At 39.8% G+C, this 64,472-nt stretch overlaps 1 long non-coding RNA gene across 4 annotated transcripts; it reads left to right on the plus strand.

The window, feature by feature from the left end:
- Nucleotides 1-31,757: 31,757 nt before the first annotated feature.
- Nucleotides 31,758-60,247, plus strand: LOC149223593 (uncharacterized). Of its 4 annotated transcripts, none has more exons than XR_016249478.1 (3): nucleotides 31,758-31,910; nucleotides 32,063-32,142; nucleotides 59,973-60,247. It is a non-coding gene; the product is annotated as an uncharacterized LOC149223593 (long non-coding RNA). The 4 variants fall into 4 exon arrangements; XR_016249476.1 differs by having other exon boundaries at nucleotides 59,981-60,247; XR_016249477.1 differs by having other exon boundaries at nucleotides 59,859-59,992.
- The last annotated feature ends 4,225 nt before the right edge of the window (nucleotides 60,248-64,472 follow it).

Below are 64,472 nucleotides of genomic sequence, written 5' to 3' on the forward strand. Positions count from 1 at the left end.
TACTCCAACTCTGTTGGAAATAGCAAAAAATAGAAATGCTAAAAATTGCATTGCTATAAATAGCATTTCAGGATAGATTCCAATTTTAATTAGTCATTGAATTAAAATTTTAATTTAGTCTCACTAGTTGTTTGAAAAGTAATTAATTAATTCATCTTGAGTTAATTAGTTGGAGAAATCAATCATGAGGTCTTTGTGAAGACATGCAACAATTATCCCTTTGATTGAGGAAGTTAGTCCTTAATTAAGGAGATAAGGATGAGTTGTATTTGAGTTGTAATTAGTTAGCTCAGTTAACTGAGTTAAGTCTAGTTAAATTAGTTCCAAACAGTTGGAGGAACTAATTGTGAGTTTAGTCAGTTAATGCATGCATGCATGCATGCAACTAGTGTTCTCCTGATAACTGAATATTCTCTGATAAATAACTCATGCATGTCAGTTCAGAGAAAGACCTAGTTGAGATTAAAGAAGGGACAATGTACTATCAATTGGAGGAATTTTACTATAAAGGAAACTTATCAATGCAGAAGGAATTAACTCCTTTAGGATTGTGCAGTTATTTCACAAGTCAGTGTTGTGTGTGAGGTGAGAATCACACAAGTTGCAGCTGGAGGACCCAGGAGAAACTGCGCAATGAAATAGGAGGCTTTGAGGACTGAAGGAAGGCATATGTGTTGTCTATTCTATCTATGAGCAGCAGTGAGGGATTGTACTGAGAGCTGGATAGCTTGAGAGCTAAAGCTTTGTGTAATCCTGAGATATTTCCACTTGTATGATAATACAAATAACGAGGTTTTTAGCTGAGGCTTTCCCCAGAGTATTCTTCTGTGTTTCATGTGTGATTGAATCTTCTTCTCTGTTATATGTGTTCTATTTGATCTTGCTCAAAATCGATTAAGCTTCTGTAAGTTTGATTGTAGAAGTAGATTAAGTATTTTTCTTTAGTACATTGCATAATCAGTTTAATCTACGGTGAAATTTCTACATGGTGTCAGAGCAAGGTTTTGTAGAAAAAATTCTACAAAGTGATGTAGGAGCATCTAGCTCAGGCACCATGACCGGGTGTCGGTCTCTGCCAGGTCGAAAAGTTGAGTTAACATTTTATTTGTCTTTTATGTTAGTTTGACAGAATAGGAGGTAGGATTTTTATTTTTATCTTAATCTCTAAATTAGTCAAAGGTAGTTTGATCGGTTAGGGTTATTTTCTTGTCTGTTACTAGTAAATCACGAATTAATAATTGTCCTATTATTTTAAAAGGAAAAGACAAATGTGTCTAAAAGGAAAATCTTGTCATAAGGACATAACCGAATGACTAATGACCATGTAACTATAAAGTCTATAACCGAAAAGCAATTGTACAGTTTCATTAACTGGAACAAGAAACATATAAATGTAACAGCAAAAGTCATGTAAAAGGTTCAGTACCTCTTGCACTCGAATAATATCAATAACAGAGAAACCAATTCAGTCCATCTGTATGTCCTACTATATTTTTTTATTGTGTTTTCTAATTAATGAGCAACTGAATAGATAACCTACTGTACACATATTATTGGGTTTAATTCTTTTTGTTTTCCTGAGAAAAAGAACCAGTCTTAATAGCAAGACAGAAGAACAGATGCCAGACGAGGGCTTATATTTCCTTTGAAGCAAACAGTGAAGACAGACAAAGAGTGACACAAACAGATTCCAGTACAGGCCAAGCATCCACAGGCCAGACGAAAATTTCCATCATTCTTTTAAATTGACAGTTAGACAAAATTACCAGAGTACCTACAACGTTCACGCATGTTCGTATAAAACATCACAAGCAAACCGAAGAATCATAATTGCAGTTCAGGCTGAGAATCCGGAGTAAACCAAAAGCACGATGGCATGATTACATCAATGTCATTCAGGTAAACCAAACCAATTTATCTTTACTGAAGAATTTCTCTTTCAAAATTGCAAAGACAAGTGTATAATAATTACATAGTAGCACTGCAAGATAAAGCCATAGACGCATAAGCCGTGGACGACAAACCCTAGGTGAGGGTTTCAAAAAAAACAATTGTCTCATACATAGCCATAAACGCATAAGCCCGTGGATGACAAACCCTAGGCGAGGGTTTTGGAAAAATTGCGTCCATACACAGGAAATTACAGTCAAAGAAATCACCAAATAGTGGAAGCCCAGAACTCTAATGCAACAGGACACTACTCATAGCGTGAGTCGATTGACAAGCAACGAGGGAGACAAACCCATATGACCAGAAGGCCTGAATTAAAACTAGAACGAGGACTGAAGGAAATTCAAAGAAGCAGAGCCTACTGGACAAGACCGAAACATACATTGCCGAGACCTCCAACCGCAAACCCTCAACACCTACATAGCAAACGAAACACAGGTGTCAGAAATATATTGTTACCGAACACACCTGCCCAACGAACCAGGCCTAAGAGCAACCACGCATACATCAAGGAACCAATATAGGTAACACCAAGAGGCATGCCCAAGACTCGCAGCAAAGCTGCCTACTCAAACTTGCAGAGCACAGTAGAACAAACCCTCGGCAAACCCAACAACAAATGACCAAGTGAACAACAAACAGAGAGTATTGGCATAGCAAGGAGCGGGAAGACGCAATCTGAGGCAAGTACTCAAAGTCATAATTGTGTAATTGAATGCCACATAACGCAAATCCAAAATATCCGATGGTGTACTCCTCACACATGTAATCACAACTGAATATTTAACCAATTATATAATCACCACACAATCATTTTAATTGCCTAAAGTCTGAAAAGCATTGGGCTGGTCCCATCATAGTGGTATCAGAGTAGGTGAAATTGATTGAAGAAATGGAGAGAGGAAGGCGAGGTCGTGGTAGAGGTGCTCGAAGGATAGCAGAGGAAGGGCTAAGAGAGGAGATCAGAATTCTTACTGCCCGTTTGGAGGCAGTAGAGGCAGGGAGAAGAAGAGACCCGGAGGTAGACAATGATAGCAAAGAGGAAGCTGAAGTAGCAACAGATGGACTAGAAGGCAAGACCCCAGAAGTGAGATTGTTGAGGTCTGTTTTAGTGGCAAGCATTAAACCCAAACCAAAACTTCCAACCTATGATGGCAGCCTGTCCATAGAGGTTTTATTGGATTGGATTAGCAAGATGGATAAGTATTTCGAGTGTGAGGAAGTCAGCGAAGACCGCAGAGTTAGGTTCGCTATGACGAAATTGAAGGGACACGCAGCCCTGTGGTGGGATAGTGGCCAGACGGAGAGAAAGAGATTGAATAAGTTACCGATCAAACCCTGGTCAAGGATGGTCGCCAAGTTTAAGGGTAGATTTTTACCGAAAGACTATTAGATTGCACTACACAGGTAAGTGCAGAATCTGAGATAGAAAGGAATGACGGTAAGGGAGTACACGGAGGAGTTCTATCGAGTGAATTTAAGAGCTGGAAATACAAAGGATACCGTGGAAAGGACGGTCAGGTACGTAAATGGTTTAAGACTAGAAATTTTAGATGAAATCAGTATTTTATCTCCGAAGAACACTGAAGAAGCATATCAGAGTGCGATGAAAGCTGAAGAGAAAATTACTAGAAGGTAGAATGCTCGGAGAGGATGAGGAGCCGACAGGGGAAAAGGCCAGTCATATGGCAGAGGGTGGACTACTAATAACAATGAGGAAGGCAGCAGTTCTGGAGCTTCCGGATCAGTGGACAGAGGTGATAATGCGAGAGGCGGTAGGTCATTCCAACGAGGTAGGGGAAATGGCCGAGGTAGAGGGGCTGGTTACCAATGTTACAGGTGTCATAAATGGGGACACAGATCATTTGAATGTCCAGAGGCAGATCAAGCTGGACAGAGGGGTGCATATGTTGCACAACCAGAGGAAGCAGTGGCACCTCCCCAAGAAGCAGAAAATGCTCTAGAGATAGGGGAAGCCCTGGTGCTGAACAAGGTGTTGTTAAAACTAGCCAAGGAGGTCACCGAACAGACACAGTGGAAGGCTTTGTTTAGAACAGTTTGTAAGTCACATGGCAAGTGTTGTAAGTTAATTATTGACAGCGGTAGTACCGATAACTTGGTGTCCACAGAGATGGTGGAAAATTTGGAATTGAAGCGCTTGAAACATCCCACCCCTTACAAAGTTTCATGGCTGCAAAAAGGCCATCAGTCGCTGGTGGATGAACAGTGCGAGGTGGAGTTTCAAATAGGCAGATATAAGGATAAAGTCGTTTGTGACATCATGCCGATGGATGTATGTCACATAATGCTAGGTAGGCCTTGGCAGTATGATAGAAAGGTGGTACACGATGGATTAACGAACTTTTATAAGTTTGTCAAGGATAGAATCAAGTATACACTTGTGCCCATCAAAGAGGAAGGGACAGCAGGGACAAGTGAATCAAGAGCATTGTTGGTTAGCGGAAACAGTTTTTGAAACAAGTTGAGGACAGTGAGATGGGTTATGCAGTTGTAAAGAAAGCAAGGACAGTGTTGTTGCATATAGAGGTATCAGATTTACCTACAGAAATCCAACAAATGCTACAGGAATTTACGGATATAGTGGTGGATGACTTGCCAGATAAATTACCCCCCAAAAGAGGCATAAGTCATCATATTGACTTCATACCCGGAGCCAGTTTGCCGAACAAAGTGGCATACCGAATGAGCCCCAAGGACAATGAAGAGATTAGGAAGCAGGTGCAAGAGCTGCTAGACAAGGGATTGATAAGGGAAAGTTTGAGCCCTTGCGCAGTCCCAACGGTTCTCGCTCCCAAGAAGGGAGGAGAGTGGCGGATGTGCACAGACTCGAGGGCCATCAACAAAATCACCATCCGGTACAGGTTTCCACTGCCACATATGGATGACATGATGGATTGTTTAAGTGGGGCGGCATATTTCTCTAAGATAGACTTGAAGAGCGGGTATCATCAGATCCGGATACGAGAGGGGGACGAATGGAAGACAACCTTTAAAATGAATGAGCGATTGTACAAATGGTTGGTCATGCCATTTGGACTAAGCAATGCGCCCAGTACATTTATGAGGTTAATGAATGAGATGCTAAAGGAGTACATCGGAAAATTTGTGATAGTGTACCTGGACGACATACTAATTTTCAGCAGGACAAGGGAGGAGCACCTTCAACACGTACGGAAAGTGCTAGAAAAATTACAGCAGAATAAACTGCTAATAAATTTGAAGAAATGTACCTTTCTGCAGAAGGAATTGATTTATTTGGGTTTTGTAATAGCAGAAAACGAACTGAAGATGGATCCAGAGAAGGTTGCGGCGATAGTTAATTGGCCATCTCCGAAAAATTTATTCGAGGTACGTAGCTTTCATGGACTAGCGAGTTTTTACCGGAAATTCATAAGGAATTTTAGTGAAATTTGTGCACCTATGTTGGACACCATTAAAAAGGCCAGTCAGCCTTTTCGATGGACGGATGCAGCGGAGAGAAGTTTCCAGCTATTAAAGAGGAAGATCACTGAGAGGCCGATCCTGAGATTGCCAGATTTCAAGAAGCTTTTTCAGGTTCGCTGTGATGCTAGCGGTATGGCTATTGGAGCTGTACTCAGCCAGGAGGATAAGCCTGTGGCGTTCTTCAGCGAGAAGCTAAATGAAAGTAGACAGAAATATTCATCTTATGACAAGGATTTCTATGCTGTTATGTAGGCATTGAAACATTAGAGGCATTATCTGTTGGGAAACGAATTTGTGCTATTTTCAGATAATTCTGCACTACAGTATGTTATGCAACAGCACAAGTTGAACCACAAACATGCCAAATGGGTGGAGTATTTGCAGAGTTTCAACTTCGTGTTGAAACATATCAGCGGGCAGGCCAACAAGGTGGCAGATGCACTAAGTAGGAGAGCTTTACTTCTGCAAGAAAGTATTGTGCAAGTGCTGGGTTTTGAGCACTTAAGAGATTTATACCAGACTAATATAGATTTTAAGGAGGCCTATGAGGCATGTCAGAATCCCTTGGTGAGAGATAACAGTCCATGGTTGGACTACAACTTACAAGAGAAACTATTGTTTAAGGGAGGACAACTATGTATACCTGACTACTCGATGAGAGAGAATATTATTCGGGAGAAGCATAGTGGAGGTCTGGCCAGACATTTCGGCATGGACAAGACACTCGAGCAACTCAGTCATTTCTACTTTTGGCCAAAGATGTGGAGGGATGTACAACGATTTGTGGCAGATGTAAAGTGTGCCAGTTGGTGAAGGGTCACAGTCAAAACACAGGACTGTACACACCGTTACCTGTTCCAGGCAGACCGTGGGACTCAGTCAGCTTAGACTTTGTCTTGGGTCTACCTAAAACACAACGAGGTTATGATTCGGTGATGGTAGTAGTGGACAGATTCTCGAAGATGGCGCATTTCATCCCTTGCAGAAAAACCAGTGATGCCACTCACGTGGCCCACTTGTTTTTCACAGAGATTGTCAGGTTACATGGGTTGCCTAAGTCTATCCTTTCGGACAGGGATGTGAAGTTTACGGGACACTTTTGGCGAACCCTGTGGAAGAAAATGGATACACAGCTGAGTTACAGTTCTGCTTATCACCCGCAAACCGACGGACAAACAGAGGTGGTAAACAGGAGTCTGGGAAACCTGCTATGAAGCTTGGTTGGAGAGAATTCGCGGATGTGGGATCGAGTGCTTGCGCAGGCAGAGTTCGCTTATAACGACTCGCCTAACCGCAGCACAGGCTTCAGTCCATTTCAAATCCTGTACGACATGCATCCTCGCGGAGTGCATGAGTTGCAGGATCTTGGACTGCAGGAAAGACGAAGTGCAGATGGGGAAGATTTCGCTAACGCGATGAGAGATTTGCATGAGCAGGTAAAAATTAAATTGCAGGACAGCAGCCTAAAGTATAAACAACAAGCAAATTTGAAGAGAAGGGAAGTACAGTTTAACGTGGGAGATGAAGTCCTCACGCATTTGCGCAAGGAACGCTTCCCTAGGGGTGCATACAATAAGTTAAAGTATAAGAAGATAGGACCCTGCAAAGTCCTCCGAAAATTTTCGGCGAATGCCTATGAGATACAGTTGCCACCCAGAATAGGCATCTCACCTATCTTTAATGTAGCAGACCTGTTCCCCTACACGGCTGACCCAGAAGAAAAGGAAGAAGATGGAACCACGCGGCCTACACAGAATACCCAGGATGGAGGAGAAGCTTGGATGAGACAGATGCCTTATGTTCAGCCTCCCAAGATCGAGCGCATTCTCGACACTCAGGTGGCCAAACGAACTCGACGGAAGGAGTATCTGCAATACCTGGTCAAGTGGAAGAACCGTCCTATTGAGGACAGTTCATGGCTTGATGCCAAGCAGATTGAGCAGACAGGTTCTTCAGTCGAGGAGCTCATGGACCGGAGTCATGATTTTCTTTTGCCTGGGAGCTTGATGTAGGAGCATCCAGCTCAGGCACCATGACCAGGTGTCGGTCTCTGCCAGGTCGAAAAGTTGAGTTAACATTTTATTTGTCTTTTATGTTAGTTTGACAGAATAGGAGGTAGGATTTTTATTTTTATCTTAATCTCTAAATTAGTCAAAGGTAGTTTGATCGGTTAGGGTTATTTGCTTGTCTGTTACTAGTAAATCACAGATTAATAATTGTCCTGTTATTTTAAAAGGAAAAGACAAATGTGTCTAAAAGGAAAATCTTGTCATAAGGACAGAACCGAATGACTAATGACCATGTAACTGTAAAGTCTATAACCGAAAAGCAACTGTACAATTTCATTAACTGGAAGAAGAAACATATAAATGTAACAACAAAAGTCATGTAAAAGGTTCAGTACCTCTTGCACTCGAATAATATCAATAACAGAGAAACCAATTCAGTCCATCTATATGTCCTACTATATTTTTTTATTGTGTTTTCTAATTAATGAGCAACTGAACAAATAACCTACTATACACAGATTATTGGGTTTAATTCTTTTTGTTTTCCTGAGAAAAAGAACCAGTCTTAATAGCAAGACAGAAGAACAAATGCCAGACGAGGGCTTATATTTCCTTTGAAGCAAACAGTGAAGACAAACAAAGAGCGACACAAATAGATTCCGATACAGGCCAAGCATCCACAAGCCAGACGAAAATTTCCATCATTCTTTTCAATTGACAGTCAGACAAAATTACCAGAGTACCTACAACGTTCACAAAATCCGGAGTAAACCAAAAGCACGACGGCATGATTACATGAATGTCATTCAGGTAAACCAAACCAATTGATCTTTACTGAAGAACTTCTCTTTCAAAATTGCAAAGACAAGTGTATAATAATTACATAGTAGCACTGCAAGATAAAGCCATAGACGCATAAGCCGTGGATGACAAACCCTAGGTGAGGGTTTCAAAAAAACAATTGTCTCATACATAGCCATAGACGCATAAGCCCGTGGATGACAAACCCTAGGCGAGGGTTTTGGAAAAATTGCGTCCATACACAGGAAATTACAGTCAAAGAAATCACCAAATAGTGGAAGCCCAGAACTCTAATGCAACAGGACACTACTCATAGCGTGAGTCGATTGACAAGCAACGAGGGAGACAAACCCATATGACCAGAAGGCCTGAATTAAAACCAGAACGAGGACTGAAGGAAATTCAAAGAAGCAGAGCCTACCAGACAAGACCGAAACATACATTGCCGAGACCTCCAACCGCAAACCCTCAACACCTGCATAGCAAACGAAACACAGGTGTCAGAAATATATTGTTACAGAAGTTAAGTTACAGAGCCTGAAAAGAAGTAAATAATGGAAGTCGCATTCAATTTACCTGAGAATTTGTAGTGAGAGCCGAGGACAAACATTCCACCCAAGGTTTCCGACCAACTGTGGAGGCGAAGGAGCGAACAAGGTTAGAAGTTGAGGAAAGAGAACCACAAATTGAATCAAGGAAGGAGGGCTACCTGCATTTGAAGCTGAGGACGAAAGGACGCCATTGATTCGAGCCTGGATGCAAGCCAATCACTGAGTTGCCAACAAGAACAAGAAATACCAGCACATAACTCGGAACACGATAGTCTGTTGAACCAACAGCAGAAGAAACAAACAATAACAGAGAACCACTTACCCAGGCGACGACAGGGAAAACCACACCTGCCCAATGAACCAGGCCTAAGAGCAACCACGCATACATCAAGGAACCAATACAGGTAACACCAAGAGGCGCGCCCAAGACTCGCAACAAAGCTGCCTACTCAAACTTGCAGAGCACAGCAAAACAAACCCTCGGCAAACCCAACAACAAATGACCAAGTGAACGACGAACAGAGAGTATTGGCATAGCAAGGAGTGGGAAGACGCAATCCGAGGCAAGTACTCAGAGTCATAATTGTGTAATTGAATGCCACATAACGCAAATCCAAAATATTCGATGGTGTACTCCTCACACATGTAATCACAACCAAATATTTAACCAATTATATAATCACCACATAATCATTTTAATTGTCTAAAGTCTGAAAAGTATTAGGCTAGTCCCATCACAAAGTTTATAGTCATTTTTCATGGTTTTCTGCAGGGATGGCAAGGTCAAATTCACCTTTTGAATTGCAGATTTCCAGTCCACCCATGGAGCAGAATCTTTGAGGAATCTAGGGGGAATCTAAAAGACTCCTTGAGCCCCAGATTCTCAATTTCTCAGAATCCATAAATTTGACAGTCGATTTTGTACTATTTGGTGTAGGAATTTACAGGGTAAGTTCCTCAGAAAGAATACCAAAAGGACACCGCTCACAACCAGATCACAGATCAATACACCAGTATTTTTGACGTGGTTAAAACCCTCAAAGAGGGAAACAGTCCACGGCCTGTCTGTTATGAAACTAGCTCAAGAAAAGATAGAAAAGAGAGATCAACGCCTTAGAATTTAGTCTCTTCGAGGGGGCAACCTCCTTTACATTACATAAATGAACAATTCTTGGATGATACAAATGAAAATAACTCCTTTCTATATATAGGAGTCTAAGGGTCCCAATACAATCAAAGCCTACCTAACAATAATATTATAGGGCACAACAATAACAATAGAGGGATTCTATGTGGCACAATAGTAACAATATGGGCACTACATGGGTACAACAATATAAATAAGGGGTATAACTACAATAGTAATGGGGTAATCACTAGTATTATAGGGACCCAACATGCCCCTCTCCTTCAAAAAAGTGTTGTCCTCAACGCTTGAGTAGTTCTGGATACTTCTGCATAAAATTCTCATCCTCCCATGTGGAATCTTCAGCGGATAAGTTCTTCCACTTGATAAGATACTCTGAAATTGATCGATTTCGTAGCTGTCGAGTTCTTGTTTCTATGACTGCTTCCGGTTCCAATATAATTTTTCCTTCCTCGTCAAGTTCTGGCAATATTGTTTGAACTGGGAGCTTGTCGCCTATAACCTTCTTTAAACATGAAACATGGAAAACTGGGTGCAATCGAGAAGCTGCAGGAAGCTCCAATTTGTATGCCATAGTACCAATCTTTTGCAACACCTTGTACGGACCATAATACTTTGGTGATAATTTATTATCCTTCTTAGCTTGCTTGAGGGACATTTGCTTATATGGTTGTAGCCGTAGGAATACCCAATCACCTACATCAAAACTTCTTTCACTGCGATGTTGATCTGCCTGTTGTTTCATTCTATTCTGTGCCAACACGAGGTTATCCTTTAAGAGTTGGAGGACTTGTTGTTGATGTTCGATGTGATGTTCCACTGCCTGAACCTTAGAATTTTCTCTTAAATATGATGTGATGGATGGTGGTTGATACCCATAAAGTGCCATAAATGGGGTCATTTTTGTTGCTGTATGGAAGGAAGTGTTATACCACCATTCAGCCAGAGGCAACCATTTGACCCATTGTGTCTGTTTATCAGATACAAAGCAACGAAGATATCCTTCCAAACATTTGTTTACTATCTCAGTTTGCCCATCAGATTGAGGATGATAAGATGAGCTATGAGCTAACTGAGTACCAAGACAAGAAAATAATTCTGTCCAAAAATTTCCAGTGAAAATGGGATCTCTGTCACTTACAATAATCTTTGGGTTTCCATGTAGCTTTTGAATTGTTTCCATAAATGCAGTAGAAACTGTACTGGCTTTAAATGGATGTGATAATGCACAAAAGTGTGCATACTTGGTAAGTCTGTCAACTACCACCATGATGACACTCTTTCCCTCAGACTTGGGTAAACCTGTGATAAAATCCATTGAAACCTCCTCCCAACGTTGGCTTGGAATGGATAAAGGTTGTAATAGACCCGGTGTCTTAATTGTTTCAACTTTATTTTGTTGGCAAACCAAACATTCTGCCACAAACTTTTGAATATCTGATTTAAGGCCATCCCAAAAAAATTCCTTCTTAACCCTGTGGTAAGTTTTTAAAAATCCTGAGTGCCCTCCTAAGGGAGAAGTGTGCAATTCCATAAGAATCTTTTGTTTTAGCTGGGAATTCTTACAGAGGTATAAGCGATCTTTGTACCATAACGAATCATTTTTCCAGCTAAATGTATCAGACGTACTGGAATCTTGTTGTAGCTTTCGAATAAGTGCCCACACTTCTTCGTCATTCTTCCATTCCTCCCTTGCTTCGTTTATCCAATCTGGTTGGATAATAGAAATGGCGCACAACAATGCTTCCACATCCTCATCCTTTCTTGAGAGTGCATCTGCCACCACATTTTGCTTCCCTTTTTTGTAGATGATTTCAAAGTCATAACCCAACATCTTTGTGACCCACTTTTGTTGCTCTTCAGAGGATAATCTTTGTTCTAAAAAGTATTTAAGGCTATCATGATCCGTTTTTACCTTGAAGTGTCTTCCCATTAGGTAGGGTCGCCATTTCTTAAGTGCATGGAGTATTGCCAACATTTCCTTCTCATAAATAGCTTTGCTTAAAAACTTTCCCTTGATTGGACGACTTTCAAAAGCAATGGGTCTTTCATCTTGCATTAGAACAGCACCAATTCCATTTCCTGAAGCATCACATTCCACAATAAAGGTTTTTGTGAAGTCCGGTGTAGCTAAGACCGGTGCTTGGCACATTGCCTCTTTAAGATGTTCAAAGGCCTTTGTTGCTTCCGGAGTCCATGAAAATGCATCTTTCTTCAATAATGTTGTTAGAGGTGCTGCTATTCTCCCATAATTCTTAACAAACTTGCGATAATACCCTGTCAACCCAAGAAATCCTCGCAGATGCTTTATGGATGTGGGGATTTTCCATTCCTTAATGGCTTTAATTTTGCTAGGGTCTACCTTAACTCCTTCATGAGATACAATATGACCCAAATATTCCACCTCCTGGACTCCAAAGAAACATTTGGATCTTTTTGCATATAATTGTTTCTCCTCCAATAGTTGTAGCACCCTGTCAACATGTTCAACATGATCCTTCCAAGACTTGCTGTAGATTAGTATATCATCAAAAAATACTAACACAAATTTTCTAAGGAATGGTTTGAAAATTGAATTCATCAAACCTTGAAATGTTGAAGGTGCATTGGTAAGGCCAAAAGGCATGACCAAAAATTCATAATGACCCTCATGAGTTCTAAATGCCGTTTTCGGAATGTCTTCAATCTTCATTCTGATTTGATGATATCCTGAACGAAGATCCAACTTGGTGAAGTAAATTGATCCATGCAATTCATCCAGTAATTCATCAATGACAGGAATGGGGAACTTATCTTTAATAGTGAGCTTGTTGAGCTCCCTATAATCCGGACACATGCGCCATGATCCATCCTTCTTGTGCACCAATACTACTGGAGCAGAGAAAGAACTTTGACTCGGTTGAATTATACCAGCCTCTAGCATTTCTGCAACCATACGTTCAATTTCACTTTTTTGGACATAGGGATATCTGTACGGCCTGATGTTTGGAGGAACACTTCCTGGAATCAGATGAATAGCATGATCATGATCACGCATAGGTGGGAGACCTTTGGGAGTCTCAAATACCTTGGAATGATTGTCCAGGACTTTTTGGAGATCTGGAGAAATAGATGATTCCAATGTGGAAACATCTAGCGAACATAATTGTGCAATTACACCTCTTTGCTCCTTTTTTAGAAGCTTTGTCATACCATTAGAGCTGATTATCTTTCCTGGTTTCCCTGCAATACCCCTTAATTCAACTTCCTTTCCTTCCACAGAAAATTTCATGAAAAGTTCTTGAAAATTAAAAGCTATTGTACCCAAGGATTGTAGCCATTGGACTCCTAGTACAACATCAGCACCTCCCATTGGAATGGAAAGCATTGGGCTAGTCAATACATATTCTCCCATGGATAGCTTGATATTATGGCACTTTCCAGAGCAATTTATTGTTCCTCCATTTGCAATCATCACTTGACACTCTGGTGCTGGATATAGGAAGCAATTCAATTCTTTTGCTACCCTACAATGAATAAAATTGTGGGTGCTTCCTGAATCAATCAACACTATTACCTTTTTCTTCTTGATTTGTCCTTCTATCTTGATGGTTTGAGGAGTGGTAATTCCCGCCAATGCATTACAAGATATGGTCGGATTTATTTGTTCTTCATCTAGGCTTTGTTCCTGGAATATATCCTCTTCTTTTGACCTTTCTTGCTCCTTTTCTTCTTCCTCTTCACAATCTATGTAGAATAATTTCTTCTCAGCACACTTATGACCTTTTGTGTATTTGCTATCACAATTGTAACAAAGCCCTTTTGCTCTTTTTTCTTCCAATTGTTGTGGTGTCAACCTTGTAGGTTGTGGAAGACTATGGGCAACAACACTTCCGTCTTTATAGTTGTGAGTGGTATGCTTCCTAGTTGCCATAATTTTGCTTTCCATTTTTCTTGCTAACCTGAATGCCTTCTCTAATGAATCAGGTTCCCAAAGGCGCACATCATGTTGGATATTATCCTTTAAAGACCCTATGAACACATCAATCCTATGCTCCTCTGGAATATCTTTTACCCTTATGTTCAATTTTTGGAACTCCTCAATGTGCTCCATTATTGAACCCTTTTGTTTGAGACTTATCAATTGGCTAAAAAAAGTGTTGCTTTTTGTATCCTCATAATGTGCTATCAATTCTTCCGTAAAAATTGCCCAAGTGATAAATTGTTTACGAGAACAAAGCCATTGATACCATACAAACTGATTTGGTTCCAAATATAAAGTTGCCATACGTACCTTTTGTGTGTTTTGCACATTATTGAGATCGAAGAATTGCTCCATCTGTAATATCCATGTGGCGGGATCCTTGCCATCAAACTTCCTCATATCGATTTTTGGAACATGGTGAGTCTTCGATCCAACATTAGAGTCTATGGAATCATGATTAACATTTCTTTTGTTCTCATCATGAGTTTCCTTTACTACTCTTTCACCATTAGTGACTATTTCTTGTAGCAACTTATCCATCTTATCATCCATGCCATCAATTTTAGCTTCCATGCCATCCATCTTAGCTTCTACACCTTTCTTTAAACCATCCATCTTAGCTTCTACATCTTTCCTTAAACCATCCATTTTAGATTCTGTTGCTTTTTGTGCAAGTGACATTTGTTGCACTTGTTCTTGTAATTTTGATATATCATGTAGCATTTCTTCCTCTTCTTCATGAGTCATGCTAGAGCTTTCAGGTTCCTTACTAGGTGTTTGCATTTTCTTTCCTCGGGGCATCAGTTACCGATAATAATGCTCTACTATGCCCTTTGAATTCCTTCAAAATAAATTTTCAAACCAAGCTTAAGCAAAAATTAAAAAAATCTACACACCTTTTTTCACTTTGTAGGAGCTCGATATTGCCTCTGATGTATCTCTGTACTTTCTGATCATCTAGTTCTGAATTTGTGACCTGTAGTAGCCCTCTGTGTCCTCTTTCCAATGCCACAAGTCTGACCCAAATTGGATTCTCCAAGGAAGAGTTATGCGAAATCTCCCACAGTGACTTGATTATAGACTAGTTCAGTAGAGCGAACTTGTACGACGTGCCACGAGTCACTGTTTCAACCTTTGACTCTGAAAAATATATAAAGAAACTACAGTCCGTCCTCTTTCTGTACCTTCTTACGAAATTTCAATCCGATCCTCAGAGAGAAAGTTATGACGATTTTCCCCAGGTCACCTGTTTTGAATGTAATTCAGGAGTCTGCAAAAAGACCAACTTCCTCAGATCATATCTCCGCAAATATCGCGCGAAAAGCTCTGAAATTCGGACCCAAGGTTCAGCGCGATTTCTTCTCAAATGGGTTTTTTTTTGCGACTTCTGAAACGTCACAGAAAAAAAGTTATAGCGAAAATGCCACGATGACCTGTTTGGAGCAGCGAAACCCTAGAATCCAAAGCTCTGATACCAAATGTTATGAAACCAGCTCAAGAAAAGATAGAAAAGAGAGATCAACGCCTTAGAATTCAGCCTCTTCGAGGGGGCAACCTCCTTTACATTACATAAATGAACAATTCTTGGATGATACAAATGAAAAGACCTCCTTTCTATATATAGGAGTCTAAGGAGTCACAATATAATCCAGCCGACCTAACAATAATATTATAAAGCACAAAAATAACAATAGAGGGATTCTATGTGGCACAATAGTAACAATATGGGCACTACATGGGCACAACAATATAAATAAGGGGTATAACTACAATAGTAATGGGGTAATCACTAGTATTATAGGGACCCAACACTGTCCCAACGTGGGTACTACAGGCAATTTATTAATCAAAGAATGAAAATTTACATAAGCTTCTCTCATGCACGGATTACCCGAACAATGACCCTCCATGCGCTTTAAATAGAACTCATGGACCAATCGGGTGTTAAGCCACGGATCAAGTGTCGGTAATACCGAGGAGAGAATGAACCGTCGGATTGTAAGTTACAAAATGTACAACGGTAAAGAAACACACTTTACCTAACTCTATACCTAACTCAAGTTGAACTTAACTATATCCTATGTGTCAGAATATCCTAACATCCCCCCTTAAGAACAACTTGGGATAGGATTGAAGGATTTACAAATATGACACAATAGGAGAAGGAAGGAGGCACTAGAGCCTATCCCCCCTTAGTGACAACTTCCTGAACTCCAAGCATATATCGAAGTTTAGTGAACTTCGCCTCTGTGAGAGCCTTTGTGAAGATGTCTGCAACCTGATCATCTGTTGGACAATATTGCACTTCAAGAACATGGTCATGAATGAGCTTTCTGATGAAGTGCATGTGTAGTTCAATGTGTTTGCTGCGCTGATGCTGGACTGGATCTTTGCATAGCTGAATGGCACTTTGATTATCACACCAAAGTGTGGTTGGATGCTGCTGCTCAAAGCCAAACTCTGATAGGATCTGACGAAGCCACAAGGCTTCCTTACTAGCTTCCACGGCACCACGATACTCTGCTTCTGCTGACGAAAGAGAAATGGCAGCCTGTTTCTTACAAGCCCATGTAATAGGTCCTGAACCAAGAGTGAAGACATAACCGGCAGTAGACTTCCGATCATCAGGGTCACCAGCCCAATCAGAATCAGTGAAACCAACTAACAGAGGAGCTGCTTTGGCACTGTAATGAATCCCAAACTGTACTGTACCTCGAACATAACGAAGTATTCTTTTAGCTGCTTTCCAATGACTTTCACGGGGGTTTTGCATAAAACGAGCAACAAGGCCAACAACAAAGGAAAGATCAGGACGAGTATGGGTTAAATACAAGAGTTTTCCTACAAGTTGACGGTATAAGGTAGCATCAACTTCAGGAGAAGTACAAGAGACTGAAAGTTTGACTCCAGACTGAAAGGGAGAAGGGGCTGGCTTACAGTCTTCCATGTGAAAATGACGAAGAATATCACAAGCATACTTGGACTGGGAAAGGAAAATACCCTCCTTGGATTGCAAGACTTGAAGACCGAGAAAATAGTGTAAGTGTCCTAAGTCTGTCATTTCAAATTTCTTTTTAAGGCTGGACTTCACATGGTTTATAAGGTTGGGATCACTACCAGTAAGAATAAGATCATCAACATAAAGAACAAGGATGATAAGAGAGTTGCCCACTTTCTTGGTGTAGACAGTATTGTCAGAATGACACCTAGAAAAGCCAGATTCTAAAAGAAAGCTATCCATTTTGGCATACCAAGCCCGAGGAGCTTGCTTGAGGCCATAAAGGGATTTCTTAAGTCGACAAACAAGGCTGGAGTCTGTTTGTATGAAGCCAATGGGTTGTTCCATATAGATTTCTTCCTGCAAGTCCCCATGCAAGAAGGCAGATTTAACATCCATCTGATGGACTTCCCATTTTAAAGAGGCAGCAAGGGAAAGAACAAGGCGGATAGAGTTCATTTTGGCAACAGGGGAGAAGGTTTCAGTGTAGTCAATGCCTTCAACCTGTGAAAAGCCCTTAGCAACGAGACGAGCTTTATGTTTATCAACTTTCCCATCTGGTCCATACTTGGTTCTGTAAACCCATTTACATCTAACAAGTTTGCGTCCCTTTGGTAGAGGAACAAGATCCCATGTATCATTTGTCATCAATGAATGATATTCTTCATTCATAGCTGCTTCCCAATGTGGATGGCCTGAAGCTTCTGCAAAAGTGTCAGGATCATGATTTACTGGAGCTTGAGCCAGTAAAGAAGAGGCTCTTTCAAACTGAGAACGTGTACGTCGCTGATCTGTAGGATCACCGGCAAGATCACCTGCTGCATCCCGAGTAGCACGGACCCATCTTGGAAGTTGAGGATCCTGAGAAGGTGGGGGAGGATTATCATCCTCGCTTTCATCATCTGAAGAAGAAATGTTTTCAAAAGTAGAAGAGATAGGAAGAGGTGGCACATCCGCCGGACTAGGCTCGCAGGCCGATTTATTTTCATCAAATTTTACATCTCTTCTAATGATAACATTTTTGGACTTAAATGGAATAAGTCTATAACCTTTTACATCTTCAGAATATCCAACAAAAGTACATTTCTCACTCTTAGGTTCTAAAGCTTTATGCTTTTCATCTGGAATATGGGCCCATGCTTCACTTCCAAACACACGAAAGTGACTTACATCTGGTTTAATGGAACTCCAAGCTTCTTCTGGAGTGATATTCTCTAGAACCTTAGTAGGAGTGCGATTGATTATATAATTTGCACAATTAATTGCTTCGGCCCAAAAACTAAGACTGAGTCCTTTAGATTGCAGCATACAATTAGCCATTTCCTTTAAGGTGCGATTTTTCCTTTCAGCTACACCATTTTGTTGTGGAGTGTATGGAACAGTATGTTGCATTTGAATTCCATTTTCGGTGCAAAAGTTGATGAATGTGTTTTTAACATATTCTCCACCATTATCAGTTCTTAGCTTAAGAATTTGATGTCCAGATTGTTTTTCAACAAAGGCTTTGAAGGCCAAAAATGTGTTAAATACTTCGCTCTTGAGTTTTAAGAAGTATACCCAAGTGCGTCTGGAGAAATCATCAATGAAAGTTAAGAAGTACTTGCAGCCAGAGAATGAAGCAACAGGAAGAGGACCACATAAATCACTGTGCACAAGCTGTAAAGGGGCTGAGGCGTGCCAAGAGGCACGTTTGTCAAAACTGTCCCGATGATGTTTTCCGAGTACACATCCGGAACAAACACCATCTCTGCAAGATACCATAGGAAGACCTGTCACCATATTTTCTTTACATAGATGCTGAAGGGAGCGATAGTTTAAGTGACCAAATCGCTCATGCCAAAGTTTGCTCACTTCATCATTATGAGCAACAAATACTGAGGGAAGATTTGATGACCCAAAGTTGTGAAACTTATACAACCTTGTGGAATCATCAGCAAGACCAGTAGCTAGAATCTGTTTAGGATCTTTTAGATCCTTGATTACAACATCATGAGGTGAAAATTCAACAATTTTACCTTCACCTGAATGAGTTATCTGATAGACAGATAGAAGGTTGCAGGATAAGGTTGGAACACATAATACATCATTAAACTGACCATTGTCTAGATGAACAGTTCCAGTCCCTACAACATTAAGAGATCTATCATCACCAACATATATATTTTTGGTGTTACAATCATTTAAAGAAGAAAACATGGCTTGGTTTTTGGCCATGTGATAAGAGGCTCCAGAATCAATGAGCCACTCATGAGAATGAGAAGAAGAAGAAGATACATTTAATGCATAACCAGACTGAGATGATTGACAACGACATGCAGAAAGTGCCATTCCGGAAGTTGAAGTTGAAGTAGGCTCCACATGGATGTTATGTTTCTTCATTGCGGCTTCCAAGGCTTCCATCTTCTTAAAGCATTTAGATTCTAAGTGGCCATCTCGATTACAAAAGTTACAATGTCTATCAGTCTTCTTCCATTTGTTTTTATTGGTCTTATCATTTTGCTGAAATGATCTTTCATTTTGAGGCTGAGTTGGTTTAGGACCATTCTTTTGAGGATATGACTTCTTAGGATTCTTTGAATTTGGTTGCTGCTGGGCGGCTAACGCTTTCGTGGAAGAGTTTCCAAGATTAAGAAGACCAAGGTGTAAGAGTTTTTCTTGTTCTCTTATTAAGGAATCACAAAAGGAGTCAAAGGAAGGGGCCTTGTAGTCTTTTCCTTGACAAATGAAAGCTTCCCTTGTAGAATGGAAAGTGGAAACAAATACAGAGTAGGCTGGTCCCAACTTAGTAAGGATGGAATAAATAAGGTTACCATCTTCTTTCTTAACTTTAACACCTTCCAAGAGATATCTAAGGGTCTTGAATTTGGACAAGAAATCTTCAATGCAAGAAAAATTATTAGGATCCAAAGTAAGCAACTCATTTTCAAGTTGATGGGCTCTAATTTCATTTTTAATCCCAAAAACTTTAGCGAGTTTTTCTAATGCTTCATGAGGAGTCTCAAGTTCTGCAATGTGGAATCTAAGATCAGGAGAAATAGACATCCCTATCAAACCACGTGCTTGATCTTGTCTATTTTCCCATTTTGCAGCCTTGTCTTCATCTTTTGGTTTCTTCTCTTGGTCTGTGGCTATTCTGAAGAGACCTTTACTTCTAAGTAAATCTTCCATGTAGGCTACCCATTGGAAGTAGTTAGTGCTGTCAAGAATGACTTGGCATGGACTTTCCATTTTTAAAAAAAACTGAAGCTGAAGATGCTGAAAGTAAGTGTTCCAATGGATAGATCTCGAAAAAATAGGCGGTTTTAAAAAAAACGGCTCTGAAAAAGGCTTCCGGATGAAGAAGTTATGGCTTTTTGAAAAAAATTGTTGACGTTGCCGGCAAAGTGCGCGAATGTGCGGGAATGAAAAAATCCGCCCCCACAAAATGGAGACTTGAACCCAAGACCTCTACTCTCTTAAAATAGCTTTGAACCAATTGATCTATACAAAAAATTTGAGAGAGAGAGAGAGAGAGAGAGGGGGGGGGGGGGGGGGGGGGGCTTGGTTTGCGTGCTTGCCTTGAGAAAGCTCTTTTTCCCTACAAAACACAAAACACAAAACCCAACACGAATATGCAAAGAAAAACGAACCTTGCGGCTCGAAGTTAGCTTTAGCCAAAAAACTAGAAATTTTAAAAAAAAATCTCAAAGTTAGCTTTAGCCGAAAAACTAAATATTTTTCTCAATGTTTCTGATTTTCCGAGATCACACTAAGGTGCAGGGAAAAGAGCATACGCATGAGAAAAATCCTTCCTTTCTGTTTCTGATTTGCCCAGATCGCACAGAGTCGCAGGGCAAAGAGCATACGCAGAAATGAAAGGTATAGATCCGGTTAAAAAAAAAGGCTAAATAAACCGAAACCGAAATAAGCAGAGAGAAAATAACAGTAAACTGCAAAAAACACTGTATACCTCCCGATCTGAAAAATGACGCAGCTAGGGCTACCGGAAACCTTTTCGCGTGAAACGAAAGGGGTTCCTCACTGGAACAGATGCTCCGAACGCAACAGAGCAGTCCTCTCGGCCCGAAAGCAGTCAAAAACAGCAGATCTAGGAACGACAGCCGCATGCAGTTCTACCGGCTTCAGATTTGGATCACCAACGGACGCGGCCCTCAAATAGCTCTGATACCATGTAGGAATTTACAGGGTAAGTTCCTCAGAAAGAATACCAAAAGGACACCGCTCACAACCAGATCATAGATCAATACACCAGTATTTTTGACGTGGTTAAAACCCTCAAAGAGGGAAACAGTCCACGGCCTGTCCCAACGTGGGTACTACAGGCAATTTATTAATCAAAGAATGAAAATTTACATAAGCTTCTCTCATGCACGGATTACCCGAACAATGACCCTCCATGCGCTTTAAATAGAACTCATGGACCAATCGGGTGTCAAGCCACGGATCAAGTGTCGGTAATACCGAGGAGAGAATGAACCGTCGGATCACTACATATCGTGACCGTCGGATTGTAAGTTACAAAATGTACAACGGTAAAGAAACACACTTTACCTAACTCTATACCTAACTCAAGTTGAACTTAACTATATCCTATGTGTCGGAATATCCTAACATTTGGTGCCACAAATCTGATGGTGCGTTCAAATTTCTCATTTTCTCATTCTATTCTTCAGCCACTTTTCTAAGTGGAATGCAGGTGTCAGCATTCATGTGCGAGCAACCATTTCCATGCGATTGATGCCATGAGATCGATGGCACGAACAGCTTCAGCAGTTTGACATCTGCTTCTTCAGATGGCCCTTGGTTGTGAGGTATATGCAGTGTGTTCATGTACTTCTTTTGCTATGCATTGTGCTGCACAGATCCTTGTTTGATGTTGATGAGGGATCTTGTTTATTACTTGTTTTCATGATTCCTGCTTGATGTGACGCGGAATCGTCTATGTGATATACCTGTTGTCATGATTTGTCATGTTATGTTTTGAGATTCCTTTGTTGTATGTTGATGGGATACTCAGGTTGTCGTCATGTATGTTTGCATTGAGACCTCTTTTATGCCATGCTAGTGGGATGCTCATCATGCATGAGTTTGTGTCATATGGATAGGAGTCTTTTTATTGAGAGTTCCTGCAGTGGAACATCTCTTGGAGCCACTCCTGTGCAAGGGCATCTTCCTTGTATGATAGCGACAATACCTCTTATGTACATCATCACTATTGACAACACTTAATGCAACGGCCTACACCATCTTGACACCGGGGCCTGGAGACGTAGTCCCTCCTGGACGAATTCCGTTATCAATGACTTATATTTTTCATGTGCTGATTCTTGTCATGTTCCTATTCTTTACACCATGAAGATGTATTCATTTATGTTCTTTTAAAAATGCAATTTAACACATCACGAAAGTAAAAGGTCTTAGAAGGGTCCTTGCCTTGCGTGCTTGCCTTGAGAAAGCTCTTTTTCCCTACAAAACACAAAACACAAAACCCAACACGAATATGCAAAGAAAAACGAACCTTGCGGCTCGAAGTTAGCTTTAGCCAAAAAACTAGAAATTTTTAAAAAAAATCTCAAAGTTAGCTTTAGCCGAAAAACTAAATATTTTTCTCAATGTTTCTGATTTTCCGAGATCACACTAAGGTGCAGGGAAAAGAGCATACGCATGAGAAAAATCCTTCCTTTCTGTTTCTGATTTGCCCAGATCGCACAGAGTCACAGGGCAAAGAGCATACGCAGAAATGAAAGGTATAGATCCGGTTAAAAAAAAAGGCTAAATAAACCGAAACCGAAATAAACAGAGAGAAAATAACAGTAAATTGCAAAAAACACTATATACCTCCCGATCTGAAAAATGACGCAGCTAGGGCTACCGGAAACCTTTTCGCGTGAAACGAAAGGGGTTCCTCACTGGAACAGATGCTCCGAATGCAACAGAGCAGTCCTCTCGGCCCGAAAGCAGTCAAAAACAGCAGATCTAGGAAACGACAGCTGCATGCAGTTCTACCGGCTTCAGATTTGGATCACCAACGGACGCAACCCTCAAATAGGTCTGATACCATGTAGGAATTTATAGGGTAAGTTCCTCAGAAAGAATACCAAAAGGACACCGCTCACAACCAGATCATAGATCAATACACCAGTATTTTTGACGTGGTTAAAACCCTTAAAGAGGGAAACAGTCCACGGCCTGTCCCAACGTGGGTACTACAGGCAATTTATTAATCAAAGAATGAAAATTTACATAAGCTTCTCTCATGCACGGATTACCCGAACAATGACCCTCCATGCGCTTTAAATAGAACTCATGGACCAATCGGGTGTTAAGCCACGGATCAAGTGTCGGTAATATCGAGGAGAGAATGAACCGTCGGATCACTACATATCGTGACCGTCGAATTGTAAGTTACAAAATGTACAACGGTAAAGAAACACACTTTACCTAACTCTATACCTAACTCAAGTTGAACTTAACTATATCCTATGTGTCGGAATATCCTAACATTTGGTGCCACAAATCTGATGGTGCGTTCAAATTTCTCATTTTCTCATTCTATTCTTCAGCCACTTTTCTAAGTGGAATGCAGGTGTCAGCATTCATGTGCGAGCAACCATTTCCATGCGATTGATGCCATGAGATCGATGGCACGAACAGCTTCAGCAGTTTGACATCTGCTTCTTCAGATGGCCCTTGGTTGTGAGGTATATGCAGTGTGTTCATGTACTTCTTTTGCTATGCATTGTGCTGCACAGATCCTTGTTTGATGTTGATGAGGGATCTTGTTTATTACTTGTTTTCATGATTCCTGCTTGATGTGACGCGGAATCGTCTATGTGATGTACTTGTTGTCATGATTTGTCATGTTATGTTTTGAGATTCCTTTGTTGTATGTTGATGGGATACTCAGGTTGTCGTCATGTATGTTTGCATTGAGACCTCTTTTATGCCATGCTAGTGGGATGCTCATCATGCATGAGTTTGTGTCATATGGATAGGAGTCTTTTTATTGAGAGTTCCTGCAGTGGAACATCTCTTGGAGCCACTCCTGTGCAAGGGCATCTTCCTTGTATGATAGCGACAATACCTCTTATGTACATCATCACTATTGACAACACTTAATGCAACGGCCTACACCATCTTGACACCGGGGCCTGGAGACGTAGTCCCTCCTGGACGAATTCCGTTATCAATGAATTATATTTTTCATGTGCTGATTCTTGTCATGTTCCTATTCTTTACACCATGAAGATGTATTCATTTATGTTCTTTTAAAAATGCAATTTAACACATCACGAAAGTAAAAGGTCTTAGAAGGGTCCTTCATCACACCTGGACCTGGATCAAGTAGAGCAAGTGGAATTATCCCACATCATTTTTAGTTATGTTGAGCATATAAAAGGGAATTTTGGGGAGGTAGGATCAATGAAGTGCCTATGGTACTCATAGTGTGTCTACATAGGTATTCACTCCTTATTCTAATGTATGGTACATGAGAAAGATATTTGCAAAAGAAACCTTACAAAGTATTCAATATCATCAAATTATTAAAGACTATGACAATTTACTTGGACTCCTCAATGGGGTAAAGTGTCAATATGTTAAATCTTAATTTGATTCTAATGACATTAACTAAAAAAAAATAAAATTTGCCAATGCTTTGGTTTTCTAATGCCAATCACTAGAATATACAAAGCAATATAAAGTCCTTTTAAATGTTTAATACAAATGATTGAGATATAAGTTGGTACTGGTCATCCCAACAACATAATACCTTCAATTTACGGGTGATTATACCCATGCCATATATAACAATGAGTACAACAACCGAGCTAACTACAATGATCAATGAGTTATCAATAAGCAATAACTTGACCTAGACGAATTGTTAGAGTTATTAAAATAATTTAACAAGAAATTCAAAACTATTTTATGCTAATTAAGTGAATAATTGTGATGCATGTGCATGTGCACGTGCCATCAAGGCAAGGAAACAAAGAGACAATGGGGTTAAAAGGTAAGAACATAAATTGTTCCCAAATGTTGGCTAAACTATACATCTCTATATAATATAAATAATGAGCTATTGAGAATAACAATAATCAAAGTGATGCCAATGATTATTGTGGTTCAAACTTGAAGGCAATATGAAAAAGTTTAATAGTATTTAATGATGATTGCTACAAATCTATGTGATGATTTACAATGGAATGTTTACATATATATACAAGTAAATTCACATAATCCATCATGAATGAGATGGTTGTGAATTTGGCCAAAAGGGTAACAAATTCCTATGATTTTTAGAAAACTTTCAATTATTAGCAACGCTACAATAGGCTTGGTGAAATTTTATTAGTAGAAATAATGGTAATGTCAAATGAGCAAGATGTGAGATTCCATTGATGTTGCTAAAGAATCTAGAGTTGCACTAGTATAGTGATGTGTATTTTGATTTGTTAAGGATGTCACATGGAGGATTTGCCAAAGAAAGATCAATGGCACATAAAAAATTAGGGGTAGGGTGTGGTGAATGTGACAAAGAACATGGATTTTTTATATAGGGTAATATGACAAAACTTGTCATATGTGTAGAATTTTTCTACAAATCAGCTAGCTATGATACCATGTAGAAATTTCACCTGTAGAACAAACCGATATATGTAATGTCCTAAAGCATAATACTTGTTCTACTTCTACAAAACATTAAGCGGAAGCATAATCGAATTCATGAGCAACATTAAGTAGAAACATGCATAACTGATCAAGAGAAATAATCACACATAACACAAGATATATCCAGGGGAAAGCACTAGCATAAAACCCCAACCATGTATTGTCAATCAAGTGGAGATCCTCAACGACATACAAAAAAAGTCAGCTCAATAGTTATCCTGCTTTCTCTGTAATCAGAAGATGAAGATCATAGACTACCTAGGCCTCAATATATAGGCCACAAGTCCTCCAATCTCCTATAATATGTATTTCTCTTGGAAATAGATCCTTCTCCATGCAAGGAATACTTACTAGAAATATCCAAGCATCTGATAGTACATTGTCCCTCATCTGATCTCAACGGGGTCTCTGACAGAACTGACATGCAACAGTTATCCATGAGTGAATCCTTAGTTATCTAAAATAATAGTTGTCACATGCAAGCAAGCATTAACAAACTATATTCTATTATTTTAACAACTTGTTAAAATAATCTAACTGGACTTGACTAGTTAGAACTAAGTCCACTGATTCTCTCATTATAGAATTGAACCTTATCTCCTTTAATCAAGGGATAAATTCCTAAATCAAGAGAGAAAATAATTGCATGATCTCACAAAGACTTCAAGTTTAATTTTCCATAATTAATTAACTAATGGAGATTAATTAATTAATATTTTAAACTGTTGTTAAGACCAAAATTAATTTTACTTCCTATAGATAGACTAGGGTTTGCTATAAATAGGAAGGGACCCATAAATGCTATTTTTAGAACTTTCTATTTTTAGCAGTTTCACCTCTCACCCAAGGTGGCCAATGCCCTCACTGGCCAAACTGTTATTTTTAGACATGCTATTTTTAGCACATTCTAAATTTAACATTTCTTGTTGCACATTTTTTCAACACTCCCTCTCAACAAGAAAGGCTTTCTCTCGAACCCGACCCTATAACTCTGGAATGTTCTGCATGCAACACATCTACTCAGTCCACTTGCTCCAACAACACTTGGAACAAAAACACTCCCAACTAACCACTCTGTTGGGCTAGGAACATACTCTGATACTGAAGATCTACCTGCTGCTGACAAGTGCTCCCTCTCTGACATCTGCGCTGCTGCAACATCTCCATGCATCTCGCACCATTGCACACCTCTCTATGCCACCTAGCACTGTGCAAGATACTTGTGCCTCTCGCATTGTTGCAGCCAGCTAGGTATGCGCTGTCTTGGGATTCCCTGCACTATCGCTCTCTCTGCCGCTCCATCCGCATTTGTCTCTACCCAATTAGTCAGTTCCCGCTACTCCACATCGGGGCTCCCATAGCAAGGTCTCATCCAAGAGGTTGGGTACCTCAAGGATCCTGCCCCTCCTCTCGGGGATGATCACTCTATATCGCCCCACCTCTTACCTGGAGGTATGGCTGCATGTGATCCCTCTGCCCACCTGGCTCGAAGTTTCCCCCTACTAGAGGTCTCTACATGAGTAGATGTCTCTACTCGATCTCCACTCAGCTTCCCCTATTGTGGCTGCTCCACAAACTCCTAAAGCTGTTACACCAATCGTGGCTCCTCCACAATCATCTGAGACTTCTTCTGGCTCTGCATGTTGAGAGGTAATATACCCTCTCTCTCAACCACCAAGTCTCCATCAGTTGCCTTGCTGCTCAAGGCTTTGCATGCATCTTGAACCTCAAGAGCATACAGGTTCTTGACCCATGAACCAGTCTGCTTCACTTGTCTAGTGATGATGTGTCTAAGGAAAACCTTTCCCTTATTGAAGACTACATCATAGCCTCTTTCTTCCAGTATCGCGATCGACACCAAGTTTCCATTCAGTCTTGGTACATACTGGACATCGGTCAAGGTAAGGCGAGCTCCATGCTCCCTCTGAAAAATAACCGTGCCTACACCTGAGACACTATACTTCTCATCATTACCCATCGCTATGAGTATCTGGAGATCTTTCTCCTCCAAAGTACTGAACAAACTCTTGTCGCCGGTCATGTGGAAAGAAGCTCCACTGTCAAGAAACCAACCACTTCCCACCATGGATGAAACCACACATGCGAAGAGTGTGAAATCCAACTCAACCTGTGAAGTAAGTTCCTCCCCTTTAGATCCTTCCCCGAATCCCTTCTTGGATTTCCTTCGTGGACAATTTGCAACATAATGGCCCACCTCATGACAACGAAAGCATCGCACTTTCAATTTGTCAACCTTCTTCCCATCATTGGAAGAATTGGATTTAGAAAGAGAAACCTTCTCCTTCCTCTTCTTCGCCTTACTTGCTAAGGCACATTTCTCCTCATCATGCAAGGATGAAGAACTGTCTCTAGTGCTTCGTTTGATCTCCTCCTGCATCAAATCCGACCATAGTTGTTCCCAATCTGGCAGTTTCTCCCTTCCATTCACCGAGTCTTGGTAGCTATGCCAGCTCTTAGGAAGGCCAAGGAGTGCTAGACTCACCATATCCTCATCCGATGTCACAACCCCTACACTTGCAAGCTCATCCTTGCATGTGATGAGCTTGGTCAGATACATAGAGATCGTCTCATCCCTTTCACACTTGATCTTTCGAAGTTTGTCCTTCAGTGCCAACTTCCTCTGATCACTACTATTCTAATATAAATCTTTCAATGTTTTCCACATTGTATGCAGAGTCTCCTTCCCATGGAGGCTCGAGACAATGTGATCTCGCACTCCCTCCAAGAGAATTCTCCTAGCTCTAGCCACACACTTCCTCCATTCCACTTGCTCAGTCTTGTTAGTAGGCTTAGGAATTTCTTGATCAATGAAATCCTTAAGGCCATTATCTTCCAAAACTGCCTCCATGCGATCCTTCCAAGCTATATAATTTGAGCTTCCATCAAGGGCATACTTAAGCCTCAAACCATAGAACGCCATCGATGAAATAGATGTGATAAGAACTTGAGATCTATATCTCAAATAATAAACTTCGAATTTCTCCTGCTAGTATACTGTTCTTGCTTGATCACTTGTGCTCTGATACCATGTAGAATTTTTCTACAAATCAGCTAGCTCTGATACCATGTAGAAATTTCACCTGTAGAACAAACCGATATATGCAATGTCCTAAAGCATAATACTTGTTCTACTTCTACAAAACATTAAGCGGAAGCATAATCGAATTCATGAGCAACATCAAGTAGAAACATGCATAACTGATCAAGAGAAATAATCACACATAACACAAGATATATCCAGGGGAAAACACCAGCATAAAACCCCAACCATGTATTATCAATCAAGTGGAGATTCTCAACAACATACAAAAAGAATCAGCTCAATAGCTATCCTGCTCTCTTTGTAATCAGAAGATGAAGATCATAGACTACCTAGGCCTCAATATATAGGCCACAAGTCCTCCAATCTCCTATAATATGTATTTCTCTTGGAAATAGATCCTTCTCCATGCAAGGAATACTTACTATAAATATCCAAGCATCTGATAGTACATTGTCCCTCATCTGATCTCAACTGGGTCTTTGACAGAACTGACATGCAACAGTTATCCATGAGTGAATCCTCAGTTATCTAAAATAATAGTTGTCACATGCATGCAAGCATTAACAAACTATATTTTATTATTTTAACAACTTGTTAAAATAATCTAACTGAACTTGACTAGTTAGAACTAAGTCAACTGATTCTCTCATTATAGAACTGAACCTTATCTCCTTTAATCAAGGGATAAATTCCTAAATCAAGAGAGAAAATAATTGCATGATCTCACAAAGACTTCAAGTTTAATTTTCCATAATTAATTAACTAATGGAGATTAATTAATTAATATTTTAAACTGCTGTTAAGACCAAAATTAATTTTACTTCCTATAGATAGACTAGGGACTGCTATAAATAGGAAGGGACCCAGAAATGCTATTTTTAGAACTTTCTATTTTTAGTAGTTTCACCTTTCACCCAAGGTGACCAATGACCTCACTGGCCAAACTACTATTTTTAGACATGCTATTTTTAGCAGGGCTATTTTTAGCACATTCTAAATTTAACATTTCTTGTTGCACATTTTTTCAACAATATGTACTCTCCTAAGTGCATTATAAGTTGAAAAGGATTCATTGTGATCCATAATTGTTCCAAGACACATATCGTACATATTTAATTAGAATATAATGCACAACTTTCTCTCGAGCAAAGGTTTATGACAATAGCCTAGATGGTTTGATACTATAGAAAAAGGGTTTAACTCAGTTTGCACATTTGATCAAAGTTAAGGGAGTTAGTAAAAAGAGTTCCCACTTAAAATTCTCAATTTTGAATTCTTGGCCAGATTATTTTTTGGAAAATAAATATTATATATCAATCTTGCACGGGGTGGACTACAACACATATTTACAAAATGAGTGAGTTAATAAATGGGAAATCTCAACTTTTTATGAGTATATTTTTGTTTCAATGAAGCGATCTGATAATTTTTTTCAAATTCTAGTAATGTGGGTCATTCTAAAATGTGCCAAAACCTTTGGGACCAAAGTTCCCATGAGTTAAATGGAACTACAAATTCTAGCAAATTCCCTTTGCATTTAAGGGAGATTTTTCCACTAGAATGGGATTGAGTTTGTTGATTTATGAACACACTCTTTTACAAAACTAATAAGCACTACTTAATGTTGAGAGGACCTCCAAATAATCCCTTCATGCTCTTTCCTGATAAATTCCAAGAACATATAAAGTTCGTGTTATTCTCTACAATACTAAATAGCCACTTATAGCAAAATGACCAATCACTCGAGCCACTTATTGATATACCCATACTAGTAAACACATATGTACATATAAGACATAAACTACAGAAATATAAATTGAAGAAACAACACAAATCCATAATTACCAAATGTTAGATCTCCACATCGACTAATAACGAAGGAACATCTTTCTCGTCTTCAATATTAAGCCCCCACATTGGTTAATAAAGGAGGAACATCCTTCTCTTCTTCAATATAAACATGTTGGTACATTATCTCATCGAAGAGCACATTGAGCTTACCTTCTAGGTGATTACAACTTCTCTAATCAACTTGCGATGATATTTTAATTTGCAACACCTAAATCTAGTGCTTAGGCGATTAATACCCACATTCTCCATTTCCTCAACTCTATTATAAGATTTCCTCATCATGGTTTTCTTTTTCTTCTAGGCGCACTCCTTTTCCCACTAAAGATCAATGGGCTTCTTTTCAATTGTAATAATTATTATGTAAATTTCACACAAAGTCAAGATTGTTTTAGATTTTGAGCCATTGAGTCCTTTTTATGGCTACCATAAATTTTCCAACTTTCAAAATTCCTTAAGTCTTCATATCTACTAAAGCCACTAAGTTATCAATTGAAGCCCATATTTTTTGAACTCCTCCACTATAAGGTTTTATAAAATTGTCCTTCCAGTATTGTGTTGATGTTCCTTCTCCTCCTTCTACCCAACATTTTCACTAGTGAAGTTCAATAACAGCTCTTAAAATTTCAATTCTAACCACCTTTTGAGATAAATATACATAAAGCCGAATGCTTTATTCAAAACATCCATAGTCAATTAACAGATAACCATCTCTATAGGTTAAATATATGACTATCTCCACCACACAACAACTATATAAATTCATTATATTTTAATATCTAACTTAATCATAATTTTAAAGTTAAATTAATATATTAAATTGTCAACGATAAATTTATTATATATATATCTATTATTTGTTTGTTTGTTAAGTAACCTTTTCATCACAATTTTTGCCCACAAAATTTCAAACAGATAACTTTTCACCACAAAATACTTTCATAGAAACTTGTTTCCAAATACATAAACTTAAAATTAAAGGAGTTGTCTATAATGCGACTTTTTGAAGATTCCGGTGACGGAATCCGGCGGAAGAATTGAAGTCAAATCTTGATTTCTTGCAGTTAAAATGGTTTTTTAACTGCATATTTGGATTCAGCACCCTGAAAAACCCCTGGGACGCTTTCATTGTGCAGAAACTAGCTATCAAATTTGCGATTCCAATAATTCCTGCCGGATTTCGACCGGAAAAATCCGTCGGAAAAGCTTTCAAAAAGTAGCGTTATAGACAACTGCAAAATTAAATTAATATATTAAATTATTATTATTATTAAGAACACTTGGGCCACTGCGTAGAAAAAATAGCGAACTTTACCGAATGATAATCTTAGATAATTAAGTTTGCATCAATGGAACACTTGCCCTCCTTTGTAGCGCTATTTCGTCTGGCAGATCGACCTGGTATCCAGAAGACAAACCACTGAAGTCGTTTAAGCAGAGGCAATCATCAAAGAGACCTTGGTTTCGATTCGCAAAATTTTATTTTAACTAATTTGTCTTTACTTATATTAAAATTTCATTTCAGAGACGTATGAGACAGCCAAAACATTAAGGGTATTTTGCTCACCGTGGCGGATTTATTTTGATAACAGGCAAGGGGAAGGATAAGCTCAGATCGTTTTCTCCGATTTCGAGTTTTTTAAAGGCCAAGTTGATTTCTGCAAGTGATCAGGTACCCATCTCATCATTTTTATAAATAAGTTACTTGGTTCGTTTTCACCTAATTGTATGCCTTCTCTGATTTTAACTGAAAATGAGTACTGGATGAAATGCTGAAATGGAAGAAAATGCAAACCCCGCTCCCAAAAAAATGTATTTAATGAAATCCGTGCTTGAAAATCATATTTTTAAATCCTACAAGGCATTGCCTGGTTCACATTGTAACATGCAAACGTGGGGAGTCCATTCTCTTGCAAAAAGCTCTGAAAACCCTCTTCGACTGAATATAATTCTACCTTCTTTCTCATGAGGTTCGACGGAGTGGTTTTGAGACTGGTGCGGTCTCCAGTTTGATTCCCTGGGATTGCAATTTAAGTCCGCGGCGTTCCCTACTCAGCTAAATTTCTTTTTGCAAAGAGACAGAGCCCACGGCACTTGTGAAACGATTTGAAAAGGACCACAACCAAACTATTTTGTAGCTGCAATAATGCAAGGAAGTCAAACTTACCAAGTTTGCAAACTTCTGACTTGTGAATAATTTCTCTGCCCTGCTCGATGGCGGATTGATTATAACGTCCCCTGCTTCTGAAGTAACGTGACGGTCGATGGACATTTTCAGCAGAGGACTCGAGCACGATCTCGGAGAAGGGTCGAAATGCCTACGAAGTATTGTTTTATATTCATCAACCTGTGCTTTCTTCTCTGCGGAGGAGTGTAGTCTCTCGAAGAAAAACGAACTGGTCGAAAGGTACATGTGTGAAAAGAATCCGAAAAGTTGAAAGCGACGCGGAGTCTTTTGCATTGTGGGCAAGCAAGAATCTGATCTGGACCACATTCAGTCTTTGGACCACTGGAAGTCCAGGGTTCTGATTCAGATTTTTGTCCGATGCAAAGTAAATCTAAAGGGAAATAACAGGTAGCATACATTACAAAGTTACAAACCATAATCGCCCAGTTCTGATATCTTCGTGTTTCTACACAGAAGATACAGGCTATTGACTCTAGGTGAACCGCTGCTAGGAAAAGCCGTCAAGAAATACCTGCTGTAAAAACCGCAAGAAGGTTGCCGCTGCAGGTCTGGTGACATTTGGAAAGTGGTGCCATTAGGCAGAGACTATTGAAACATCAAACAAAAGGAAATAATTATTCTGCCCGGTTCTAGGCACCGAGCGCAGACAGCAACAGTAGAGGCAAACCAGGAAAAGAAGAGAGGATGCACTCTAAGTGTTTGATGAATCAACTGTATAACAACTGAAGTTACAGTCCCTGTTTGTGTAGTATTTTTACAGGACTTCTGATGGACCTACACATGGACGTTAACCAATTCCTTGTAATCTTGTCAGAGCCTCCAGCTTCGCCTGAACCCGTAGTAATAGTGGCTGAAGGTCAAGGGGTATAGCTTGAATGAAAAAACCATGGAGTCAAGTTTTTCATTTTGGACTACCCAAGTAAAACAAATTTTGCAGAAAATGGAATTTCTGGAAACTGAAAACAACAAGCTCCGTTCTGAAATACACACCCTCTCTAGCAGAGTTTCGGAGGTGGAAGGGGATAATTTATCCCTTAAGAAGATATTACATGAAAGCAAAGAGCAGGAAAATATCCATCCTCCAAATGATACGTTGCATGCAGAAATTCTCGACCTTAAAAGCAAGCAGGAAGAAATCTGATCCCAATAGGCCACCTTCAAACAAGAAACTGAGACACACATCAATTCTTGGGCACAGGTGGTTCGGGAAAAGGATAAAACTCCTACCCCTCTTGCAGTAGTTGAGGAGGTGGTGCAAGCAAAACTTGTGGAAGAATGCACCAGATGAGTGAGAGAATTGAATCTCAAGGTGAGAGGTCTCCCCTTACCTCACTCCTCTCTGGATCCTATGGAAGTGGGGGCTAGGTTCCTTTAGGATACCCTTAGCCTCCCTGATACAACGCTGGACAGACCCTGGTTGGGCTACGACTCCACTCTCTTCCTCAGGTTTTGGACTGCATCTGATCGACTCTGTGCCCTCAGGGCTAAGCGGAAGTTGTTTTCTCTCCCCAACAAGATTTTCTTGGATGAGGACCTCACTCGAGCACAGGTTGCAGAACTTAAACAATCCAGAGAATAGGTTATGGTAGCACGACAGGCAGGGAAATGGGCAGTTATCAGGAATCTTCGGGCAGTCATTCGGGACTCCTTCCCACCTGGGTGGGAACCCCGAACTGGAGGTTCCAAATGACGGGCCCGCTTGGGGAGACGACAAGGTACAAGCATCTCTATTCGTTGTTGGAATGGCAATGGATCTTTCTGGTCATCGCCGAGACTTTTGTATGACACTCTCGAATCAACGAACATCCTCTTCGTGACCGAGACTCATGCAAGCCCTGTTCGACCTCTCCCAGATATCACAGGTTACCATTGGTTCTCAGTTTGTCGGTAGGAGACGAGGAGCTTGGGAGGGGTCAGAGCAATGTTACTTGGGAGCGGGAGCGGAAGCGGGGAGCGGGAGCGGAAGCGGGAGCGGGAGCGACCATTTTCAGAAGCTCCCGGTTTGGGAGCGAATCCCGGAGCGATTTTTTAAAAATATATATAATTTTTATATTTTTTAATTTTTGATACATATATGTCAACAAAAACATGTAAAATGATGAATTAGATATAAAAAACATAAAAAAACATAGATTGAACCATATAACAACAATCATCTAAAAGTTATAATCTTCATCAACCACGTCCGCAAGTTAGTAACATAGTAACATACAACATATTGAGTCTCATGATTCATCAATCTTAAAGTTTCAAGCTTTCAAAATTCAATATATAACATTTATCATCATTGATCACCAAAGTTGTACTTGTAAGCTAAGTGTAACCATTACAACAAATAATATCTAACATGAAATGAAATGTTATAAAATGAAACGAAATGAAACAACTTTCAACTTTCATGAAGCATCATATTCATAATTCATTACTAATGAGTTATAATTGCCAACTTCAAACTTAAATTGTCATATATTGTTTAAAAAAATATCATAATAAATATGAAAGAGTCAATAGTTATAAAAGCTACTAGAAACTAGAGAAGAGAAGTAAATCTATTATCTATTTCTTATGCTTGGGCCTCTTGCCACCACGAGAAATGTCTAATTTTTTAGTCTTGTTGCAAAATCAGGATCTTTGTCATTAATATCACCCTCCAAGCATTAATATCCAGAGGTATCTTTGTCATTACCTTTGTATCTGTATAGGGATCTTTGTCATTAATATCACCCTCTAAGCATTAACATAAGATAGAAAAAGCATAGCATGTCAAGTCAAGATTTTGTTTGAGTGATGCGTACATTTTTAGAAGGGTCATGATAGAGGAGTTCGACAACCAATGTCACTAACATCAAGGTACATAGAGGGATTGGTACTCTTGATTAAATATGAGTTCCATACCCTAATACATGACAAAATTCAATGGAAACATTGCAATCCCCCAATCCTGAAATCCTGAAAAACTGATAAGTCTGCTGGATTTTGAATGAAATCTAAAATTCTACTTTCTCCATATGAAATCCAATGAGGACGAAACCACTCTCAAACATCCTGAGTCATTTCATGGTAATGTTAAAAATTTAAGTAAAAGGATGAAAATGAAAATTAAAGAAAATGTCACTTTTACTTTAAGAATTTAACATTACCATGAATAGCATATCAATACTAGGGCCTAGACTTGATCATTAAGTTGCCCCACTCAAAAACTATTTGTTTCTTTCAAAAAAAATTGCATTTCGAACATTACTACAAAAAAAAAATGCAAAAAAGGCAAAACGCTCCCGAAAATGCTCCCGAAAAGGCAGGGAGCGAAATTTTTTTTAGGGAGCGCGCTCCCGAAATCGGGAGCGATTTCGGGAGCGCGCTCCCGACCCGCTCCCGCCCGGAGCGCGGATCGGGAGCGGGAGCGAGAGGGGGGGGGGCGCTCCCCCGCAACACTGGGTCAGAGGATCAGGTGGAGTTGCTTGTTTGGCTAGTAACTCACTCCGAAACAGGGTATTGGTGGTAGTCAAAGACAAGTTTTCCAGGTTTATGTGGATTCATATTAGCGTCGGAGTCTCTTGTCCAAGGGAGATCTACATTGCAGTCTGTTACTTTCCCCCAACCTCTTCACCATTTGCCATCCATAATGGCTCAAATGGGGACCCCTTTATAGACTTGTACACCGGCATCACCCAATACTATGTTGTTGGGGAAGTCATCCTCCTAGGTGACTTCAATGCTCGTACTAGAGATCTCCAAATCCCTCTCCATTATTGATCAAAGGATGTGTTTTGTACCTAGGGGATAAGTCCAGATTCAGTTGGGCTTCAGCGGATGTGAGATGATGCTTTGGGGCCCACAATAATTTATGGTAAGCATCTATTGTAGTTGGGGGAATCACAGGAGTTGTTAATTTTAAATGGTCTTCCCTGTTTCCCAGACTCTCTCTTTTTCACGTGTCGGCCATATGGCGGGGGTGCAAGTGTAGTTGATTATGTTCTTGCTAGCCAAAACTTGCTCCCTTTTATTCGCCATCTCTTGGTCTCCCCCATCCCCCTTGCCGATCATGCATTTCTTTCCTTCTCTCTTCGGTTTGATCCTCCCCTTCCACCTCATCCTTCGCCCACCCCGAACCACCTTTCGATTTGACGAAGGCGACCTTGACATCTTCTCCTCTACCCTATGCAAGATGCTCCCATCAGAGACCCAGTTCTCGTTGCTTGATTATGCTTCCACCAAATACACCTGTATTTCATCTGCCATTTGGGAAGCAACACTCAAATCCTTCCCTCACTCCACTCGTTCCACTTCCACCTCCCGAAATGTTGGATCTTGCCCCATGAACAAATGGTATGATGACGAATGCAAGACTTTACATCGAGAATTTCGATATGCTTTCACCCACTCTCAACCCTTCTACCCTGACCTCAAAGCTTCTTACCATCGTCTCCTTCGTCGCAAGAAACGACTCTTTGTCTCTCATAGAAGACGAGAACTTTCTGCTCTCCTTGCCCACTCCCCTAAACAATTCTGGCATACCATCCTTCCCCGACGCTCCCCTCTTCCATCTGACCTCGACCCTACATCCATGTTCTCTCACACTTCCAACCTTTATGATATTCCGGGGCAGGGCCAAGTTCATGTTACCTCCCCACCCCCTTCCTATTACCTATTCTCAGATAAAGATATTAGAGAGGCCATTTGGGTGATGAATAACAACAAAGCAGTCGATGAGGAAGGCTATCAAGCAAAGTTCTTTAAACACGGTTTCTGTGCTTTGGTTAGTTACTTGGCTGATCTCTTCAACCATGTAGTCCGTGAAGGTTTTCCACCGGCATGGTCACACCACATCATCAACCCGATCCACAAATCAGGGTCTAGCTCAAATCCCAATAACTATAGAATGATCATGGTGGGCTACACATTCTCGAAGTTGTATGCTACTGTTCTACATAGGAAGCTCTCCAGTGACCTTGAGCAGAGACAACTCAGAGCTAGGGGACATGCAGGTTTTTGACCAGCTCATCAGACCATTGACCACATCTTCACCCTCTGTGCCGTTATTGAGGAGGCACTACATCGCTCTTCGAAAGTCTACTGTTGTTTCGTAGATTTTTGGAAAGCTTTTGACTCTGTTCCGAGGGAAGCCTTACTCCAGAGACTCAGAGATATTGACATCTCGGCGACCTTGTTGACAGCTATTACGCCCCTATATGAGTTCGTCCTTGGTCGTCTTTGCATGATTCATGGGATGTCTGATTTCATCCAAAGCACTATTGGGGTTAAACAGGGTTGTCCATTGTCCCCTACCCTGTTTGGGATCTATATTGATGAGTTGGAGGCTTTTCTACACGAGCATATCCAGGACACTGATGGTTGCCTTCTTCACCAGGTCATGATATCTATTCTACTCTTTGCTAACAACATGGTCCTCCCCTCCTCATCTCCAGATGGATTACAGAGGCAGTTTGATGCCTTAGCTCTGTTTTGCGATCTTCGACAGTTGACGGTCAACCTGGGTAAAACTAAGGTTATGATCTTTAATGGGGTGAAGAAAACTTCAGACCTTCACTTCCTATTCAGAGGGGAGGAGGTTGATATTACCAGCACATATACGTACTTGGGGGTGCAATTCTCAGGTCCCCGCTTCAGTTTGCGACTAGCGCTTCAGCCTCGGATCAACAAAGGATATGGATCCTTAGCCCTTCTCAAGAGACAGTGCTTTCGACATCACTTCCAGGACATCTCGTCCAAGATGAGCCTCATGGACACCTTGATCCGTCCCACTGTTCTATATGGCTTAGAGATTTGGGGACCGTCTTTACTTGAGTCAGATTGGGCTTCAGTTGAGAGAGTCTAGACTCTTCTTCTCCGCCACATCATTAGATGCAAACAGACAATACCTCAGCACATCATCCTTGCAAAGTTTGGAGCTCAGCCCTTTTGGCTTGAGACAGTCTTTAGTTTGGTTTCATTCTTGCATCATGTCCGGGGATTTGTAGACTCGATAAAGAGTAGGGAACGTTACCATTACTTGGCATATTGCTCTTTTGAGACTATTGCTCGTGCTCGTTCTACTCCCTCGCGCTGGGCTAGATGTTGGTTTATAGGAGTTTCAAATCTCTTAGAGTCAGTGGGCATTCAATTGGATCGTCTCCCTCTTTTCCGATATTCCTTGGATGCTCTTGGTCATCTTCTACCTACTAGACAAGAGTTGAACAAGATCATCAGGGAGGACATCTACAAGCAGTTCGTCTAGGTCACCTCGGTCAATCCTCTAGGAGGGTTGCGCCCAAAGATGGCCTTCTACACTGAGCACTTCTTGGAGTTGAGAGACAAGCTCATTATTCCACTCCAGTATACATTTCACCACTAGATGCATGCTCTTTGCATTCCTCTAGGCCAATTCAGAGTAGGTTCTCATAGACTTCGGGTAGAGACGAACCACCAAATTGATAGACCAGACAAAATCTGCCAGGTATGTCATTTACAGGAAGTAGAGACTGAGGTGCACTTCATTTTTGGATGCCCTATCTACTACGAGATTAGAGGAAGGTTCCATTGCTTGTTTAGAGACTCTCAGACCCTCACAGATATTTTTAGGTATCCTGATCAGAGATGTTTGGCCCTATATATGCAGGAGGTTCTCAGGGTCCGAGCACATATTCTTCAGCGTCCCATTAGACTAGACCCCACACAGAGGATCACGACATTTTTCAGGGTACTACCTTCAAACATGGGCACAAAGAGAACGGTTTGCTTTGCATATATACCCATTGGACAATTTGCTAGAGTTTATAGTGAGACTTCAGCTTGCAATGCATACAAATGCACATAAAAGTTTTCTTCAGAAAGTGAGATAACTGTGTTTTGAACTGGAATCCATGCTTTGGCATTCAGATCAGTCATTTTTTATTGGAGGGCAACAAATATAACAACCCACTTTGCATTATTTATTTTCATTTTTTGGGGGATTTTTGTCAAGAGTTTTTGATCATTTTGTATAGTTTCATAGTTTGGCATTAGGCTTATCAATTTCTAGTTGTAAGTTTCCCTGTTTAAAGCACAAAAGGTTTACTAAAATCGGAGTATCAACCCACATTGCATTATATATTTTCATTTTTTTGGGGATTTTTGTCAAGAGTTTTTGATCATTTTCTATAGTTCCATAGTTTGGCGTTAGGCTTATCAATTTGTAGTAGTAAGTTTTCCTGTTTAAAGCACAAAAAGTTTACTAAAATTAGAGTATCAGATAGGATGTGATGTAGTGAGCAAGGTCTTTTGGCTTGTGCCTTAGCCAGTGAAGACCTTGAAGTGTCTTTCTATTAGTATAAGTGCAAGCTCATGAGTTAGACTTTAGTTAGGATGAGTTATTTCCTGTTTACTGAAATAATCATCAAGTTAGCATGTGTAGAGTTGGAGCTTTAGTTAAGTGGGGTGTTCATCAGTTTGACTATAGAACGAAGTGGAAATTAGGAGTTCAGTTCAGGATGAGTTGGGACTTCAGTCTTGATTGAAGGAAGGATGAGTTATGACTCCAGTGATGATTGGGGAGAGAACCAATTTGACTTAGTTAACTAGTCACTCACAACTCAAGTTCTAAATTTGTGACTTGTCTAATTATAGCATGGATTGAATTTATAAAAGGAAGACGAAGGCTCAAAATTATTGATTGTTGTCTTGCACGAGTTTGTGTGTGAGAGAGTTCTTTGTTGAGGCAACACATTTTGGAGGAGCTAATACTCAATTTGTAGAGAGCTTCCTTGTTGCAAATTTGCACTAGGAAATATGAGTCGAGCCCTAAGTAATAGGGAGTCCCCTGTGCTAGGAAATAGGCAGCCTATGTGGAAGGAAATCAAGCCTATCTCAACACAAGGAAGCAGGTGAGCAGAGGTCGAGTATATATAGGGTGTGTCCAGCTAGTATAGTGTGAGGACAAGTGTGTTTGCAGGGTCACTGTCTGCCTTGTAAGAAACAAGATTACTCGGTCTCTATCAATAAAGAATACTACAACAAAGAAGGGGTTTCCCAAGAAAAAAATATGGTGTCTCTTGTGTGAGTGTGTTTTATCTCAGCGTTTTTATTCCACTGCTTATCTAGTGTTGGGAAATTCTATGTCTTGGTGAAAATAAATTAGTTTCAGATTGTTCGCCACAGTGGTTGCAAATTTTCGTGGAACTTTAACATGGTATCAGAGCAGAGATCAGCATAAAGACCAACACCAGATTGACCAGTCAATGAAGAATGTAGATTAGGCAGAAGCTATGTTGCAGGAAACGTGGTACAGAGGTTCGTTTCCTTATGGAAACTGGTACGAAACGCGTTTCTGGCCGTACTACCACGTTTCTCGAAACGGAAACGTGGCCAGTCGGCTGGAAACGCGTTTCATGGCCGTACGACCCACGTTTTCTCATTAACTTGTGTTTTTTTTTTTAAATTTGTTTTTAAATTTATTTTTAGGGTATGTTAGTGACTTCTAGTTGCTTCTAGATGCGTGTCTAAAGTTATAAAAGTGAATTTTTGCCCTAGTGTTGATATGCAGTTCATCAGGAAGTTTGAGGCATATGCAGTTCATGGTAATGTTAAATTCTTAAAGTAAAAGTGATATTCTCCTTTATTTTTCATTTTCATCCTTTTACTTAAATTTTTAACATTACCATGAAATGACTCAGGATGTTTGAGAGTGGTTTTGCCCTCATTGGATTTCATATGGAGAAAGTAGAATTTTAGATCTCACTCAAAATCCAGCAGACTTATCTGTTTTTCAAGATTTCAGGGTTGGGAGGATTGCAATGTTTCCATTGGATTTTATCATGTACTAGGGTATGGAACTTGTATTTAATCAAGAGAACCAAGCCCTCTATGCAAGGGAAACTCCCAATAGTCAAGATCATGTAGGGTACTAAATCAAGAGCACTAAGGTCGTTCGACTATGTAGGAGGAGACTCCCAATACAACATTGGTCCTTCCAAAGAATGGGATGTGGATGCAGAAAATCTTGATTTGGATCTCTCTATTGCAGCCTTATAGTCTTTATTGTACTTGCAGCCTCATATATTAATATAAATAAAGGTTGATTTTGAGATTTGGATATATAATAAAGGTTGCTTTTGGATATTCCGATATTTTTATTTTCATTATGTGATCATTCATGAGTAAATGTGATGTAAATTAAATCTTAATGTTTAAGTGTAATAAATTATAATGTATCATTTATGCTTTATGATTGCACATATATATATTCGCGTTTCCCCGTTTCCAAAATTTGGGGAGGTCGCGTTTTGTATCGCTTCCCGTTTCGGAAACTTGTACCTGTTTCCCCGTTTCGTGCAACCTAGGGCAGAAGGCTTGCACCAAGTTTTGGAGAGATTTTTTTACAAAAAAAAATTGTTAAAAAAAAAAACAAAAAAGTGTTCGCTTTTCTTTAAGGATAAAAAAAGGAAGTGGGCCGTGGTGGTTGATAGCCCAGCCGCTAGAGCAGTCATCGCCAGGCAACCGACAACCGCGAGATCGGTGGAGAACGCACAACTACCACCAACATTTGTGCGAATAAAAGACCGGCCGGGGCAACGACACACAGGCCCATGCATGAGAAAGACAGCCGACAGGCAGCTTGCTCAGAAAAATAATCGTAGCTGCCACAAGCCATCGACTGCCAACGGAGAATTGAGTAAAGGAAAAGCCGACAGACAGATTGACTGAAAACCCGTGGACAAAAACTGCGAGCATAGTGGTGGCTTGGGGGCGACATAGCTGAGTAGCTCTGTTATGTAACTAGCTCACAAAATAGAAGAAAAGATAGATCAACGAATTCAAAATTAGCCTCTTCGAGGGGGCAACCTCCTTTTGCATTTACACAAATGAATAATTCTTGGATGATACAAATGACAAAACCTCCTTTCTATATATAGGAGTCTAAGGGGTCACAATATAATCAAAGCCGACATAACAATAATAATATAAGGGCACAACAATAACAATAGTGGGCTTCTATGGGGCACAATAATAACAATATGGGGACAATAGGGGCACAACAATAACAATAAGGGCTACAATGACAATAGTAATGGGGGAATCACTAGTATTATAGGGACCTAACATGCCCTTCTCCTTCAAAAAAGTGTTGTCCTCAATGCTTGAGTAGTTTTGGATGCTTCTGTATAAAATTCTCACCCTCCCATGTGGAATCTTCAGCGGGTAAGTTCTTCCACTTGATGAGATACTCCGAAATTGATCGATTTCGTAGCTGTTGAGTTCTTATTTCTGTGACTGCTTCAGGTTCCAATATGATTTTTCCTTTCTCGTCAAGTTCTGGCAATATTGTATTATAGGGACGTAACAAGCTCAATAGGCAATCCACGAAGAATATGATTGATGCAGGTAGACGTAGACGGTTGACTGCATTTTGAACAGGTAGAGACCATTGCGCAGGGAGTGAGGTCGAGTGGTAGAGAGGTTGTGTTAAGGCACGAACAATATAGGAGAGTGGACATGAGCAACTGGAGAGCCAAGCAACTGACAACTGACAAAGGCTAGCCACCATGCAAATTAGCGTGACAGGAGATAGAGCATGTACTGAGAGTGGCTTCAGCAGTAGGGAAAAGTTAGTAGCTGAGGGGATCCAGGCTGAGCCACAGATAGCCGCTAGTTAGTGCTACATGTGAGGTCTAGCTGCTTGTAGCAGCAGTAGTGCACGAGGTCCACTCATAAATATGTAGATTAGAGTTGCAGCGAAGTGTGTGGTTGGTGTAGAAAGCAAACAAAAAGGTCTACGTGCATGGGGAACAGGTAGTCGGGGTTCAACATGTGGAGGTGTGCCACAGGGGACAGTGACAACACATCTCAGGTAGCCATAGAGCAGTATGGAAGATCATGTTGCAGGTAAAGTGGCATACTGGGCATGATCAATCAACTATGAGGTGCAATGGCCAGCAAGAGTTGTTGGGCATGGGATTTGCTGCGACATGCATGGGCTAACAGTTGCTGGCAGTCAATAGATGGTATGAAGGACAGTACTGACAACCAACAGGATTGGCGAAGGTTTGCCCTCAGAGGGAGAGAGGGAGATCATACTAATCAGGGGATTGGTAGTAGAATTCTTGGGTGTCTCAAAGGACCGAGACAAACCCATAACAGTGCTAGAAAAACTTCGCACAAGATCGATATTAGTGACAGAGATTGAGCAGGAGGCTCTGAAGACTGAGTTGATACCGGAGACTCAGTATTCTAATCTGGAAGATGGGTAGGAGGCCTCTTCCAAATCTGTTAGGACTAGTTGGTATGAGCTAACATTGATGGATGCTCAGGAACAGGATCCTAGGAGCATGTTTGGAAAGAACATGTCTTCAAATCAGATTCCACAAAATAAAGTAGGGAAGTCTTCCAGTTCAGAGGGAGAAACTACAACAACGAATGGCATGGTGGTGTTGAAGACTTATCCAAGTGGAATGGGTTCTTCTAGAAGTAGCTGCCTCGCTAAGAGGCAGTGTTGAAAATGTAGGAGCAAGGTCTTCCAGCTTGTGCCTTAACCAATGAAGACCTTGAAGTGTCCTTCAATTAGTATGAGTGCAATCTCATGAGTTAGACTTTAGTTAGCATGAATTATTTCCAGTTTATTGGAATAATCATCAAGTTAACATGCGTAGAGTTGGAGCTTCAGTTAAGTGGAGTCTTCATCAGTTTGACTACAAAACAAGGTTGTGGTTACGAGTTTAGTTCAGGATGGGTTGGGACTTCAGTCTTTGATTGATGGAAGGACGAGTTATAACTCCAATGATGATTGGAGAGAGAACCAATTTGACTTAGTTAACTAATCAATCACAACTCAAGTTCTAAATGTGTAACTTGTTTAATTAAAGTAGGGATCGAATTGATAAAGGGAGGACGAAGGCACAAAATTATTGATTGTCTTGTACAAGTTTGTGTGTGAGAGAGTTCTTTGTTGAGGTAGTGTATTTTGGAGGAGCCAATATGTAGTTTGTAGAGAGCTTCCTTGTTGCAGATTTGCACTAGGAAATTGGAGATGAGCCCTAAGTAATAGGGAGTCCCCTGCGCTAGGAAATAGGCAGCTTGTGTGGAAGGAAATCAGGCCTATCTCAGTGCAAGGAAGTGGGTAAGCAGAGGTCGAGTGTATGTAGGGTGTGTCTAGCTAGTATAGCGTGAGGACAAGTGTGTTCTCTGGGTCACTGTCTGCCTTGTAAGAAACTAGATTGTGTAGTCTCTATTAATAAAGATTACTACCACAAAGAAGGGGTTTCCCAGTTGGGTTGCCCAAGAAAAAATTATTGTGTCTCGTGTGACTACGTTTTATCTTTGCGTTTGTATTCCGTTGCTTATCTAGTGTTGAGAAATTCTGTTTCTTGGTGAAAATAAATTAGTTTCAGATTGTTCATCATAACAATTGCATAATTTTGTGGAACTTCAACACATGGGGTATTGTGGGGCCAAAAATCAAATAAGGAATGTCCTCATCTAGGGTGTGCTCCAACGTGTGCTTGATGTACCTGTACAGTCTGGCATGGACATAAACATACTCCCCGATTGGGGGATGTTCCCGGTAGAGTGGCCGTACCTCTTGGAAAATGCTTAAAAATGTGAAATTCCTTACATTGCATTTAAGTGTACAATTTCCAATTTGGAACATTTTTCATCACAGGCGAGTAATACAAACATTCAACCAGCTATACCTATAGTTTGAGTACACAATTTCTAATAGGTGAGTAATGCAAACATCCACCTAGATATACCTGTACTGGACGGAAAAGATAATCCATTTCTCTCTCGGATAATCAAATAGCCATGGATTATGAACATCTCCTATTGTTCTGGATATTCAAAGATTGTTCTTATGGGATTTCTTCATTGTCACAATTTTTTTCCTCTATGTAACTCCTTCAAATTGACTATACTTACTGGGTTGACTTTTAAATTTGGGTTATCAGTTTTGCTTGATAATCCTTTTTTTTGCTGGTTTATTTTTTGATCCCTTTTGTGTTTGGAAGCCTTTCAGGGATTGGATTTACACTGATAACTGAAGGATTGCCTTTCTTTAAATGAGGTCTTTTACCTCTTGAAACCTAGCTCGATCTATAAACAATAGCTATTGAACTGTATTTTCATAATCTAAAACTAATCTCTACGTGTAATAACCTAGATTCAGTGTTGTCTTCTTTGGTGATCATTTACTCAAAGCCATCCGATGGAAATTCTAGCAGAAGTAAGTGGCCATTGTTTTTCCCTGCTCTCATTCAAGAGAGTGAATTTGCCCAGTGAGTTATCCATTGCTTCCAACAAATTTGGTTCCAAAAGGTACATGGGGAGATTTATGTTCTCACCCATACAGGCATGGAAAATATAGGTGTTTGCAAGGTCAAAATATGGAAACCAAGGTTTGAAAAAGAGGCCAGAACTGCCGTAGAACCGGGGGCCATCCTTTAATCTGTGATTTCTATCTTTGGGAAAACTTGAAACATAAATTAAACCGTGACAACATAAGATAGCTCAGATAAGATAAGATAATTTTATTAATGTCCAATGCATGACCACAAAAGCAGGTCAATGGGACTGAAGAATACATCTATGAGTACGATGTGGGAGTGCAAATGCAACTCCTATAAAATACCAAAGCTAAAACTAGGATGAAATGAAGTAAAGAAAGATACAACAATAGGACAACCTCAAAACATGTATATAATAGGATCAAAGGCCCCCGGTGATGTAGAAGACTAAGGGAATAAGTTCAGGGCTGAAGGTTGCTGATGTCAAGAATGCCTGAGTGTGATAGTTGATGGCTATGGGGGTGACAGTAGTGCTGGCTTGCCATTGGATTCATCTAGATCCAATAGGGTGCCTGTTTGCACGATCTTGGGGGGGATGTAGAAACGAGGGATACTCTTAGCATTCAAGGTTGAAGAAAAGAAGCTCTAGATAAGTCTCTAGCTGCTCCATTGGGGCTGGGGAGGAGTTCGTCATTGGGGGACACTCTAGTTAGGAACTATTTGGAACTAATCCTTTCAATGCTCTGGGTGTGAGTGAACTGTTGTGCTGTTCGACACCTCCGCAATGGTCTCGAGGATATTGGTTGACCTTCCAAAGGGGGGAGGGGGGGGGCCGCTAAGGGGAGACCCAATGTCTCATTGTTTTACTATTTGAAATACTCTAGAACTTAGCTCATCGCTTGTTGCTTCAATCAATTGGATCAACCTAGAAGTATGATGTGATGGTCAAGATTGTCCCTGAGTGAGATTTTTGTCTGAATATCTCCTTGATGAAGAGGGTTAGGCATCTCTGGTCAGGACACCGACAAAAGGTAGAGATGTATACTCTTGAGTCTTTATAGAAGCAGTGGTAGTGCCCTTTGATCTCATAGTATAGGGGGCACCTAAAAATGAGGTGCTGCTATGTCTTTGGCTCCTGAAGGTGGCATACCTGACAGATCCACAATTTTTACTTTTTTATTAACTTGACCAGTCTGAAATTGATTTCCAACCATATAGGCATGTAAGAGATAAGTGTGTTTACAGGTTCAAAATCTGGAAACCGAGGTTTGAAAAGGAGGCCAAAACTACCTTAGAACTAGGGGCCATCCATTATGCCACTATTTCTATCGCAAAGAAAAATTGGAATTGAAATAAAACTGCCACGACATAATATAGTTGAGATAGAACAAGGTATTTACTCGGAACGATCCACAATTTTTTTCCTTTTTATTCACTTAGATAGTCTCTTATATTATGTAATAGAATATATGTTTATGCATTTACATGATAGTTACGAAACTGTTGTAATCTGAATAGAAAATAGAAATGACTCTTCAACTCTTTTTTTTAAAGCAGGACTGGTGAATTTGTTTTAAAGTGTCTAAAATGGAATAAGGTTATAGATAAAACTTGCCTACTGTTTCAAAACTTATATTGGTGGCATCATCAGACTATTCCTATCCTCTATAAGACTTTCCTTCGATTTTACATTAGCTACACAGATTCTGGCTTTACAAGTACATTGTTGATAAGACATTCAATATGTATGGATTTACAAAACATTGAGCAGATATATTGTTGTCAATATGATTCCGAGGGAAAAGAAAGTTGATCCAGATCCATTGATTCCTTAGGTTGCTGATCCTTCTCTGTTAATTTTAGGTAACAATGGCATGTTCTATGCTTTAGAGCAATATTACTTCAATTTCTTTATTAGCCCAATATCAATATTCGGATTAGCAATCACATCAACATGATAGTAAAATGCAGATAGAACATAAACATAAACAATAGAAGACAAGCCAAGACAAGAGGACACAAGATGTGGCACTAGCCAGAGACAAACCCCAATGTTGGGAAACCTTTGATCAAATCTTCTTTTAGTCTTCAATAGTTCAGCAGAGAGAGATAGTACAATTTACAAATTTGATAATTTATAACAGCAACAAAAGAGCCCTAATCAAAAAAGTCAACGCTGGTCAACAGGGAAGATTTGACCCTCAGAGATTGAAGAGATATGAAGCTAGTGGCAAACCGTGTAATAACAGGGCGCATCAACTTCTTGTTATTGGTGAATATTCTCATCAAATGAAATACATGCATGACTATATATAAATTTTGTTATGCTTTTTGATGATTCAACAATATCCCTGACAAAAGGAAATTCCCCTATGTCCTCTAACGTCAAGTCAATAGAGTGTGTAGCGCAAGGTGTCCAAAACAAGTTACGACACCTCTCCATAAGCAACCAGCCAGCATCAACATAATTTGCAGCGTTGTCCATTATGACCTATACAACATTTTGTGGACCTACCTCTTGAATAAACATGTCCAACAAATCACATAATAATTGTGCATCTTTGATATGTGTAGATGTATCAACAGATTTCATAAACATTGCCCCCTTGGGACAATTAACCAAGAAGTTAATAAGGGTTCTACTCTTTTGATCAGTCCAACCATCTGACATCACAGTGCATCCCGTGTGTTACCATGATGCCTTGAATTCCTCCAATCTAGCAGTGCAATCAGTGTTTTCATTTTGAAGAATAGGCCCTCTAAAGTCATGCTAGGAAAAGGGGCTTTGTACCCTAGGACAACAATATGAATAGCATCAACTACAGGGAAAATTTTAAGGATGGAAAATGATCTTGAAGTTTATAAACAATGGCGAGTTTCACTAGTCCATAATATGCAAACTATAAAATGTTTATTTATATATTTGTAAATTTATTCAAATTTATAATGATTATATATATATATATATATATATATATATATATATATAATGTTGGTGATTTTAAGGTAAAATAATTTTATATTGTAAGTTTTGGGCGAATCATTTTTAGAAAAAATGGAAATTAGCGATTTTTTTGGTTCTTTTGGAAAAATCATGGAAAATTAGCCCACCTGAGAATATTAGCCCCTAAAATTTTCCATGATCAACTATAGGCTGGTAAAATGGATTGTTCTTGGTAATGTTGAAGGGAATGTCACTCCATAGAAAACACTTACCCATCAACATGTCAGATTCTTCCTTCTTTTTTTGAAGTGTTGACTTGATAGACTTTTGAGCACTAGGTGTGGTTCTAGGAACAAAAAATGATGAGGTAGATGTGGGGCTGGCCATTATAGAAGTTGATGATGAAGAAGTAGAACCATTTTCATGGTCACCTACCACCATTCCACCCCTTGCAATTTGAGTCTTCATAACTTCCTTGTTAATTTTGGATGAATCTTTATCATCTAATGATTTGATGGCAATACAAATGATTTTTGGAGATGCTTTTTTGCAAAGTCCTACGTCATGTCCCAGAATTTGTCCAAGTTGGTATTTCAATCGGAATATTCCCCCTGTCATATGATTCCCACACAACTTGCAACTCAAATTTTGTCTATCAAACCCCCCATCGGGTTTACCATATTCCCACATAGGGTCCAAATGTCTTGGCATGTTTATTGAATTCTTTAATGTAAGATTGAACCTAGGGCACAAGAAGAATTTTAAGAAATAAAATTAAAAATCAACATTTTTACAATAAAAAACCCTCTCCACTCAATGAAACAATAATGGCAGAAAAACACACCCCTAACCCTAGCAAAATCATGGAAAATAAATAAGCGACTGAAACCCAACCAAAAACAAGGAAAAAACAAAAAAAGCAGGGCTGAATTTGATGCCCATACCTCCCAATTTGCGGCCTGTTGGGGAAAGTCGGTGCACAATCTAATTTTCTTTGATTGGGATCCTCTTTAGGCTTAGTGGATTCGTTCTCCTACTTCTCTGCTTTCTAACCTGATCGCTATTTGCAAAAATGAGATTAAAAAAAACCCATGAAATTATTTTATAAACAAGTTTGGGCACGGACTAGCGATTTTTTGCCATTGACTCACGATAAAATCACGATTTTTTTGTTGGGGAAAAAATTGCTGAAAAAATCGGACCTTTGAAAAAACCAGGATTTTCCGATTTTACTGCAATGTTTGCAACAATGAGTTATAGTTCGCATGCTTGTCACCAACCTAGCTTTAATGCTAGCCTCTAATCCTATAGTTGCCATTGCCATGCAAAACTTGGAAGGGATGGTCTTAAGGTATGATTGAAAGACTTTGAGCCCCATTTTTCTTAAGTGTTTCTTGTGGCAGATATATTGCTCCATTAGCCAAATCATCTGTCCCCTCATTGTTCTTTCTCAAGATACGATAAAAGGAGTTTTTGGGAAGCTTCTTTGAAGTTTGAACGCTTTGTGACTGTGGAGAGAATTGAAGGTAGCTTGAAGTCTTTTGGAAGTCCCCGAAGGGATAATGCCTTTATGATGAGCCTTGAATCTCATAAAACTACCAGATCTCTTATTCCCAAACCTATGACAATGGGTAGTCCCTGCAGTAAAGTGTAAGCCTCTGCTTGGTTATATGTTACAAATCCAAGCTCTCAGGCATAGGCGGATTACCGTTTTCCTTCAGGGCCATAAATGACCCCTCTTGCTTCTGCCATCCCTGAATTTTCAACTTCTTGTGATCAGTTGATCCTCCTCATTTTGTCTGTTTTGATGCTCAGTCCTTTGCATCTGCATCTGCAATGGCAAGTGCACTGCACTTTGTGGAGCAACAAGCTTGTCTTGTGGGTCAGCTACAATCTGCAAGCTTCTGCAATGGCAAGTGCACTGCACTTTGCGAAGCAACAAGCTTGTCTTGTGGGTCAGCTACAATCTGTAAGCTTCTGTTAACAAATCTACAGATTCTTATTGTGCTACTCACCAAATATTTTATCTTGTGAAACCCACAACTTAAAGGCAGCTCTTGCAAGACCCTGCAAACTGGTCTTGTGAAGCCCACAAAAAGGGTGCAAGTTCAGGTTGCAGCTGCCATGAACTTCCCATAACATTGCAAATATTTAGACTGCACTATTTACAATTATCATCATCATTATTATTATTTTTTAAATAGGGATTTTTAAATATAAAAAGCCTTTTAAGTAAATCCTAAGATAAAGTAATCTATAAAATACTGTTTCCATTAATCGTCATTCATTCCACTAAACATTTTCAACATTGAGCAAAAGTTTTCAGTTGTGGTCAGCTATTTTGGATATGTAAGATGACACTCTTCATTTATAGGAAGTGTCTTTCGTCTACAGGTAGGCCTTATTTGTTATTTTTGGCAAGCTTTATTTGTGAAATATTAATCTTATTTGATATCGTTTATGACTTACAGTAATGCGCTTTTGTTTTAACTTTTAACCTTTGGCTATTAATATAATAGAAAAATTAGGATACGAGCTATTGATCTCTTTGCTGCAGTGGTATATATATATATCCCTTATACCCATGCTACGTTGATAAAATCCCTCAATGAAAAGGCAATCTATACTGCTACTCAATGTATCCTTGTCTCCTTATACCCATGCTACCTTGATAAAATCTCTCAATCAGAAAGGCAATGGTAAGAATCTGAAATTACTCTAGTATATTTTTTTCAATGCATGGCTTTGGATCAATCCTCAGATCAGCCTTCTGTAGAGGTCGAAAGCAACATTTGTCTTTTAATGGAAATTATTGATAATTTTCTATTTTGCAAGTCTATTTCAAGATGCAATCTCTTCCATTTCTGATGGAAACCTTTCTTTTTCCATGAAGAAAACAGTTATCACATTATGTTGCTGCTGATGGTCAGCATCATCAAAACAAGCCAGACCCGCCAAACAGTACTCATTCATTTTTCAACAAGAAAACTGTGTTCAGAGGGAAAAACATAGCATTTCTAACAGAAACCCACCACAATTAAACCCCAAATTTAATCTGTTTTTTTTTTCCTTTCTCTTCTCGGTCTTACCATCCTGAATTCTTGGGTATGAAGCATACAAAATGAAAATTTAAGTTTCCTGTATGAATCTTGAAGTGTGCATAGTGATGAGATGTCTTTGTATTTTTTAAGGTAGTAGTAGTCAGATTGATATTTTGGCTCTTATGGACATAAGCACAAGTCACAAGATTCAGCAACTTTTATTGAATAATTGATGAGATTTGAAAATTTTCGATTCTCAAAAAATATTTGAATTTTGCTGGGACTTGCCGAATTCCACAGATGGATTTTGGGATGAATCTTAAGGTGAATTAATAATAAATTGCTATTTTATTCATAAATACAAATTTTTAACAGAAAATATTTGAATATTTATTAGATATATCTATATTTCTCAAAATTTGAAATTTATATATGGATGAGTCTAATGCTGAATTTTATCTGAATTTTATGGTTTTCAAACTTGAACTATGTGACAGATATAAATTAAAAGATAATCTCTTCACATGTTCCCGATATCAGAGTTATTTCGAGACATCTTTCTCCATAATCTGTTAATTTTAGGCAACAATGGTATGTTTTATGCTTTAGAGCAATTTTACTTCAATTTCTTTAAGAGCCCAATATCAATTTCAGTTTAGCGATCACATAAATATGTAAGTAAAATGCTGATAGAACATAGACATAAATAGTAGAAGACAAGAGGACACAAGATGTGGCACAAGCCAGGGACAAACCCCAATGTGGGGAAACCCTTGATAAAATATTCTTTTAGTCTTCAATAGTTCAGCAGAGAGAGATAGTACAATTTACAAATTCTATTAATTTATAACAGCATAAAAAGAGCTCTAACCAGAAAAGTCAACTCTGGTCAACAGGGCAGATTTCTTCCTCAATTCAGCTCGGTCAAACCCAGTCAACTTTGGCCTCCAACAGCAAGTTTAATCAGCCCCAAAACAGTCCGAAAAAGATCAGTAAAAAATGGTCAACAAAAGTCAACCTTTTGGCCAGCCCTAGTACAGTCAACGCTGGTCAAACAGGTCAGATTGCCTCGGTTCTTGTGCCCAGATCTGCGGCCTGCTAGGAAAGAATTCCTCCACCCAAAGTCGCACCAAAAACAAGTCAACGCTTGGTCAACGTAGTCAAAAGAGCCTCTGAAATTTTTGGTCAAATATGGTCAATGCTGAAACGGAAAAAACCACCCTTCCCTTCACACATGTGGAGAGCTGCTTCTGATTTTCGCACCCAATCAAAGTAGGAGAGAGAAGATGAGTGAGTGAAATGTGTCCAAATGAGGAGGAGGCATCATGTATTTATAAGCAAACGTTGAGGATGAATGGACGTGACTGTTGGGCTTCTGAGCCTACATGAGTTTGTTGGCCGACCTTGACAATTTGTCCATAATCAAAATAAATTCATAAATTCATTTGTTCATGTCAGAATGGGATGATTTTTAGATCAATCCTACACCTTTCGGAGAGAGGAATCCAAGAAAAATATTAGCTGTCATAAATAAGATGACCCATGTGGAGTTTGGCTCTAGTTGCCAATTTTAACACTCCCTCTCAACTAGGGAGAACTCCATCTCCTAATCCATCTGCCAATCTGTACCATCTCTGCCATCATGCGCTGCTCTGCACTGTTGAACTATGAAGAAGAAGAAGTGATCGAGAATGTATCATACCATTCTTTACTGACCTGAAGTCAGTCCCAATCAAAAGAGAGTGTCTCATACCACTCTTACTGACCCAAAGTTAGTTCCCATTGATCCTAGATCAATATCAGACATCCTAGCATAGGGAGTATGGTAGTACACGATGTGTCCATCGATAGTGCTCTGGTCCCTATCCTCATTTCCCTACTCATTGGCCAGATGAGAGGTACTTCCCACAAGTCCTAGACTGGATGGGTAGGATGTCTCGGTAGGAGAAGGATGAACCACTTGTCCTGCTCACATGTCGCCAAGGGGTATCACAGGGGAAGGATGAACCACTCACCCTGTACACAACAAACCACTAGAGGAAGGATGAACCACTGACCCTATGGTTGCTCACTGCTCCAAAAAGTACCCCAAGCCCCCTGGAGCTCCCAGAGCTCAATGTCCATCTCCACGACTTCAATTCGTTCTCGGAAGGCCAAGAATTTGACCTCCCCAGGCGCTTTGTCAGAATATTGACAACTTGCTCATCAGTCCCAATCTAATGGAGCCTTATTGCTCCTCGTTGTACCATATCCCGGATAAAGTGATACCTGATATCTATATGCTTGGAGCGATCATGAAACACGAGATTCTTTAATAATTGGATCCCACTCGTGTTGTCGCAAAAGATCATGGTGGTATCCAACGCATGTCCAAACAGCTCACTGAAGAGCATCCTCAACCAGACAACTTCACAGGAGGCCATACTAGCAGCTATGTATTCGTCCTCGGCGTTGCTCGAGGCAACCGATTTCTGCTTTTTGCTCATCCAGGATATCAAAGCAGAACCCAAAGAAAAACAACATCTAGAAGTGCTCTTGCGATCCACCACACTGCCAGCCCAATCAACATCAGAATAACCATGCAGCCTCACATTTCTGGTAGTGTATCTCAGTCCATGAGTGATTGTGCCTCGAAGATATCTCAGAAGATTCTTGGCGGCAATCCAATGTATATGATGAGGCTCAACCATGTATTGGCTCAATGTGTTAACTGCAAAACATATGTCCGGACGGGAGTTCACCAAGAACATTAGTGCTCCTATGAGTTGATGATACTTAGAAACATTTCCCAATTCAGGTCTAGCAACACTACCACATAACTTCTTAAAGTAAAGTTCCATCGAAGCAGTCACAGGCTTGCAATCCACCATTCCAAATCTTTCCAATATCTTCACAACATATTTTCCTTAAGAGAGGAAAATTTCACCTGGCTTGTGCCAGACCTCCAAGCCTAGGAAATAGTGCATCGGTCCTAGGTCCTTCATCTCAAATTCAGAAGCTATCTCCCTCTTACTTTTGTGAATGTGAGGGTCTGCACCTGTCAGAAAGAGGTCGTCCACATAAAGTACCAGAATGAGAGGTTTATCATTTTCAACCTTGAAGTAAAGTTCGGATCGACTTCACTCGCGTGAATCCCAACTTCATCAGATAGCTATCGATCCTCTCATACCAAGCCTGGGGTGCTTGCTTCAATCCATAGAGAGCTTTCTTCAACCTGCATACATGGATTTTCGATCATGAACTTCAAAACTCTCGAGTTGTTCCACATAGACTTCCTCTTTGATTGAACCATGCAAGAAGGCGGTCTTGACATCCATCTGATGTAGGTTCCATCCTTGCGAGGCAGCAAGGGCTATGATCGAGCAGATGGTGGTGTATTGGGCAACAGATGCAAATATTTCATCATAATCTACACCTTCCTTTTGAGAGAAGCCTCGAGCAAGAAAGCGAGTCTTGAACTTTTTTGCACTTCCATCAACTCCATGCGTGATTTTGTAGAGTCACTTAGAAGTGATAACCGATTTGTCGCGGGCTCTACGGACCACATCCCAGACATCATTCTTCATAATTGACTCGTATTCTTCATTCATAGCATCCTTCTATACTTGTTGCTTCACGACTTCTTCGAATGATGAAGGCTCATTTTGAATGATAGTGCTCATGGCAGTCAAATATCCTTGGTACCTGTTCGGCTTCTTTCTTTCACAAAAGGTCCCCCTTGGTGCAATGTGCCTCTCAACATCTTCGAGAGTCTCCCTAAGCCATGAGGGTCTCCTAGGAGATGACAAGTTGTTGATGCCCAAATTTGTGTAATAGCTCCTCTATTGTAGAGCAAAGGGCAGATTGGTGGAGTCTGTGGGCAGCCATGTGTAAGGGTCTTCCAAGTGTGGGGATGCCCTAACTAGGTGCAGATGCTACAACGTGGACTTGGTCTCTTGTGGACTGTTGGAGGGCAGCGTGTGAGGAGACCAAGTATGGATGTGATTGGACACTTATGGTCCGCTAGAGGACAACGTGATAGTGTCCAAGTTGGAGCCCGGTGAGAAACACCTTGATGGACAAAGGTAGTTGCAAGAGAGGCAGTTGTTGAGCTCAAGGGTTGACGAACTAGAGGAGCAGTTGTGGAGCCCGAGACGTGTGTGTGGACTCTGGAGAAGGACATCTATGCAGAAGATGGGCAATATTCCTAGCCCGTGTTCATTGTGGGAGATGGACATCTTGTAGTGATAGGTGGCAACCCTCCATGCCCTATGTTGGTCTTCATTGGAGCAACACAGGAAGACCATAGTGGGCGGAAGTCCCTGAGTAGCTGAGGAGTAGCAGTGGGTAGATTGAGAGTTGTTCACAAGTGGAGCTGTGAACAACTCGATAGGAGTCTTGATGTGTTGTGGCCTTGATGGACAAAGGCACAACTAGAGAGCAGATTGGATAGCCAAGATTCAGTGACCAGATGGACTTGGAGCATTGATAGAGGCAGGAGCTGCAGATCGGGAGTTGAAGGACCGGGCAGGTACAAGGTACGACCGAGAGGAGCTGAGAGAGCACACTACAACCAGATGGTCAGAGTATCTTGTTGAGGACAGATTGGTTGTTGATGGACTGACACCAAGTCCCAGTTTTGTATCTTGTACTGGTGGATGTATGAGGGCCATTATCCCTGGTACGGGAGCCCTAGACTGTTGTATTATATGTTGTTTAATATAACGAAGTTGGGTTGAAAACTGTAAAAAGTTGTCTATATTCTGTGCATGTGTGATTTACTGTTGTTTATATTCTGCTGTGCAAAGTAGTATTGTTGAGATTCTTGGTTTGGTAGCGTCAAAGATTTTAAGATTCTATCCTAGACCCAAGGTCGTGGAAATTCAACACCTAGAACAAGCATTCCAAGAGGGTAGAATCAATATTTTTGGTGTTGATATGGGATGATTCGTACTGTGCATAATTTTTGTGTACCAATGCCATTGTGGTTTGCATTGTGCAAGCTTCCATCAACAAATTGCTATGGATGAAATCTTCCATATAATTTTAAGAGGCCAGCTAAGATAAAAGTAAATCTAGTAGATTTTAGGCTTTTGTGTTCCTCTAAACTCAACCTTTGAGAATGATTTTAATCGCATATCAAAATCCACATGGCTTGGGTTTTGATGTTACCATTAACAAAGTGGATTGTTAATTAATCTAGTCGTAATTAGTTTGTTAGATGAGGATAAAACAAAAGGCAATAGGTTATTTGGAATACCTGGAAGCAATGATAACAAAATGCATATATGGTGTCACGTTATTTAATGTAATAATAATAACGACAATCTAATTTTAAGGTCATGGCCTTGTCATACATCAACTTGGTTTATGAGAACCCCCTTGTTTGTGGGACAAGGGACCCCCTCTGCACAGGGATTCGACTGCTCAAATCTGCGGAGGTGTACATACTATAGGCCCTCTGGATTTGAACCTGCGACTGTTAGGAAATAGTAAAATACTATCTAAATGTGAGGAAATAGTAAAATACACTTATTATTCAGAATTTCTTTATACTAGCTTATAGACCTCTTGATTAATCATTTCTTGCTTGTTCAAGGATAAAAATGTATTCTTAGATATTTTATACCTGGGGGATGCATGTCTTGTGCTCTTTTTATGCAGTGTTGCTTTTCCACTTTATTTGTTATACATGTAAGGGCTTACCATCTCTAAATGTCACGATTTTTATCCTAAGTTTAAGATATGATTAATAGTCTTCACGACAAGCTGGTGAGGTCCATGTTTATTTGGCACCTCTTTTCTTGGTGCTGACCTGGCATGGGGGTCATCAGTCACTTAGAAGCTTTATGAATATACTCTCTGCTTTTTTGTTGTTTTTCATTCTTGTTCTTATAAGATTATCTGTTTAGAAATCAATGAATCAACCCTTTACGTTGTTCCTTTGCTTTTGCGACTATTAACAAATTTATGTTCTGATTCATGTACATTGTGAAGCTGAAGAGAAACTGAAAAATCCACATAGATAAAGTATTATAACACCAAGCAAAAAATTAATCTATGGTTCTCACATATGAAAACCAATTTTGATTGAAATTCATGCTAGTTGCACATCAAAATCCATATGGCCACAGCATTAAAATATGTCAATGTGAATTTCCCTGGGGTTTCTAGTGTTACCATGAACAATGTGGATCGTTAATTAATCTGGTAGAAAATAGTTGTTCAGAGGAGGATCTGATAAAGACAATAGGATGTTTGGAATACATAGAAATAATTATAACAAAATGCATATACAGTCTCCCGTTACTTAATATACATTCAATGCACTGCTTAAATGTGAGGAAATGGTAAAACACTTATTATTCAGAATCGCTTTATACTAGCTTGCGGACCTCTTGGTTAAGAACTTCTTGCTTGTTCAAGGATACAAATGTATTATTAGATATTTTATACTTGGGGGATGCATGTGTTGTGCTCATTTCAAGGGCAGTTCGTTGCCCACTTTAGATGTTATACTTGTAAGGGGTTAACGTCTATAAATGTCGCCATTTTATGCTTAAGTTTAAGATTATGATCAGTAGTCTTCACGACAAGCTGGTGAGGTGCATGTTTATTCGGCACCCCCTTTCCAAGCGCTCACCGTGGCTTGGGGGGTCTGTATCAGCCGATTAGGAGATTTATTAATATACCCTGCTTGTTTGTTGATTTGCATTTTGTTCTTGTAATATAAGCACTTCAGAAATCAATGAACGAATCAACACTTCACTTTGTTCCTTTGCTTTTCCTCACAGAATGAGACCTATTGACATATTTATATTCTGATCCATGTGCATTGTAAAGCTGAAGAGAAGCTGAAAATATCCACACAGATAAAGTAGTATGACACCAAATGAAAAATAAATCTATGTTTCTTACATATAACAACCAACTTGATCGAAATTATACTTGGTTATATAATAGAATTTGTGAACATATTGTTGGAATTAATGATTCACCACTTGTAATATTGTTTTTATTGTACATTAGTTGTAACCATGTACCTTCCATTACTTAGTTTTGGCTTCGTCAATTTTTATCAGTAATCAAGTCTGCCTAGATCAGTGGAAGATATTTTTTTTGGGACAAGTTGTGAGAAATGATTCTCGACATAGTCAGCTTTGATCACTTTCCTCTTCCAATAAATATTTATGCACATTGAACCTTGGTGGTTGATGAACAAGGTATTCTCTGTGAATACAGGTGAAGTTTTTTAATAATCAACGATAAGCAACATAAGTGTGTTATGCATTCTCTCTGATTGCTTGATTTCTGTTATAGTCGCGGTGCTTTTCTCAGTTATTATGCACAGAAAACTAGCGTTTTATCATCAACATGGACAACAAATAAATTTTTTTTTGGACATCAGTTCATGGTCTAATGGAAAACTGGTCATCTAACATCTTGAGGTCCATGCTTGTTAATTTCCACTCTTGCTGTAGTCAATAACGTGGTCAGCTATTATCTGGATCTTGTGCCTGGGGGTGGTGGTCAAATTCTAGGTTAGCTAGTGTATGGATTTATGCCTAGGCTCTCTCCTATCTGATATATTCTCTATGGATTTAATTCCTTTGGTAAAAGTTATGATATGTTGGATTCACACCAAGTGGTGCTTCAATATGTGAAAGGGCTTCTTCTCAAGCAATGCTAGTGCTTTGCATTAGGCATCCTCGTTTTGTTGAATATACCATTACTTTGGAAATTTATAAATACTTTGATTGAATACATGCCATTTAAGTCTGAGTCTTATCATATTTATCAACATCGCATAAACATGCAATCTACTTGACACAAACCAGGAATGTGAAATTGAACTTACAAGGATCGTTTTAATTCCATTGGTAGTACTACCTGTGTCAAAATCATTCAACAAGGATTAGTTTTTAATAATTTTTATTTATATATTGCTTGAGGTATTGACAGTCATCATTTTTTTGTGTGCAGCTTTTGAAGGACAAAACCTAAGAAAATTAATTACAACGCAATTTTGGCCTGCATTTGTCACTATTTGTAATTTCTCAGATTTTTGCCATTTTCTTACAACTCGATATTTGCTAGCTGTTCAGGTTGAAGTGAAGTCAAAACAGGACAAAGAGTACTTGGACGGGTGAGGAAATAACGGAGTTTGGTGAAGATGGTGATGGGATGGATGAAAGGGCAGCCTCTGATAACCAAGGTTTCCAAAATTATGCAGTTTGTGGTATTTCCTGGCACCATGGCGGCTGCCTTGATCTACTGCCCTCCTGAATCTCCTAAGAAAAAGAAATAAATTCAACATGATGTTCTCAGGTTCAAAAACTACTAGTGTATCTTTTCTTTCAGCTCTGAAAGAAGATCATTGTATCTTCTTACAGTTTTTTGTTATCTTGGACCACTTGGGCTGTTAAAGCGTTCCTTGTCTCTGATATGGCCCTAGGAAAAATCTATGAATGAAATAATTCCTTTTGTTCTGGATTATGAGGTTCCAATCTGGTTCCATGAATAAACTGTGTAGGGACATGTTTATATACACGTGTCAGTAATTAATTATATTTTTTACATGTGGTTTCGCTAGTTTTTATTTGTGAAACTGGTGACTCATTTTTACCTGTTTTCATTTTGCAACACTTCTATTAATATTCATCGTAAATGTGTCAGTGCTGATTGCAATGCCTAGTTTGATCAGGTTATGTGTGAAGGTTTTCTGGTGTACCAGCTAACTAGCAATTTGAGGAAGACATGCAAACAATGGTGAAGATTCCTCTTTTTGTGATCAAGCATTTGTTTGCAAAGAAGGATGTTGCTGTCATGTTTCGTTTTGAAGGAAAACCTTAAAGGAAGTCCTCAGCCATTTCTCTGCATGATATTCATCGTAAATGTGTCAGTGCTGATTGCAATGCCTAGTTCGATCAGGACATCAAGTGGCACATAATAGAGGCAACTAGCTCAGGGAATTGACCCTAAGACTTCATGCATGAAGCTCAAAGTACTTAATCATTCAAGCTGGCTTACCAGGTTTATAAAATAGATTGTGTCTTATATGGACGGCACTACATTTGTTCTAGTTGGAGGTTCTATGATGAAGTGTGATCATACACCCTACCATTTGGGTATCCCTTTTTCACATTGATGTTTTGGGACATCATTGCATTGACTGTATTCATTTATCACTGCATTACATTCAGACCTTGGTGAGCATAATGTCTCAATGGATTTTTATTGCTTTCAAAAGGGCTAAAGGAATAATGTATTTCGAAATTGTCAGATTGGCAGCTGTAGTTTTGGCCAATCTCAACACCTGTAGACACTACTACAGGTTATTTAGAAGTTCCGTAGCATCTATGAAGATTTCAAAGTTTAAAGCTAACCGATGTTTTATTGATGAGCACTGTAAAGCAACTCTAATCAAGTATGTAGACGTGTCTATTTTGACCCTTTGTGTTGATTCTTTACTCATGACAAGATGTTTCGATGGCTTACACAATTGGTATATGCAAAACACAACAGTTTAGGATTATACACTGGAACTATGTTTCTATAACACCTACAAGTATTATCAGTTGCTGAAGTTCATAATGCACGTACCGATAAATATATTTTCTTCTTTTTTGAAGCAAGGAGCAAAGAGGAGGAACGGGAGGCTGCTGGTTCGAGGTTTAGGGTTTAGCGCTTCAAACCTGCAGAACCAGAATCAATTCTGGACGCGCACAGGGTCAGAATAGTGGAACTGCTCAGAAGAGGACAAGGATTGACCCGACAAATGGTAAACGGGGGGTCCATTGGGACCCCATCCTTTAAACAAATAGTCATGCAAAAACAAGCAGCGCAGGAGGGAGTAAAGATAACAGGATATGGAGAGTTTAAGCAAGATAACGGAACAAACAAAGAGAAGAAACAAAGGGTGCACAGAAAAACAACCAGTAACCCAAAAATGAAAGAAAAAGAAAGCAATGGAAAGGAGGACAGCGAAAGGAAGGATGATACAGGGCAAAGACACATAGCCCATAAAGAGAAACAAACAGAGGAAGAAGGGGAACGAGAGGAAGGGAATCAATCAAGAGATGAAGAGGAGAAATAAACCGCACCAAACCCCAGCAATAACAAAGCAACAAGCGGAGCATGCAAACCAAAAAAAGCAGAAACCTTTAGAGTGGTGATCACAGATCCGGAGATACAAGCCTATAGAGAACATATGTCGGAACATGTAGTAATATGCAAGTTCATGGGACTGTGGCCAACTGAAAGAGCGCTATGTCAGTGGATCAAGCAGCAATGGAAACCCAAAGGTGATGTCAAACAATAACAAAGCAACAAGCGGAGCATGCAAACCAAAAAAAACAGAAACCTTAAGAGTGGTGATCACAGATCCGGAGATACAAGCCTATAGAAAACATATGTCAGAACATGTAGTAATATGCAAGTTCATGGGACTGTGGCCAACTGAAAGAGCGCTATGTCAGTGGATCAAGCAGCAATGGAAACCCAAAGGTGATGTCAAACTACACTTAGGAGCGAAAGGTTTTTTCACTATTGTTTTTACGAATTTAGAGGACAAGGATAGAGTATTTGATGGGGGTCCTTACTTCTTCGCTTCAGCGGGTCTCTACATTAAGCCTTGGAAACCCAACTTCGTGCCAGAAAAAGAGACCTTCACACAGGTCCCAGTGTGGATCCGTCTTTTTTCCCTTTCAATAGACTACTGGGGCTTGGTGGCACTAAAGCAAATAGGGGATCGACTAGGAACTTTCATCAAAGCCTCAGAAGCAACGATGCAAAGAAAATACACTTCCTGCGCGAGAATTTGTGTGGAGATGGATGTATCAGGAGCTTTACACGAAGGATTGTGGCTGGAGTACAGGGATGAAGACTATTTCCAAGCCATTGACTATGAGCAAATCCCCTTCCGCTGCAGAAAATGTCACGAACATGGACATTTAGTAAGAGAATGCCCATTAAACAAAACAGGGGAAGAACCTAAGCCAGAGCAAGCAGTAAAGAGCAGGGATGCCTTCATAAAGCCAAAAGCAAGACAAAGGGCTAACAGAAAAAGAACGAACAAAATAGGGGCAGCACAAGGCAACACCAGTAACGCCTTTGGAATCTTAGAGACAAATACAGATTCAGAAGAACAAAATAAGGAATCAAATAATAGTAAAGGGAACAAAGAAAGGACAGGTCATGAAACCAAAGAAGGGGAGGAACATCCCCTCAGAACAGTAATCCAAATGTAGGAGCCAATAGGAGAGCCAGATGAAGATGCAGATATGCTTATCAGTGATGGTGGTAGTGAGGAGATGGAGCTAAATGAGGTTCTAGAGCAGGAAGGAGTGAACTTACCAGCCATGGCAGAAATCTGGAAAACTCAAGGAATAGAAAACATTCCGAAAGAAGAGATTAGAAAGATCAATGATCTATTCATTGCAAGGCAGAAGACGGAGTTGGACATGCAAAATAGGAAATTAGGCATAGCAAAGGGACAGGTAGCCATTCAAAGAGCCTTTTATGCAATTCAACCAGCTCGAAACAGAGAAGGAAGAGAGGCCGAAGAACAAACAGTGAAGTATTGCAGGAACTGGGCATTTTAATGTTAAACTCTGGCAAGATGAAGGCTCTGAATGCCTTCCCGTCTTACCAATAATCTGTCTAGTTAAAAATGAAAGTTATATCGTGGAATGCAAGAGGGCTTAATAGCCAAGCGAAACAAAGACTTCTAAAGAGAAAATTCCAGAAAGAGAAACCGGATATCATGTTCATACAGGAAACCAAGTGTGATAACAACAACATGGTGAATATCAGCAATAGGCTTGGTAAATACATAGAATTTATGGAAGTCGCCAGTCAAGGTTGGGAAGGAGGTTTAGTAACTCTTTGGGACTCCCGGGTGATAAACATCCTCTCGACAGAAGCTACAAGATCGTTCATAGCCATGGAAACTCAATTGATAGGTAATTCTGAAGCTTACTTATGCACAAATGTTTTATGGACCTCAAAAGCTAGAAGATAAATTCTCTTTTCTCCGCTTTTTAAGTCTAAAGCTCAGATATCCAGCTCGAAAATCATCATGGGTGGAGATTTTAATATGATAACCTCTCTTTTGGAAAAGAAAGGAGGGATCAGAGAACTCAATAAGGATGCTGACTCTTCGTTGAATTCATTGATTCTGCCAAACTAGTGGACATCCAGCCAAAAAGTGGAACTTTCACTTGGAATAATAGGAGAGGAGGCGAGAAGCAGATAGCCTCTCGTTTGGATAGATTTCTTATTTCTGAAAGCATTCTACTTGAAGGAATAATAGTGGAATCCGACATCCTTCCTAGTGGAGGATTGGATCATTGGCCAATCTCTTTGGTAGCGGCCATCCAAGGAACCCCAGAAACAAGCCTTTCAGATTTGAGAAGTTCTGGTTGAATCAGCCAAATTTCATTTACTGGTGGAGAAATGGTGGCACGAATCAATGGACATCAGAGGTACCAGAATGTTATAACTTCAAAGCAAATTAAGATACATCAAAAACAAAATCAAAGATTGGAATGACAGAGTTTGAGCATATTTTTAAGGAGAAAACCATCATAGAGGGAA

Source organism: Pinus tabuliformis, chromosome Q, assembly GCF_031772625.1.
Source record: "Pinus tabuliformis cultivar Carrire ecotype Pingquan chromosome Q, CPIR1, whole genome shotgun sequence".
Taxonomy (NCBI): domain Eukaryota; kingdom Viridiplantae; phylum Streptophyta; class Pinopsida; order Pinales; family Pinaceae; genus Pinus; species Pinus tabuliformis.